The 72089-nt window shown below is 42.8% G+C and overlaps 1 protein-coding gene across 5 annotated transcripts; it reads right to left on the reverse strand.

The window, feature by feature from the left end:
- Positions 1–16045: 16045 nt before the first annotated feature.
- Positions 16046–42638, reverse strand: LOC139553785 (grainyhead-like protein 1 homolog). 5 transcript variants are annotated; one of them, XM_071366450.1, is made up of 15 exons: positions 42458–42638; positions 39342–39528; positions 37449–37528; positions 36631–36982; positions 35822–35904; positions 35100–35253; positions 34701–34812; positions 32613–32707; positions 29603–29849; positions 29268–29395; positions 24805–24833; positions 24048–24133; positions 19827–19912; positions 18533–18597; positions 16046–18347 (listed from the first exon to the last, which is right to left on the reverse strand). In XM_071366450.1, exons 1-15 carry the CDS (start codon positions 42475–42477, stop codon positions 18233–18235), a joined length of 1839 nt encoding a protein of 612 aa, XP_071222551.1. In that variant the 5' UTR covers positions 42478–42638; the 3' UTR covers positions 16046–18232. The 5 variants fall into 5 exon arrangements, with proteins under 5 accessions (XP_071222551.1, XP_071222550.1, XP_071222549.1 ...); XM_071366449.1 differs by lacking the exon at positions 42458–42638 and adding an exon at positions 40079–42418 and having other exon boundaries at positions 39342–40014; XM_071366448.1 differs by lacking the exon at positions 42458–42638 and having other exon boundaries at positions 39342–42418.
- Positions 42639–72089: the final 29451 nt, after the last annotated feature.

Here is a 72089-nt window from a genome sequence, read left to right on the forward strand (position 1 = left end):
CATGAGGGGACACAGAAAGGGGGAGTTGAGGGCAGTCGCCCTGTGAGAGTTAGATATACCACCCCAGAGGCCATCACTCACTCCCACCCCCAAGCCCTGATATGCGGACACTTCGGACAGGGAAGCAGAGTCAAGTAGAGGTATAGTCATTCTCACAGAAGTGCACCTCTCAGATATCAACCTGGTCTCATAGACTAGACGTAACATAGTACATGAAAATCCAGGACACTCAAATTCGTATGATATGTTACGTTTGGCATGGTTACATAAGACAGAATGTTACTTAAGGCCAAAACAAAAGGAGGTGGTTAGTCAGGGTGTAGCAACCCAATGGTTGCGTATTCTAATCTCAACACGGACAAGTTTAGCATTTTAGCTAATTAGCAACTTTTCAAACACTTAATACTTTTTCGCTACTTTGCAACTACTTAGCATGTTAGCTAACCCTTCCTCTAAGCCTAACCCTAACCTTAACCCTTTTAGCTAACCCTAACCTTAACCCTTTAACCTAACTTCTAACCTTAACCCTAACCCCTAGCCCTAACATTAGCCAGCTAGCTACATTAGTGTTAGCCACAACAAATTGGAATTTGTAACATATCATATGTTTTGCAAAATCTTGTAACATAGTGTAACATATTATACGTTTTGCTAACTCGGGAACATATCATACGAAATTGAATTTGTAACATATCATACGGAATGGATGATGGACAGCCACAAATTAATACATACCATACGAAACGTAACATATCATACTAAAGGAGTTTCCCAGATTTACATACAGAATAATACCAAATGCTCTGGGACCAGGTTGCTGCCATGCGTTATTGCAAACTTGTGCTGACTATACACCAAATAGTGTATTAATGATAACAAACCTGTTTGGATTTGTCAAGAAAGGGTTTGATATAATCAGCTGGTGTGATGGCACAATGGACAGGAATTTTGTTTTGGCAGTAACATGAGGATAATGATTAAATGCCTCAACTAAACAAACAGACAAGGGGCCTCAAAATTATTGATCAGGGTATCAACATTGTGCATAACAGCATTATAACAAACTACTATTGGGCAAATTTGATCCCACAGGCACAAATTACATGTATTGCATTGAGTTCTAATTTGAACCAATACCCTAAGGTTGGTTAATAAATAATTATTTTTTGATGGTATGACCATCTGGAGATGATCTATATGGGACTATCCAAATAAATTGTGACCATAAATGCAAAGTCCTTATTATGACTAATTGCTGTGTACTATAAAAAAGGAAATACTTGTTCATAGTAAACTAAATGTGTGTTCCTCTAAAATTCTGTCCTGTTCAGATGTTATCAACATCTAGTTAAATGGTGAGAACTCTGAGTATGACTCTGGGTTCCAGAACTTCATTATGGTCTCCAGGAAACATACGGCAGCAGCACCTGAATCTACATCAGTGGAGGGGAGGGCGGCTCATAATAATGGCTGGAATGGAGCGTATGGAATGGCATCTAACCATGTGTTTGATGTATTTGATATCATTCCACCTATTCCGCTCCAGGCATTACCACGAGCCCGTCCTCCCCAATTAAGGTTCCACCAACCTCCTGTGGTCTACATACACACCTGTCTTCACCTGTCTTCTGCTCTGTCAATTCAGACAGGGAGCCACGAGAAACGTTGAACCCATGCCCTAGTGTGTGTTTGTTTGTGTGTCTGAGGAATGCTGAACCCATCCCCTAGTGGAAGCTTCACTGGGCATGGGACCATGAGGTTCCGAGGAGGGCCTGCCTAAAATACCTCGGAGAGATGACATTTCGCGCTGACAGTCGGTCATTGAAGCCACAGGGGGGTTGGCATCTGGGTGAAAGGACAACAGCAAGGGAGACCGTCTACCTACCGTGTCACCGAGTGGCACATGTCCCAATGGTCCTATGACCTGTCACTGTGCCTGTTGGCATGCAGAATTCAACCTGCCCTGTGGGGCACAGCCACTGTGCCATGCCATGCCATGCCTGGCATAGGTAGGGGATTAGTTGTACTACTTCCTTTTACATTGCTGACAAGTTGTTAGCCTATGCTCTATTTTGATGTCAATCAGTGTGTTAGCCTATCTGTTTCGGAAAAAGGTTTTGGCTTGTGCTATGCTTCTTTGTGTGTGTGTTTTGTTGTTGTTAAGTGTTACCCTTATCAAGACTGACTGATTTGACTCCAAGCTTCTTTGTCCCTCTAAATTGACTATACATTGTACATTGATTGATTAATATAAGATCAAGATTAATTAAAATTCATCAAAATAAGCACAATTAACAGCAAATTATTAAGCAAACAAATGCTAATAAGCAGTTCTCATCAGATTTAAATGTGAAATGCTGGTTAAGCAGCAATCTCCGTTTTCAGGTGAACCATATTCCGTACTAGGCTATCTGTTCAAGTCGGCCATTTTCCTTTTGTGGGAGTACTGTCTATCAATCATCTGAAAACACACCCCCCAAAGACATAGCAGTGCAATTCCTAACAGGACTCACTCAGGATTGGTGTTTATTGGATGCCAAAACCAATCTGTTACTATGACACATGAACACATTAGCTGCTAAATTTGCCGGCTGTTGTCTAGGTAACTGCGGGCGGCGAGGCAGGTTTGAAGGCTTGGCGGTTCCCTAGTGGAGCTCCATTGAGACGGTCTGGGCATGTGTGGTTTGTCTGATGCTTACCTCTGAAATTCGAGAGAATTGGAGTAATTTGTGTTTGGACAAGGTATTGGGATCAGTGCCTGTTTTATTGTTTGTGGTCTTTGAAGATAGGGGATTCTGGCACCAGGATCAATACAACAAGATAGTAGTGTCTACCATCCATCTGTGCTGCTTATGTCTCCCTATAAACACTCAAGCTTTATCTGCAGTTGCAAAAAAGTAACTGAACCGTCAGTGGAAGGTTGAAGAGATGTTGATATCTACGGTGCCTTCGGAAAGTATTCAGACCCCTTGACTTTTCCCACATTTTGTTACGTTACAGCCTTATTCTAAAATGTATTAAATAAAACATTTCCCTCATCAATCTACACGCAATAACCCATAATGACAAAGCACGAGCGTATCAGCCATCACCAGAGAGTGAGCTGCACATCATTGAGTGAGTCAGTGAAACTGGAAAGCATTTTTAGTACTAGAATTTCCTCTTCATATTGTAGACTACAATATGTGTCTCCATACACCTAGCCTATTGATGGATTGAAGATAAGGTCATTTTTATTGATTTCAGATTCTCAGTTTGTCAATGTCAAATGATCCTGTCATTTCGATAATTTGTGTGGTATTATAAAATATTCTAGATTAAAAAACATGAGCTGGCGCACACCCAGAAAAAATTGTTTGTGTGGAGGTGCTGACTAACGGCGAATAAACTATAAATTATCAAAATAAAGAAAGTCGCACACTCCGTATATAAACTGCCAGCAATTTAATGGGTATTTACCAACATTTCAGCATCACTGTGCCTTCCTCAGGGTAAAGTCATGAATACTTGAACCAGGTTATGTAGACAAACAGTGCAATTAGTGCAACCAATGACAATAGTGAGGGGTTTGTCATAATGATGAAGTTAATTAAAATGAATTAGTCAAACTGCTAAAAAAAACAATAGTTTATGGCATATTAAATATATTACGCTATTGTTATCATATAGAAACATAATTGAATATTATACATTATACACATTATTGTTTAATTCAATTTCACATAGTTGTTTCGTATTTCATTTCATATTTGTTACCTGTAATCTTTTGGTTCAACCTCAATGTATAATGAGCATCATCAACAGGGGGAACATATTAGGTGTACGCTAATAAGCTGTAGAAAGAATATATCAATTTATAAGACTTGTTCACAAATTATAAAAGATTCTGCCAAAGTCTCCAGTCATGTAAAATGACGTAGAATTGCATGAAATGCATTTATAAAAGGCAAAATTCTCACACTCACCTTTTATCACGGCACCTCCCGGTTTTCAGATGAAGCACTGCCCTCACTGCCAACTCACTGCCAACTCACTGTGTTGTGTATGGACACATACGGGTCTATGTGATAGGCTCAGAGATTCTTGGGAATATGGGTCAGGCGGAGGGCCAAGTAAGCCTCAGAGGTTCAGACACAGCCTCAAGAAGCAAAGTGTCACCGGCCACATCATCATGATGACGCAAAATTAATCACGTGATGATGTGGCCGGGTGACACTTTGCTTCTTGTAAGTCCCAAAACTTCAAAACGTGACTGCTGAACTGCAAAACATTTTGGAACTGTATCAACAATGGACTAATGAAAAATATCAAAATACTCTCAAGGAAACATGCAAACAGTGAGTGGGGAAAGCGGGGGCTTTCCCATGACAAACAGGTTTGGAATGTATCAAACCAGCAACAAAATAATCATTATACATACTGTATGTGGGAAACATTTCAGGGTACTCATGAGGAGGGTGAGTTGGTCTCATGAGTGGGGTGAGATACTCACTCATGCAATCTATCAAGACCATGCTGAATCATAAGGACTTGTTGAAATGCGGGGGGCTGATCTATATCTCGAAGTATGGGTACAGTCAGTGGTGACCCGTCATTCAGGGAAGGTGGGGCAGAGTTTGCAAACAATGTACCAAAAAAAGTGGTCTATTTTCCCCTCTTAATTTAGCCTACTGTTCTGACTTGGTGGTGCACATGTGGCCTGTAGCCTGTCTTAGAGAAATGTAATCATTGAATATTGTAAGAGCTTTCATTGTCTGCTTATATGCCCCCTGTATTTATCCTACGGTTCTGACTTGGTGTACAGGGAGAACATTGTAAGAATGGCCCATGTTCTGAATTCTGTCTCTGCACATTTCAAAAGTGCTGAACAAATAATTATATTGACTATGTCCGTCCTAGCTCGCTCATTAATTTCTTAATCAAAATTACGGATGGCCTCTTATCCGCTTGTCGTCCCCTTATGCCATAGTTTTATATCTCAATTGTCAGTAGAAACCACATTTGTTTAAGTCAGCCATATCAGCAAATGTTTTTTAAAGGCAGCAAATGAGGCTGAATGAACTGTTTCGCTGGCAGACAAGGTTCTGCTGATAGCCAGGTGTAACAGTGGTAAGGTGTTGGGATTCTGCTGTTGGGACTCTGCTGTTGGGACAGCTTTATGTAGGCCCTAACAGTTTGTGGGCACTGTTTGTCACCGTTATAGTGCAATTAATGTGTTGTTTAGTGTTGTGTTCTGTGGTGGCAAGCATAAAACGTTTTATTGTTGCCGCACCAAGATTTACATGCTGCAATCGCTATTGGGTACAGTAGTCTGCAGGGGCGCTGTTGACATACAGTACTTACACAAATATATGCCACATTATAAATTGGGTGGTTCAAGCCCTGAATGCTGATTGGCTGATAGCCAGGGTAATATCAGACTATATAAAACGGGTATGACAAAACATGTATTTGTACTGCTCTAATTACGTTGCTAACCAGTTTATAATAGCAATAAAGGCTCCTCAGGGGTTTGTGGTATATTGCCAATATACCAGGGCAAAGGGCTGTATCCAGGCATTCCGTGTTGCGTCGTGCGTAAGAACAGCCCTTAGCCGTGGTATATTGGCCACATACCTCATCCCCTCGGACCTTATTGCATACTGTATAGACTCGGGAGAAATAAAGAGAGCACCTTGCATCTCTAGCAATAATACCATTCTTTCCAGATGACTTTATTAGTGACCCAGAAGTATTTCAACGAGTGTTGTTAATCATGACTTGTGATCGAGAATGTTCTCCTTGTAACGGCTTTCGTTGGTGGAAGGAGAGGAGGACCAAAATGCAGCGTGGTACGTATCCATAATAAATGTTTCATCGAGAATGAATACAAAAAAAAAGAACAAGAGAATCAAATGAAAACCGATACAGTCCTGAATGGTGCAAACACTGAAACGTAAACAATCACCCACAAAACACAATGAAAAACAGGCTACCTAAGTATGGCTCCCAATCAGAGACAACGACTGACACCTGCCTCTGATTGAGAACCATACTAGGCCAAACACATAGAAATATAACATACAGAACAAAACATAGAAAAACAACATAGAATGCCCACCCCAACTCACGCCCTGACCAAACTAAAATAAAGACATAAAAAAGGAACTAAGGTCAGAACGTGACAGTACCCCCCCCCCCCCCCCCCCAAAGGTGCGGACTCCGGCCGTAACACCTGAACCTATAGGGGAGGGTCTGGGTGGGCATTTACCGCGGTGGCGGCTCTGGAGCGGGACGTGGACCCCACTCCACCATAGTCTCTGCCCACTTCTGTGTCACCTTAGGAGCGGCGACCCTCGCCACCGACCCCGGATTGGAGACCCTAGTAGAGGGCAGCACTGGACTGAGGGGCGCCTCTGGACTGAGGGGCGCCTCTGGACTGAGGGGCGCCTCTGGCGGGCGGCTCTGGCAGCTCCGGACTGGCGGGCGGCTCTGGCAGCTCCGGACTGGCGGGCAAACCTGGAGGGAGAAGACGGAGAGACAGCCTGGTGCGTGGCGCTGCCACAGGACCCACCAGGCTGGAGAGACCTACAGGAGACCTGGTGTGTGGAGGAGACACCGGAAAGACCGGGCTGTGGAGGAGCACTGGAGCTCTGGTGCGCAGCCTTGGCACCACTCCTCCAGGTTGGATGACCACTTTAGCCCGGACCCTCCAGAGTGCAGGCACAGGTTGAACCGGGCTGTGGGTGAGCACTGGAGATCTGGTGCATACCACTCGCACCTCTCCCTTAGGCTCAATGCCCACATTCGCCTGGCACTAGCGGAGCGGAGGCATAGGACGCACTGCACCCTCCCAGCGCCCCGGAGACACAGCACCCAGAGCCGGCGCAGGATACCCTGGGCCGAAACGGCGTACCGGAGACCAAACACGCTGGGCTGGCACAATACGCCCTGGCTGGATGCCCACTCTCGCATGGCACTTGCGGGGGGCTGGCCTATAGCGCTCCAGGCTATGAACGCGTACTAGCGAGACACCGTGCGCTTCACCACATAACACGGTGCCTGACCAGTAACGCTCTGCTTACGATAAGCACGGGGAGTTGGCTCAGGTCTATCGCCAGACTCCACCAATCTCCCCGTGTGCCCCCCCCACATTTTTTGGGGGGGAGGCTGTCTCTCGTACCTGTTGCTCTACCGTGTTCTTTTCGCCAACTCCATTCTCCTGTATCCCTCCTCGCACTGTTCCAGAGAATCCCAGGCGGGCTCCGGCACTCTCCCTGGGTCGACCGACCACCTCTCTATCTCCCCCCAAGTTGTCTCATAGTCCAGTTTGCACTGCTCCAATTTACCACGCTGCTTGGTCCTTGGTTGGTGGGTGATTCTGTAACGGCTTTCGTTGGTGGAAGGAGAGGAGGACCAAAATGCAGCGTGATACGTATCCATAATAAATGTTTAATCGAGAATGAATACAAAAAAAAGAACAAGCGAATCAAATGAAAACCGATACAGTCCTGAATGGTGCAAACACTGAAACGGAAACAATCACCCACAAAACACAATGAAAAACAGGATACCTAAATATGGCTCCCAATCAGAGACAACGACTGACACCTGCCTCTGATTGAGAACCATACTAGGCCAAACACATAGAAATATAACATACAGAACAAAACATAGAAAAACAACATAGAATGCCCACCCCAACTCACGCCCTGACCAAACTAAAATAAAGACATAAAAAAGGAACTAAGGTCAGAACGTGACACTCCTACTATGATGCTATTTTGAGAGATCTGAACAAACGCCTAAGAACCATCCAATCATTAATGAAGACCTGTCACAGAATCAATAGTCCTCAAAATGAGTCCACACATTAGGATAGACTGAACAGCATTATATAACTGATACGGGATGTCTACTTGAATGGACTCCCTATAAATATCCCGATCAATCTTGCACAAACACGCAGACTAAAACAAAACCATCACTGATGAAAATAGAGGTGTTGACCTGCATTTGAGGTCTCACTGTCTTGACCAAACAAAGAAACATCAGACAGTCATGCTTTCACTTGGTATTCCCACAGTAGAGCAGTCCAGGGTTACAAACCCCTGGTAGCAAAACAAACACATGTTCTCAAAAAGATATGGCTCAACTTCATTGGCTCTTGGAGATATGTTCCAAAGAGCTGAAATTAAAACACAAACTCAAGATATTAATAAAATGACTGACAGGGTTACACAGGATGTAAGCATTAATAACTCATATACTGTACATACGGTATTGTTCAAACTGAACCTGAATGTGTGTTTTTTTAGCAAATAATGACTTGCCATGGAAATAGTGGCTCAAAACAAACCTGTAAGCGCCAACAGGTGAGACGAAAGAGTCTCTGGGGTAAAATGCAGGACATTCTGAGAAAAATGCAACTGAGTTGCTAAGCAACCATGTCTTCCCGACCCCACCAGTCTACAGCAGCAGGCCCAGTCAGTCTCTGGCACTACTTCCCTCAAGCTATTCAAGTCTGTTTTTCACTCCCTAAGGGCAGTCTATGGACCCCAGCCAAGAAAGAATTTACGTTGCCTCTCTTATCAGGTGTTCCTCCTCTACCCAGTCCTGTGCCAGACAAGAAAAACGGAGGATGAGTGGAAGAGAGCAGATGGCCTAGTGCTCATGGGTAGCACTCGAGGCTTGCCTGGGTGTATAAAGTTTAACTAAATCTGTCCGCCTCGCCTAATGCCTCTTATCTTCATACCCAGAAATCTCAGTTAGTGGCTCAGTCATGGTTGTATAGTTCCGCCCTGTCCACCCACCCACTCAGCCTCAGATTTAGATTAATTTCACAGTATCCTGCTTTGGTTACAGCAGGCCAGGCCCATTCACATCCACAGCCATATAAGTCTCTCTGTCAGTCTGAGGATTCTACATTGCGTTGAGCTGGAAAAAGCCCCTCTCTTTACTTCTAATACATAACCCTCAAAGATAAACCCTCAAAAGAAAAAACTACAATTAGTTTATCTTTCGAGGGTTCTGGCTCCCTGTTAATTAGAGGACGCCCACTCAACAATACCAACCGACATTGGCCTGCTCATTTAAGGGGAACCCCTGTACATAATATCTACAGTAATACTAATGTAACAGGTGTAATGCTCCTAAACTGATACGTGTATTAGAAGTAAAGAGAGGGGCTTTTTCCAGCTCAACGCAATGTAGAATCCTCACAGACTTTAGCAGACTGGATACTGTACTTCCATGTCACCTATTGCATAATCACAAACAGCACCTGGCCCTATGAAGTGGCTCATTCTCTGCTGCACTCACCTGTTTCTCTAGCCTAACATGTCTGAAAATAGTACCCAAATATAAACCAGTCTGGTTGGTCTGGACGCACTATACCAAACAATACCATACCACTATATCTTTTGTGTGGACAGGCAGAGGGAGAGGCTACGATGGCGAGTCCATTTGAGGGCATCAGGGGGTTTTCGGCGCAATGTGGCGACTGGCGAGCGAGGCTGGGTGTTACTGGTTTCACGCCTGTTTCCTGTCAGTGGGGCTTTGGGGTTGGTGCCCAGACATATGGGCTTGTGGAAGACTGAGGCCAGGCTGCATTCCAAACGGCACCATATATAGTGCATCATAGCACCCTTTTCCCTATATAGTGCAGTACTTTAGACCATGGCCCATAGGGTCAGAAGTACTGCACAATGCGGGGAATAGGGTGCCATTTGGGATGCGAGACACCAGTTCAGCTCCTGGAGCTTTTGCTGTTGTTGACAGTTTGAGGAAAGACATGATGTAATTTAAAAAACAAAGACATGTTCAAATATTAAACCAACCCTTTACATGTACTGTAAATACTATGTTATAACAATTACATATAAAACAAGAAACATAAAACATATTAGAAATAATGGGTGCATTCTGTTGTGGACACCTGTATGTGGACACCTGCTCTTCCAGTAGATGTTGGAACTTTGCTGCAGGACTTGCTTCCAATAAGCCACAAGAGCATTAGTGAGGTCGGGCACTGATATTGGGCGATTAGGCCTGGCTCATAGGCGGCATTCCAATTAATCTCAAAGGTGTTTTATGGGGTTGAGGTCAGGGCTCTATGCAGGCCAGTCAAGTTCTTCCACACTGTTCTTCCACACCGATCTCAACAAACCATTTCTGTATGGACCTCGCTTTGTGCACAGGGGCATTGTCATGCAGAAACAGCAAAGGGCCTTCCCCAAACTGTTGCCAGAAAGTTGGAAGCACAGAATCGTCTAGAAATTCATTGTATGCTGTAGCGTTAAGATTTCCCTTCACTGGAACTAAGGGGCCTTGCCCGAACAATGAAAAACAGCCCCAGATCATTATTCCTCCTCCACCAAACTTTACAGTTGGCACTATGCATTGGGGCAGGTAGCGTTCTCCTGGCATCCGCCAAACTCAGATTCATCTGTCGGACTGCCTGATGGTGAAGTGTGATTCATCACTCCAGAGAACGCATTTCTACTGCTCATAAGTCCAATGACGCCGAGCTTTATACCACTCTAGCTGACGCTTGGCATTGCGAATGGTGATCTTAGGCGTCTTTGCGGCTGCTCTGCCATGGAAATCCATTTCATGAAGCTCTGACGAACAGTTATTGTGCTTACTTTGCTTCCAGAGGCAGTTTGGAACTTGGTAGTGAGTGTTGCAACCGAGGACAGACAAATTTTACTCACTACTCGCTTCAGCACTCGGTGGTCCTGTTCTGTGAGCTTGTGTGGCCTACCACTTCGCGGCTGAGACTTTGTTGCTCCTAAACGTTTCCACTTCACAATAACAGCACTCACAGTTGTCTGGGGCAGCTCTAGCAGGGCAACAATTTGACGAACTGACTTGTTGGAAAGGTAGAATCCTATGACAAGGTAAAAATCTGCCGTTCTGCCCCTGAACAAGGCGTTAACCCACTGTTCCCCGGTAGGCCGTCATTGTAAATAAGAATTTGTTCTTAACTGACTTGCCTAGTTAAATAAAGGTTAAATAAATGTTTTGTTTTTTGTTTTTAAATGACGGTGCCAAGTTGAAAGTAACTGAGCTCTTCAGTAAGGCCATTCTACTGCCAATGTTTGTCTATGGAGATTGCATGGCTGTGCGTTCAATTTTATACACCTGTCAGCAACAGGTGTGGCTGAAATAGCCGATTCAACTCATTTGAAAGGGTGTCAACATACTTTTGTATATTTAATGTATATAGAGTCCATTCAGAAAGTATTCAAACCTCTTAACCTTTTCCACATTTTGTTACGTTACAGCTTTATTCTAAAATTGATTCAATTGTTGTTTTTCATCATCAATCTACACACAAAACCCCATAATGACTAAGCAAAAACAGGTGTTTAGAAATGTTTGCAAATTTATTACAAATAAAAAACGGAAACATCACATTTAAATAAAAATTCAGACCATTTACTCACTACTTTGTTGAAGGACCTTTTCAGCAATTACAGCCTCGAGTCTTCTTCTGTATGACACTATAAACTTGGCACACCTGTATTTGGGGAGTTTCTCTCATTCATCTCTGCAGATCCTCTCAAGCTCTGTCAGGTTCGATGGGGCGTGTCGCTGCACAGCTGTTTTTAGGTCTCCCTAGAGATGTTCAATCGGGTTCAAGTCCGGGCTTTGGCTGGGCCACTCAAGGACATTCAGAGACTTGTCCCGAAGCCACTCCTGCGTTGTCTTGGCTGTGTGCTTAGGGTCGTTGTCCTTTTGGAAGGTAAAACTTTGCCCCAGTCTGATATCCTGAGCACTCTGGAGCAGGTTTTTTCAAGGATCTCTCTGTGCTTTGCTCCGTTCATCTTTCCCTCGATCCTGACTAGTCTCCCACTCCCTGCCGCTGAAAACATCCCCACAACATGGCGCTGCCACCACCATCCTTCACCGTAGAGATGGTGCCAGGTTTCCTCCAGATGTGAAGCTTGGCATTCATGCCAAAGAGTTTAATCTTGGTTTCATCAGACCAGAGAATCTTGTTTCTCGTGGTCCGAGTCCTTTAGGTGCCCTTTGGCAAACTCCAAGCGGGCTGTAATGTGCCTTTTACTGAGGAGTGGCTTCCGTCTGGCCACTCTACCATAAAGGCCTGATTGGTGGAGTGCTGCAGAGATTGTTGTCCTTCTGGAAGGTTCACCCATCTCCACAGAGGAACTCTGGAGCTCATTCAGAATGACGATCGGGTTCTTGGTCACCTCCCTGAACAAGGACCTTCTATCCCGATTGCTCAGTTTGGCCAGGCGGCCACCTCTAGGAAGAGTATTGGTGGTTCCAAACTTCTTACATTTAAGAATGATGGAGGCCATTGTGTTCTTGGGGACCTTCAATAATGCAGAAATGTTTTGGTACTATTCCCCAGACCTGTGCCTCAACACAATCCTGTCTCGGAGCTCTACGGACAATTTCTTCGACCTCATGGCTTGGTTTTTGTTCTGACATGCACTGTCAACTGTGGGACGTTATAAAGACAGATGTGTACCTTTCCAAATCATGTCCAATTAATTGAATTGACCACAGATGGACTCCAATCCAGTTGTAGAAACATCTCGAGGATGATCATTGGAAACAGGATGCACCTGAGCTCAATTTTGAGTCTTATAGCAAAGAATCTGAATACTTATGGAAATAAGTTATTTCAGTTTTTTTGAAAGAATTCTAAAAACCTGTTTTCACGTTGTCATTATAGGGTATTGTGTGTAGATTGATAAGGATTTTAACATTTTTATTTGATCCTTCTTAGAATAGGGCTGTAACGTAACAAAAGGTGGAAAAAATCAAGGGGTCTTAATACTTTCCGAAGGCACTACATAAGTAAACTACCAGTCAAAAGTTTGGACACACCTACTCATTCAAGGGTTTTTCTTTATTTTACTATTTTCTACATTGTAGAATTATAGTGAAGACATCAAAACTACGAAATAACACATATGGAATCATGTAGTAACCAAAAAAGTGTTAAACAAATCAAAATATATTTTATATTTGAGATTCTTCAAAGTAGCCACCCTTTGCCTTGACGACAGCGTTGCACACGCTTGGGATTCTCTCAACCAGCTTCATGAGATAGTCACCTGGAATTCATTTCAATTAACAGGTGTGCCTTTTAAAAAGTACATTTGTGGAATTTCTTCCCTTCTTAATGCATTTTAGCCAATCAGTTGCATTGTGACAAGGTAGGCTTGGTATACAGAAGATATCCCTATTTGGTAAAAGGCAAAGTCCATATTATGGCAAGAACAGCTGAAATAAGCAAGAGAAATGACAGTCCATCATTACTTTAAGACATGAAGGTCAGTCAATACGGAAAATGTCAAGAACTTTGAAAGTTTCCCAAGTGCAGTTGCAAAAACCAACAAGCGTTATGATGAAACTGGCTCTCATGAGGACCGCCACAGGAAAGGCAGACCCAGATTTACCTCTGCTGCAGAGGATAAGTTGATTAGAGTTAACTGCACCTCAGATTGCAGCCCAAATAAATGCTTCACAGAGTTCAAGTAATAGACACATCTCAACATCAACTGTTCAGAGTAGACTGCGTGAATCAGGCCTTCATGGTCGAATTGCTGGAAAGAAACCACTACTAAAGGACACCAATAATAAGAAGAGACTTGCTTGGGCCAAGAAACACGAGTAATGGACATTAGACCGGTGGAAATCTGTCCTTTGGTCTGATGATTCCAAATTGGAGATTTTTGGTTCCAACCGCTGTGTCTTTGTGAGACGCAGAGCAGTTGAAAGTATGATCTCTGCATGTGTGGTTCCCACTGTGAAGCATGGAGAAGTTGTGATGGTGTGCGGGTGCTTTGCTGGTGACACTATCTGTGATTTATTTTTAATTGAAGGCACACTTAACTAGCATGGCTACCTCAGCATTCTGCAGTGATACACCATCCCATCTGGTTTCTGCTTAGTGGGACTATCATTTGTTTTTCAACAGGACAATGACCCAAAACACACATCCAGGCTGTGTAAGGGCTATTTGACCAAGAAGGAGAGTGATGGAGTGCTGCATCAGATGACCTGGCCTTCACAATCACCCGATGTGGGATGAGTTGGACTGCAAAGTGAAGGAAAAGCAGCCAACAAGTGGTCAGCATATGTGGGAACTCCTTCAAGACTGTTGGAAAACATTCCAGGTGACTACCACATGAATCTGGTTGAGAGAATGCCAAGAGTGTGCAAAGCTGTCATCAAGGCAAAGGGTGGCTACTTTGAAGAATCTCAAATATTAAATATATTTTGACTTGTTTAACACTTTTTTGGATACTACATGATTCCATATGTGTTATTTCATAGTTTTGATGTCTTCGCTGTTATTCTACAATGTAGAAAATAGTAAAAAATAAAGAAAAACCCTTGAATGAGTAGGTGTGTCCAAACTTTTGACTGGTACTGTATGTATATATATATATATATATATATATATATATATATATATATATATATATACATACATACACACACACACACACACATACACACACACACACGCTGAGTGTACAAAATATTAAGAACACCTTCCTTATATGGAGTTGTGCCCCCCCTCCCTTAGGCATGGACTCTACAAGGTGTCAAAAGCGTTTCTCAGGCATGTTGGCCCATGTTGACTTCAATGCTTCTGACGGTTGTGTGAAGTTGGCTGGATGTCCTTTGGGTGGTGGACCATTCTTGATACACACAGGAAACGGTTGCAATTCTTGGCACAAATCGGTGCGCCTGGCACCTACTACCATACCCCGTTCAAAGGCGATAATCTTTTGCCTTGCCCATTCACCCTCTGAATGGCACACACACAACCCATGTCTCAATTGTCTCAAGGCTTAAAATTAATTTTTTAACCTGTCTATTCCCCTTTATCTACGCTGATTAAAGTGGATCATAGCTTTCACCTGGATTCAGCTGGTTAGTCTGTCATGGAACGAGCAGGTGTTCATAATGTTTTGTACACTCAATGTATACAGTATATATACTGAACAAAAATATAAATGCAACAGGCAAAAATTTAAATGATTTTACTGAGTTACAGTTCATATAAGGAAATCACTCAATTGGACAATTCAGTACTCCCTAATCTATGGATTTCACATGACTGGGAATACAAATATGCATCTGTTGGTCACAGATAAATAAAAAAAGGTAGGGGTGTGGATCAGAAAACCAGTCAGTATCTGGGTTGACCACCTCATGCAGCGCGACACATCTCCTTCGCACAGAGTTGATCAGGCTGTTGATTGTGGCCTGTGGAGTGTTGTCCCACTCCTCTTGGCTGGGCTAAGTTGCTGGATAAGAACTGGAACACACTGTCGTACATAACGATCCTGAGCATCCCAAACATGCTCAATGGGTGACATGTCTGGTAAGTATGCAGGCCATGGAAAAACTGGGACATTTTAAGCTTCCAGGAATTGTGTACTGATCCTTGTGACATGGGGCCGTGCATTATCATGCTGAAACATGATGTGATGACGGCGAATGAATGGTACGACAAAGGGCCTCAGGATCTCGGTACAGTATCTCTGTGCATTCAAATTGCCATGGATAAAATGCATATGTGTTTGTTATCCATAGCTTATGCCTGCCCATACCATAACCCCACCACGGGGCACTCTGTTCACAACGTTGACATTAGCAAACCACTCGCCCACACTAAGCCATACACGTGGTCTGCGGTTGTGAGGCCTGTTTGGCGTCCTGACAAATTTTCTAGAATTACTTTGGAGGCGGCTTATGGTAGAGAAATGAACATTCAATTATCTGGCAACAGCTCTGGTGGACATTCTTACAGTCAGCATGCCAATTGCACACTCCCTCAAAACTTGAGACGTGGCATTTTATTGTGTGATAAAACTGCACATTTTAGAGAGGCCTTTAATTGTCCCCAGCACAAGGTGCACCTGTGTAATGATCATGCTGTTTAATCAGCTCCTTGATATGCCACACCTGTCAGGTGGATGGATTATCTTGGCAAAAGAGAAATGCTCACTCACAGGGATGTAAACAAATTTGTGCAAAACATTTGAGAGAAATAAGCTTTTTGTGCATATGGAAAATATCTGGGATCTTTTATTTCAGCTCATGAAAACCAACATTTTAATTGTTGCATTTATATTTTTGTTCAGTGTATATGGTAAAAAATACCCTATTTCCCATTCTCATAATAAATATATAGACATTAAAGATGCAGTCCGGGATATTAAGCACTTAACATATCATACGAATAAAACATTTTAAACCATTTTTTTTTTTGCAGGACGTAACTTATCATACGAAATGGATAACATAGTCGACAATATCCGGGAACAGGTTTTGGCTCGTGAGCACTACTTTTAAAACTACTGGCTGAAACTATTCATAAGCACTGGAGCATCACTTTGTTACTCTGGTGCAAATAGGAGCTGCGAAGGTACACAAGGAAAGAAATGTCCCCCACATTTTCAAATGGACACAAATGTCATGTTATCACACTATTACTGTGTCTGATATGTGTATGAAAAGAAAGGGAAAATCTGTCCATCTGAATGTGTTTGAGCTTCAATCACTGACTTATTGCACTTCCTTTGTACTAATAGACTAATAGTCAATCACAGGAGGTTGGTGGCACCTTAACTGGGGAGAACAAGCTCGTGGTATTGACTGGAGTGGAATCAGTGGAATGGCATCAAATACATTAAACGTGGTTTCCAGTTGTTCGATGCCATTCCATTTGCTCTGTTCTGGCCATTATTATGAGCCGACCTCCCCTCAGCAGCCTCCTGTGGTCTGAATCCTATTCACACCATAGCTGAGTGACAGAAGGGTTGATACATTTTTATCTTATTATCATTTTTTGACATGTAATACTTATGAAGAGGCCATATGCTAAAGCAGTATGAGGGAAAATGTCTGCTCTCCATTCTATTCAGAATCCATATGACACACACATACATTACATGCTCATTCTCAAAACACACATACAGTAGCAACAAACACAGATTATATCATACTAACTGCCAGACTGTGGTAGCGTGTACATTACATACATACTAAATACTGCCAGGATGTTTAGTATCAATACAGTGAGTAAGCCAACCAGGCCAATCCATCCTCTCTATTTACAATACGCGTTTGCACTCACCTTGTGTGCGAAATATCCTACTAGATCTCCTAATAGATATCCTAATAGATATCCTACTAGATATCCTAGTTTAATAGATTAAGATCTGTCTTCAGTACTATGGCTTTCCGAGGTTCGTCACTAGTTACCACAGCCACATAGTCATAGTTATGGCTAAACCCCGGCTATTTAAAAAAAAAAAAATCTTTAAAATCTGATTTTAAACCTTACACGAGCCTTAACCCTAACCTTAACCACACTGCTAACCTTATTCCTAACCCTAACCTTAAATTAAGACCAAAAAGCGGCATTTTAGTTTTCATTCATTTTACAATATAGACAATTTTTGACTTTGTAGCTGTGGTAACTAGTGACAACCCTTTCCAAGGGGGCAGATAGAATGCAGCCTGAGGCATAAGGATAGCTAGCCTGGTCCCAGTTGTGTTTTCACTGTCTTGTCTTGTTTGGCTTGACAATCCCCACATGAATTGGCAAGACAGACCAAACAGATCGAGGACCAGGCTAAACGATTGCATACATCTCCAGATCACTATTGCCAAAAGCAAAAGCAATGCACTATTAGACTGATGCTTTCACTTATACCATGTACAACACAAAGATACTGAGAGACACGCCACACAAATAAACAAAGATTCTCAAATGGCCTCAGCATACCTATAAGACATAGCTAAGAGGGCTTCTTGTCAGACTCAATTCTTAAATACAAAAGTATCAAAAATGTATGAAAAGTCTACATCAAGCCATCAACACAATGTCATCATGGCATAAGAGCAGTGGCTTTGTAACTTGGATTAGTGACGTCACAAATAAAGAAGAACACGGACTCTTAGACAGGTGGACAGTTTAAACCTGGTCCCAGATCTGTCTATGCTGTCTTGAAACTGCAATGATCATTGGCAAGCCTAACAACAGATCTGGGACCAGGCTAGTGGACTGTAGATATGGCTAATGTCTGAGACATTCTGTCCATTTTTGGTGCCTGGGCCAATGCCATGTGTATCTGTAAACTAAGAGTCTTTACATTTACAACAACTTTACAAGCTGCCCTATCGCCACACTCTTTGCGGACTGAGCAGTGATAGTGTCAATCACTCCCCACCCCTCCCTTTGGGCCAATCAGATTTCAGTCAGGGTGAGTTTATAAATGCCCCCTAGCTCCTCCATAGAGATCTGGAAGGTGTCTTCGTTGGAATAGTGTTTGATGATGTTGTCATCCATGTTGACTAGAATCCTAACAGAGGGACAGATAGAAATGTCAGTATCGCAGTAATAAAATCGAATCATTACATTTCTATGGTCAGAGTCTTATGTTGTGTAAAAATACATAAAAGGCCTGATTCTTCACAAATATAACTTACTTGTTGTGGAATTCTTAAATCATGGTAAATAGATTTACCATTGATGAGAACAACTTACCCTTTCTTGCATTTCTTGTAGACTTTCCCTACTTTCTGGAGCGGCACGTTGTATTTCTCGGATATCTAGAAGAAGCGGAGCAACAAAGGCTTGTAATACAGTAGTCTCTCTATTGAAAGAAGAGAATGGAAATGAAATATACAATACACCACTCTAACAATTACTCAGGTCGAATGGCAGACATTAAACAGAATCTGAATTCAACCAGGAAAGAAAAGAGAGGTGTTCTCTTTGCCCACATTTTCTCCCCAGCTGACCACACTTCCCTCCCAGAGAAACTAAGAGGCCAGGTACAGTCCTGTCACGACTCATTTGGCCTGTTGAGAGGCCAGGTCCAGTCCTGTCATGACTCTTATAGCTTGTTGAGAGACGAGGTCCAGTCCTGTCATGACTCATTTGGCCTGTTGAGAGGCCAGGTCCAGTCCTGTCACGACTCATTTGGCCTGTTGAGAGGCCAGGTCCAGTCCTGTCATGACTCATTTGGCCTGTTGAGAGGCCAGGTCCAGTCCTGTCATGACTCATTTGGCCTGTTGAGAGGCCAGGTCCAGTCCTGTCACGACTCATTTGGCCTGTTGAGAGGCCAGGTCCAGTCCTGTCATGACTCATTTGGCCTGTTGAGAGGCCAGGTCCAGTCCTGTCACGACTCATTTGGCCTGCTGAGAGGCCAGGTCCAGTCCTGTCACGACTCATTTGGCCTGTTGAGAGGCCAGGTCCAGTCCTGTCACGACTCATTTGGCCTGCTGAGAGGCCAGGTCCAGTCCTGTCACGACTCATTTGGCCTGCTGGGAGGCGGTTGGAGACCCATGTCTGGTTTCCTCACAGACCTTGCTGCCCCCTGCTGAGGGATATCCTTTGTCACCTTTGTCTTAGTGCACTACGCCAGACAGACAGACCCCCCTGATCAGAACCACAGCACCCCCACGTGACGGGAAGGCTGAATGACTTTACGGAGAAGCGGAGACCCTACACATGGTAATGCCTCTGTCCTCCTTGAGCATCCTCCTTTCTCATTCTCTCTCGCTCTCTGTCTGTCCCTCTACTTCATTTTGAGGAAAGAGTTGAGGTCATAGCTCCCCCTCTCTCTCATGCTGAGTTGAATTAGGATCAAGCTGAGAGAGACAGATAGTGGACATGGGTAATTGCAGGATAGAGGGGTCTGTGTGGCAGAGTGGGCCGTGTCACAAACAGTGCCACCCACCGTGTCACTGGAGTGATGCAATGTGACCAGCCTCCCATAACGGACACCATATGTCTGGCAGTGTTAATTTCCTGTTCATATTGAGTAAGAACTTACTGCTTCCACCAGCCCGTTCATTGTTGGGTTCTTCAGCATGACCGCATCAAACACCTCCTCTGTCTCCCTACGCACGTACAGCAGAACTACACAGGAGAGACGAGGCATGCAGTGAGACATATTGATCACTCACACACACACACACAACAAACAGAAATGGACTCACACACGGACACACTGAAATGGTCATAGCAGGACACACACCCTGAATCACACAACACATTAACTTGGCAAAGTCAGATATCTTTTCTGCTGAAGCTAACAGTGGTAAAGCCCTTGATGTGGGTTTGGACATCTGAGCATCTCACTATGTCCCAGTCTCAAGTGGCCAATACCTCACACAGCATAGTAACACACAGCGCACTGCTGCTATATAAACGCAACATTCAAAATTTTTAGCAGACGCTCTTATCCAGAGCAACTTACAGGAGCAAGTAGGGTTTACTGCCTTGCTCAAGGGTACATGGTCAGATTTTTCACCTAGTCGGCTCCGGGATTCGAACAAGTAACCTTTCTGTTACTGACCCAACGTGCTTAACTGCTAGGCAACTGAGTTACATTTCATAAAGAAAATCAGTCAATTGAAATAAATTCATTAGGCCCTAATCTATTGATTTCACATGGGAATACAGGTATGCATCTGTTGATCACAGATACCCTAGGGGCTTGGAACAGAAAAACAGTCCGTATCTGGTGTGACCACCATTTACTTCATGCAGCGTGACATCTCCTTTGCATAGAGTTGATCAGGCTGTTGTGGCCTGTGGAATGTTGTCCCACTCCTCTTCAATGGCTGTGCGAAGTTGTTGGTTATCGGCGGGAACTGGAACGCTGTCGTACACGTCAATCTAGAGCATGCCAACAATCAAATTGCCATCTATAAAATGATATTGTGTTCATTGCTTATGCCTGCCCATACCATAACCCCACTGCCACCATGGGGCACTCTGTTCACAACGTTGACATCAGCAAACTGCTCGCCCACACGATGCCATACATGTGGTCTGGCATCTGCCGGGTACAGTGGAAACCCGGATTCATCCGTGAAGAGCACAATTCTACAGCGTGCCAGTGGCCATGGAAGGTGAGCATTTGTAAACTGAAGTCGGTTACGACGCCAAACTGCAGTCAGGTCAAAACCCTGGTGAGGACGACGAGAACGGAGATGAGCTTTCCTGAGACGATTTCTGACGTCACTACAGACTCCCTGGTTCGAGCCAGGCTGTATCACAATCGGCTGTATCACAACCGGCTGTGATTGGGAGTCCCATAGGGCGGCGCACAATTGGCCCAGCGTCGTCTGGGTTTGGCCGGTGTAGGCTGTCATTGTAAATAATAATTTGTTCTTAACTGACTTGCCAAGTTAAATAAAGGTTACATAAAAAAATAATGCACAGCGAAATTCTCTAAAATGAAGTTGAAGTGGCTTATGGTAGAGAAAACAACATCAAATTCTCTGGCAATTGCTCTGGTGGACAATCTTGCAGTCAGCATGCCAGTTGCATGCTCCCTCAAAACAGAGACATCTGTGGCATTGTGTTGTGTGACAAAACTGAACATTTTAGAATGGCCTTTTATTGTCCCCTGTACAACGTGCACCTGTGTAATGATCATGCTGTTTAATCAGTTTCTTGATATGCCACACATGTCAGATGGTTGATTATCTTGGCAAAGGAGAAATGCTCATTAACAGAGATGTAAACAAATTTGTGCAAATGGAACATTTCTGGGATCTTTTATTTCAGCTCATGAAACATGGGACCAACACTTTACATGTTGCGTTTATATTTTTGTTCAGTATGTATGTACATACTACCTCAATTACCTCAACTACCTCATGCCCACATTGACTTGGTACCGGTACTCCTTGTATATAGTCTCGTTGTTATTTTATGACTATTTCCTTTTTTATTTTTTGCAAAAAAGGGCTAGTAAGTAAGCATTTCATGGTAAAGCCTACACCTGTTCTATTCGGCACATGTGACAAATAGAATTTGATTTGATTTGGAATGTTGTTGGTTTGACATTGGTTGTGGGAACGAAGCCATACGTTTCCTGACCAGTAAAATGTAACGTTTTTTAAATGTTCTGAAAACAGAAGTGAAAATGCTGCCTGTTCTAGGAACGTTTATCTTTAGGTTGCAGGGAGGTTCTGAGAGCGTTTTACTCTGGTTCCTTGAAAGTTTTCCTGAGAGGTTTCAATAATGCTTTGAGAACGGAAGTTATAGGTTATTTTTACAAAATACACTGAAACACAACCAAAACAAACAGCAAATGCATCCAACAAAGTCACAAGCTTGATGTAAGCATTGCGTGCTATAAATATGGGACTAAATACTACACTTTTGACTACTTTAACACATATAAGTGAATTTGTCCCAATACTTTTGGTCCTCTAAAATGGGGAGATTATGTACAAAAAGTGCTGTAATTTCTAAACGGTTCACCCGATATGGATGTAAATGCCCTCAAATTAAAGATGACAGTATGCACTTTAACTTCGTAATCATTGTATGATTTCAAATCCAATGTGCTGGAGTACAGAGCCAAAACAACAATTAATTGCTCACTGTCCCAATACTTTTGGAGCTCACTGTCCCAATACTTTTGGAGCTCACTGTCCCAATACTTTTGGAGCTCACTGTCCCAATACTTTTGGAGCTCACTGTCCCAATACTTTTGGAGCTCACTGTCCCAATACTTTTGGAGCTCACTGTCCCAATACTTTTGGAGCTCACTGTCCCAATACTTTTGGAGCTCACTGTCCCAATACTTTTGGAGCTCACTGTCCCAATACTTTTGGAGCTCACTGTCCCAATACTTTTGGAGCTCACTGTCCCAATACTTTTGGAGCTCACTGTCCCAATACTTTTGGAGCTCACTGTCCCAATACTTTTGGAGCTCACTGTCCCAATACTTTTGGAGCTCACTGTCCCAATACTTTTGGAGCTCACTGTCCCAATACTTTTGGAGCTCACTGTCCCAATACTTTTGGAGCTCACTGTCCCAATACTTTTGGAGCTCACTGTCCCAATACTTTTGGAGCTCACTGTCCCAATACTTTTGGAGCTCACTGTCCCAATACTTTTGGAGCTCACTGTCCCAATACTTTTGGAGCTCACTGTCCCAATACTTTTGGAGCTCACTGTCCCAATACTTTTGGAGCTCACTGTCCCAATACTTTTGGAGCTCACTGTCCCAATACTTTTGGAGCTCACTGTCCCAATACTTTTGGAGCTCACTGTCCCAATACTTTTGGAGCTCACTGTCCCAATACTTTTGGAGCTCACTGTCCCAATACTTTTGGAGCTCACTGTCCCAATACTTTTGGAGCTCACTGTCCCAATACTTTTGGAGCTCACTGTATGTGCAATTTCCAGGGACACTTTTGGCACTTGCTATGACTGTGATATGTTTTCTCATCTACCCTAGTTGAATGCACTACTTGTAAGTCACTCTGCATAAGAGCGTCTCTAAATTACCAAAATGTAAATGATCAACTGCAAAGCACACTGGGTTTTTTATTGGCCTAGTTTCGGGGTCGGAGTGCTTTAGAATAATACTCAGCATGCTTTGCAAGTGTTAATTTTGACATTTACATTTAGGTCATTTAACAGAGTCTCTTATAACACTATAGTGCAATCAGACTTCTGACAACAATGCAGGCTAAAAGGGGGCTACAAAATTGTGAACCACCATAACAAAATGGTATAGAAAAGTATTTAGAAAACAAAAATTACAACTCTCGAAAGTGTCTTGTTACATGGATTGTAACAGGCTAATGAAATGCAAATTACAAAACAGTCAAAGGTAGTTGATATACGTATTTCTAATGAATTGAACAGAAATACTGCCCAGCTCTCTGTGTGTATGTTTTTCTGTGTGTGTTTGCATGTGTGTTCATATGCTGATGAAGGATGAAGAACGTGTCCTTGTGTGTGAGAGAGGTGAGAATGAACAATGATATTGTGTTGTTCACGGTGGGAAGGGGGATACTGCTGTTGTGTTTTCAGGGGCTGGGTAAATAAGAAATCACGTGCCTCACATCTATGGGTAAGGTGTGTGTGTGTGGTGGGGTGTTGGTGGCCTTCAAGGCAAGCCATAACACACACACTCCTCCCTCTCCATACCTAGCTCTCTCTCTGGTTTCATGGTAGACAGTGACCTTATCAGTAGTGTATACACAGCGCATTGGTGGGTGTGCACACACACACGTCATACCTTTCTTGGGCTTGTCCATTCTGGCCAGCTTATTGGAAGGTGAACCAAACTCATCCTCAGCGTAGAGCGATCTCTTCATGCCCGAACTGCAATGGACACACACGACAGGTTGGTTTAGAGCGCTTATGCGCACGCACGCACGCACGCACGCACGCACGCACGCACGCACGCACGCACGCACGCACGCACGCACGCACGCACACACACACACTCCAGTTAAGCCTGTGAGGCCCTCTTCCAGAGAAATAGCAGGAAGGCCCTAACAACCCTAACAACCACCCAAACCATCCTAACAACCCTAACAACCATCCAAACCACCCTAACAACCACCCTAACAACCCTAACAACTACGTAATAGACCATGACACAAACAACTCTGCGTCTTTCTTAGAAGTTTAGACTCTTCACGTGAAACAGGGGGTTTTCACTGGTGTAGCTAAAGGTGGACACTGGAAGAGCTAAAGGTGGAAACTGGAAGAGCTAAAGGTGGAAACTGGAAGAGCTAAAGGTTGAAACTGGAAGAGCTAAAGGTTGAAACTGGAAGAGCTAAAGGTTGAAACTGGAAGAGCTAAAGGTTGAAACTGGAAGAGCTAAAGGTTGAAACTGGAAGAGCTAAAGGTGGAAACTGGAAGAGCTAAAGGTTGTCTCGGTCCAACAGCAACCATATGAGTGGCCATACTTTATTTACTCCAGCCCTTTTCCACCTACTTGTCCAATAAAACTAATTAGCGTGAAGTCAATGTTTCCAGGAACTCACCTTTCCTCTCCATCTTCTTGTGAGAAGGGCTGCATGGAGAAAGAGAGAGAATAGAGGGAGAAAGAGAGAGAAGAGGGAGAAAGAGGGTAAAGATGGAGAAAACAGAGAATAAGGGGAGGGAATGATATGGGTCAAGGGTGAAATAACACAGTCATACATATGAAAGAGGTCATTTGATCTAATATGGAACAGGTCTACTGAACTTTGTGGGCCGTGTCAACAATCCTAAGGGACCTCTTGAATCAAAACTGATGGCAGTGTTTTGGATATGATTTAAATATTTTCCCCTCAACATGAGAGCATGCTTTAATTTATTACTGTAATATGCAGTTCAGATTATTTTGAGTAACACTTTCGATTCCTAAATCCTAAAGGCCATTCTTGCAGCACAAGATAAGTGCAACCTGGTTAGAAGGATCCATTTAATTGGCCCACTCGCTCTCTGACCTGGTTAGAAGGATACATTTAATTGGCCCACTTGCCTTCTAACCTGGTTTCCATTCCTTCATTGATTGTCTTATCAATACTAAACACATTCACAGGTAACAGAGTGCAGTCGTGTGTTGTAACTAAGCAGTGTCCATATTTTAGGGGGAATTCTGGAATGTATAATCAATATTATCTCTGGTTGTTAGTATGTACTCCTCCACTATGTAGTTAAGGAGCACGTACTAAACACCTGGACCAGACCACATCAATAGTCTATTCTCAGAGGAAACCAAGTCCCCCTGCTAATCACTAACTGATAGGAGCGCTAGAGATTTACTGGGTTGCCATTTTATGCCAATCGTGTGTCAAAAGAAATGTTTTCCTTCCAGGCTGTATCAGAATGGTAAACAGTAAAGGTTTATTTTCAGCTCGGTCCACCCTGCATGTCAGCAACGTCATGTGGCCCAGAAACCAGAGAACTCAGTCAGCTCAGCTGGGTCATGTTCATTATGCACCAAACGGACTGAAACAGGGAGGGACTACCTGGACTTGTCCAATGTGAAACACTCATGTTCGTTTTCTGTTGCAATAATATTTTCAAATACGCAAACCTCATGAACGGACCCTGGTGCCACTGTTGCCAACAGGGGGCAGTCAAAGTTCACTGTCTACAGAGCCACAGGGATGAATCAAAACAACTGTCTGCCCATCTTACAAGTCTAGGGAAAATGGTTCACTCTAGGCTTCCTGCAACCACCCTGAGGGCCATGTGATATCACATTGCTAAGCCAAGGAGGGTTCAGAGTCCAGGGGTGGCTAGGAGCACTGCTAGTGCCAGGAAGAGGTGTGTTGTTGGGGAATGGAGAGAGCGACCTGACATACCACACGTAGACAGACGTGTGCTACACTCCCCTCTGTCTCCTGTCCCCTTCGCATAAAGCCAAGTCACAAGTGCAACAGGTGCAGTCTACTCTAGACATACTGCATTAGGTGCCGTATTAAGAAACCACTGGGCTTCCATAATCAGTGATATTGAAATGATGAGATATGCACACATATGAGAGTGATTCCAAACATGTTTGGATTCGTTGAAGCACCATGTAAGATCATTTGACTCACACACCTAGAAACCTTGGGATCGCTCCCAAGGCCATCTCCACCTATCAGATGGCACTGGAACCTCCCAGGTTATATAACCAACCCCCGATCCCATGATATTACATGATTACAGTATCCTGGCCAATTGGCCAAACACTGTATATTTTAGTCACCTTGACCTGCACCTTGTCCTGAGTAGGAGTTGAAACTGTTTACCAGCCAGCAACCACATAAGGTGTGACCAAGGTAGCCTGGTGGTTAGAGTGTTGGACTAGTAACTGAAAGGTTGCAAGATTGAATCCCAGAGCTGACAAGGTAAAAATCTGTCCTTCTGCCACTGAACAAGGCAGCTAACCCACTGTTCCTAGGCTGTCATTGAAAATAAGAATTTGTTCTTAACTGACTTGCCTAGTTAAATAAAGGTTAAAAAAATCATAACAAATTATATGGTTGTGTCTGAAATAGCTCCCTATATAGTGCACTACGTTTTGTCCCTAGTCAAAAGTAGTGCACTATATATGAAATAGATGCACTACTTTTGACTAAGGCCCATAGGGCTATGGTCAACAGTAGTGTACTGCACTACATAGTAAATAGGGTGCCATTTGGGACAAACCCTCTGATCTCATAGTGACAAAGTGACAATGACATTGGCCAGGCACCAGTCGACTAGTCCGTTCTTTCTAATAGGTCTTGAAAACAGAAAGAGCTGCTTGTCCATGGTGATCATATATACATCCCAGAGAACACCACTCTGCGAGTGGCGACTGCCAGAGTGTGGGGTCTGGGACCCGTCACCTGGCCCAACCAGCTAGAGAGGAATGACCCGTGACCTGGCCCAACCAGCTGGAGAGGAATGACCCGTCACCTGGCTCAACCAGCTAGAGAGGAATGACCCGTGATCTGGCCCAACCAGCTGGAGAGGAATGACCCGTCACCTGGCCCAACCAGCTAGAGAGGAATGACCCGTGACCTGGCCCAACCAGCTGGAGAGGAATGACCCGTCACCTGGCCCAACCAGCTAGAGAGGAATGACCCGTGACCTGGCCCAACCAGCTCGAGAGTAATGACCCGTCACCTGGCCAACCAGCTAGAGAGGAATGACCCGTGACCTGGCCCAACCAGCTGGAGAGGAATGCCCCGTCACCTGGCCCAACCAGCTAGAGAGGAATGACCCGTGACCTGGCCCAACCAGCTGGAGAGGAATGACCCGTCACCTGGCCCAACCAGCTGGAGAGGAATGACTGTCATGAGGAGTGCTGGGCGGGCTATACAAGGTCATAACATGGCATAGACATAGCACATCCCCCTATGTAGAGTTCCAAAATAAACTATTCTGTTATTTCAACCAGGATTTCTGGAAAACCTGGGAATTTTTGGGAACATTTCTGAAATGTCTTAACTCTGATCCCCCATAATGCACTACGCATCCCCAGAAAATCACTGGACATCAATGGTGTTCAGGGCTTAGACTTCAAACACTAGGGTTTGGTCTCTAATTCATCTATTAACAATAGGCAAAAGCCAATACACCCTAAAGTAAGATTGCCTTAGGGGATATCCACTCTCTAAAGAACTCCTGGTATTTAGTGAAGGACTGCCAGAATGAGTGGCGCTTTAGAAGTCTGAAAGAGACATGGAGAGGGTGGACTGGACTCTTTGGAGTCAGAGGCTGATTGAAGTTGCATTCAAATGCCCTTTGATACGGTTTTTATGATTGAATCTGCACCAAGTACTGTATATTATCTTAATAGATATAACTACTATGTTATCTAAAGGCATGGCTGTTGTTAACCACTTGTGCAAATATACACTACCGTTCAAAAGTTTGGGGTCACTTAGAAATTTCCTTTATTTTTTTATTTATTTTTTGTCCATTAAATTAACATCACATTGATCAAAAGTACAGTGTAGACATTGTTGATGTTGTAAATGACTATTGTAGCTGGCTGATTTTTTATGGAATATCTACATAGGCGTACAGGGGCCCATTATCAGCAACCATCACTCCTGTGTTCCAATGGCACATTGTGCTGTTCTGCGAAGGGAGTAGTACACAGCGTTGTACGAGATTTTCAGTTTCTTGGCAATTTCTTGCATGGAATAGCCTTAATTCCTCAGAACAAGAATAGACTGACAAGTTTCAGAAGAAAGTTTGTTTCTGGCCATTTTGAGCCTGTAATCGAACCCACAAATGCTGACGCTCCAGATACTCAACTAGCCTAAAGAAGGCCAGCTTTATTGCTTCTTTAATCAGACAACAGTTTTCAGCTGTGCTAACATAATTGCAAAAGGTTTTTCTAATGATCAATTAGCCTTTTAAAATGATCAACTTGGATTAGCTAACACAACGTGCCATTGGAACACAGGAGTGATGGTTGCTGATAATGGGCCTCTGTACGCCTATGTAGATATTCCATAAAAAATCTGCCGTTTCCAGCTACAATAGTCATGTACAATATTAACAATGTCTACACTGTATTTCTGATCAATTTGATGTTATTTCGATGGACAAAAAATTAGATTTTCTTTCAAAAACAAGGACATTTCTAAGTGACCTCAAACTTTTGAACGGGAGTGTACATAGATAAAACAATGTTTTTTTTGTTTTTTTAACGTTTTTGCGGAATGCATTCAAAAAAGGGTTGGGGTTTATCATTTTGTTCCAATGAATATGATAACAGCCTTATCACCACAACTACACTATACTAGGAAAACCAAACTGTGTTTTTATATCAGTTTGAATGTCACAGGTTCCGTTGATTAACATGATTTATGTGGTAGCTATACTCTGCATAACCCGTGACCTAGCCCAGAATGCTGACCCTTAGACACAGATCTAGGATCAGCTTACCCTCCCCAAGTCCTAACCTTAACCTTTAGAGGGTAAAATGAAAAACTGACCACATATCAGTGTTTAGGGGCTAGGTACTCACATGGCGCTGGAAGATGGAGAAGTGGATATCAGGGATAAAGAGAACCGGCTGGGTCTCAAAGTCAGTCATCATCTTAAAGGTTGTGACATCATTACGCTTCTGAAGGAAAGGGACTTTAACGTCCACATCTATGGAGGGGCAAAAATGACAAATAATGAGACTTGTTGATGTGCATCATTGCAAGATAGACGTGTGTGTGTGATCACAAAAAATATAGCATAATATAAGCGCGTATACACATGCTTTGACTGTGTGTGTGTGTGTGTGTGTGTGTGTGTGTGTGTGTGTGTGTGTGTGTGTGTGTGTGTGTGTGTGTGTGTTCAGTGGGAACTCACATGATCCCAGACTGGTGTTGAGGTCGGTGCTCTTGCCCTTCCTACGGGACTGCTTCTTCTCCTCGTCTCTGATCTTCCTCTCAGCTCCCTTGTCACAGAACACCTTGATCTGGCAGAAGGCCCGGTGGATGGGCTTGTTGCTGCGGTTGTTGTAGCTGTAGGTGTCTATCTGCAGGTTCAGGGGCAGGCCTTTCACACCCTTCTGGGAAGAGAAGTCTGTGCTCAGACAGTTGACCGAGATGAAGATCTGAGGAGGAGGAAGAGGAGAAGGAAAATAAGGAAGAGGAGGAAGAGGATGATGAAGGCGGAAGAGGAGGAGCAAGATTTATGACTTTGTTTTTTCGAATTTTGTTTGTGGAGTAATTCAGGTACATTAAAACTGTGCATAGCAACACATAACATGCAAATTGGAATTACATTGAATTACATAGGAGGTGGTTCCTGACTGGCTCATAGGAGGATGGGGGCGGACAGAAGGGAGGGGGAGGAGGTGGGAGTTTGATACATTAACAAAAGCGATGTGTTCCATTGCCTCTATGTTAAACATTATAGTGATTGTGCACAGTGTATGGTATCTTACACTTAAGGCATATACCTTGTTTATATATTCTGGACACAGAATATAGGCACTGCATCTCAATGTAAGAGGCGTCACTACAGTCCCTGGTTTGTATCCAGGCTGTATCACATCCGGCCGTGATTGGGAGTCCCATAGGGCGGCGCACAATTGGCCCAGCATCGTCCGGGTTTGGCCGGGGTAGGTCGTCGTTGTAAATAATAATTTGTTCTTAACTGACTTGCCTAGTTAAATAAAGGTTACATTAAAAAAATGAATAGATTTTTTAAATAAAATAATAATAATAATGCAAATTGTAAAATGTTAATTATATTCTTTGTCATTAACTGATGTTCCATACACAGTAAATTAGATAATAGTTATTCAAGAGCATTCCCACTGATTCCACTCCCACTGAATTCTCAGGCGCAAATGATCTCTTTGTCTGGTTCCTTGTTTATGAACATGCTGTCTTCACTGAACTGGTGTGTGTCTCCCTCTTTTGGCAGAGAGTGGTAATTACATGTTGACTCTTGGTTCTACTGCCAACCATTAAAACAAGGTTGCGGAAAGCTATTTCAATAGATCGCTTACTAGAGAAATAACTATTTCAATATGCTTACTTAACATATAACCACTATACTGAAAAACCTTTACTGCAAGTTGCACAGATTTGATGTAGTTAGACTGAACTGTTAATTTATTGGTATAGCCACCTAGTAACTATTTCACTAACACGTACAACTAACACGTTTTTGCAGTTCATTTTAAGCAGAATGTAACTAGTTTTCTAAATGAGATCCTTGGTTTAATCAAATAGTTTCTTACCACTTTGGGTAACCAGCAGGCTATGTGGCTAACTTCATGTAAAGTCATGTATGGTGCAACATAGTTTCACGAGCTACGAATACAAGTATGTTCCATTTCAACGTTTTTGCAATTGCTCATCTTCAGTAAAGATGATCTCATCGTATAATGCTCTATTCTCATGCAGAGTGTTTTGTCAAGAAGCCCAAAGCGCGTCAACATTTGAGAAAGGCTGCTCCTACTCTGCCTTGTTTCATTTCCTTGTTTCATTTCCTCCTTCTGAGTAAACTGTGTGTGCCTAAGTTATTAAATCATCAGGGGACACAGCGAGAGAAGGTAAAGCGTCTTTCACTCGCACACACACACACACACACACACACACACACACACACACACACACACACACACACACGCACACACACACACACACACACACACGCACACACATACAAAACCATCCTTAGTGTGACACCTTACACCTGACTCATATGTGGTTCTAACAAACAGACAGTGCATAGACACAGGTGATTATACACAGTACAAACACAAGGATGGAAGTCCTCAGTCCTATGGACACAGGCCTCAGGTCACGAGATGAGAAGATCCACACCCTGGTTATATGCATGCATGCATGCGTGTGTGTGTGTGTGTGTGTGTGTGTGTGTGTGTGTGTGTGTGTGTGTGTGTGTGTGTGTGTGTGTGTGTGTGTGTGTGTGTGTGTGTGTGTGTGTGTGTGTGTGTGTGTGTGTGTGTGTGTGTGTGTGTCTCAGTGAAAACCAAAGAGCAAGGAGATGGAAGGGATAGATGAACTGTCTAGCTGTTAGTCTGTTTGTGCATCCCAGGCTAACAGTACAACAGTCAACAGTAGCAGTGTCATAGCACCCCATGAACATAGAGCGCTAGCTAAAGCGTCTGTGAGATTGTCTGTTGACGCCATCCCTCACAACCCAACAAACTGGTCAGGGACGGTGGATTATGTCTGTCACTTCGTACCCGGTCGGACGGGATTCCATCGCTAGCTGTCAAATCCAGTTCTGCCCCCCTGCCGCGTTTCCTCATTCCAACTCCCATTGTTAGGCAGTAGGCAAGTCCTAGATCCTTAGGCCTCCCTTGTACGTGCATCACTTTAGCTCAGCAACTGGGGTGACGAGAACGAGTTCAGCATGTGGCCTCGACGGCAGACAAACACCTACACACCTATTCACTATGGTCTCTAAGCAACCATAGACCCAAAACACTGGAAAAACTCCCCTTACTCCCCAAGGGCCAATAAATGTCTTTATTTTCCGATCAAAACTCAAAGGACCACTTTCCATAATAGGCGTTTAGAAGAAAACAAAGGACAAAGCGTGTGACGATCGCTTGCTGACAAATTGGTTTGCATCACCTGACACCTTTTCTGTGATGGCCAAAACACATCCTAACCTTCAGAGCAAGGGAAGGCAGTCTATTTTTGGAAGAATCTTCAGCCACATTTACACAGAATGTTGATGAGGAAATTGTGATCAGATGAACCGAATCCTCCAGAAACACTTGGTATCATCATGTGTTCTAGGGAAAACAACTAGGCTTACAACTATCTTTCCATCTCTCTTCACCTTTGTTCTCTGATTCCTCATACCAAAAGGTGTGTTTCCTATACCTCACCTTAGCCTCCTCATTGATGTCCCAGGTGAAGGAGATGGCGTTGTAGGAGATCTCCTCAATGTTGCTGATTGTGTTGAAGCTCTCTTTGTAGTCAGCTGGGAACCATGGGACACATAATGGGCTGTTAGTACAGTTAGCACTGACATAAGACGCTCAATGAAGAGAGGGCGCTAAGATAAGCGTGGCGGTGGCTAAGTTATGAAACTAAGTATGGAGAGGTGGAAGGCTATTTTATTAGTATTATTATTATCATTATTAGGACTGGGCTGAATGAAAGGTTTTAGGAGCCTTGCATAAGAATGAAGTGAAGGTCAGTAGCTCGTATTAGATACAACCATTGAGAATGTGCTCCCACCCTGGTGAGCTCCCATCCCACATCTTAGATGTTTGATAAACAAACAAGCTTTTTGTCCTCAAAAGGTGCGGCTTAAAAAGCTTGCTCCGTGGTATTGGTCTCGTAGTCTTGCGTTGTAGTACTACAAGTCTAATCCTTCAGAAAACGTTTTCACTATGCCATTTTTCGGAAATTGAGGCGCTTGTCTCCAAACTTTACATTCTGACCAATCCCATCAAAGTCCCTTATTAGACCTATACCCCTATGCCAGAAACCACACTGTTTTAGTAGGGCACTTCTACGTTGCTGACTGACAACTTTAGTCGAAAGCAAGCAGATTGTCTCAATGGTCACCTTTCGCCCACAGTCCTTCCATCAAAGTCAGACTGCAAGTGAGACAATACACTTTCCTCTGTCAAGCAGAACTAAGTTCTCCTTTCACAGTGTGTGCATGCAGAGTAAGATTGATCAGTCTACCTCCAGAGAATTAAGCTGCTGTATTGTCCCGACAGAGAGCCACCATGGAGCTCAGTTGACACAGGTATCATTAACAAATAGGCAGTGGTGGAAAAAGTACCCAATTGTCATACCCAATTGTCATAGTGAAAGTATAGATACCTTAATAGAAAACGATTCAAGCAAAAGTCACCCAGTAAAATACTACTTGAGTAAAAGTCTAAAAGTATTTGGTTTTAAATATACTTAAGTATCAAAAGTAAAAGTATAAATCATTTCAAATTCTTTATACTAAACAAACCAGACAGCATATTTTACGGATAGTCAGGGACACACTCCAACACTCACACATAATTTACAAACTAAGCATTTGTGTTTAGAGAGTCTGCCAGATCAGAGGCAGTAGGGATGACTAGGGATGTTTTCTTGATAAGTGCGTGAATTTGACAATTTTTCTGTCCTGCTAAGCATTCCAAATGTAACGAGTACTTTTGGGTGTCAGGGAAAATGTATGGAGTAAAAAGTACATTCATTTATTTAGGAATGTAGTGAAGTAAAAGTAAATAGGACAACTGGCCTTGTCCCATATCCACTCACATTATCACCCTCCATCCAATCATGTGTATTGTTCTAAAGAGGTTTGTTAAGGTTCAACCAATCAGATCCAGGATAATTTTCCCCTTTTAGAATAAGAGTATATGGACAAGGGGGACGTGATCATCCTAGATCTCCTACTAAGTTATTTATTTAAGGTGGCATAGAGGTTTTGGCTCATTTGGTGGGTCTGTCTGCCTGGCTCCTTGGCTAGCTGGCTGCTTCTCCTTCTAGGTCATGAGAGTTGAGCTGAGACAGAGACAGCATGTGACACGGGGGAGGAGATGGAAGGTGACTGTTGCACAACAACTCAGGGAACAACAGTGACTCGTGACAGCGCAGGATGGTATGGTAAGAAGAGTGTCAGGTAAATATGATGAAATGTATTCAGAACCATTCAGGCAGTACTTCTGGTGACTTTATGTGACATAAAAACTATGGCCTGATTTAATCAGCGTTTGTAATGTGAAGTTTGCACCTGTTATTTCCCCAGAGGTAATACAACATTTAAGGTTCATGAACAATCTTAAAGGGTAAATCAACTCATGTTTTAGCCAGTTTTTTGTCTTTCCTCGCTTTAGATAATAACAGTTGAAAACTTGTACTAACTTGTGCTTTGCACCGTAAATGAGGTATTTCATGTCTTGGTGTAGCGTCTCCTTCAAGAGTTTGTGAGGACCAGTGTTCCATGTAGGGGCTCTTACCAATATCAAGACACCTCTGTTTGGCTGTGTGCTGTCTGGAGTGCCAGTACTTCCAGTGCTTCAGCTGGTCGTCTCTGCACTTCTCCTCTCCGAACACCACCATCACCACACTCTGAAATGGTGCACACAACCCCAGGGCCATCAATCATGCTAGCTTAACTGACACATTCCACTTAACAAGTTCCTACTTGTTAGTACATTAGCTACTATTAGCATAATAGCTACCAACTAGACTAAGATTTCTCTGTTTATTCTGTCAAAAAATGTATCTTTAACATGAGAGACCTAGCCAAATTATCTGCACATATTTAGTTACAGACAAGGACCAATCTAAAAGTTTTCTGTTATTGACCATGAACTACTGTAGAACAACTAACTAGCTTGGTGGTGTGGTCTTACCCTGACTTTGCTGATGGGGTGCTGCAGCTTGCTGTTGTCTGTCTCCCTGAGGCTGATGGGGTAGAACTGGCCCTTGTTCAGGTACGTCATGGTACCGTCACCTGTCTTCTGACGCAGCGACTTGGAAGCATCCAGGGTGTACTCAAAATTATTCCTAATCAGGAAATAAATATTAGTGACAAAACCACAGTAGGCTACATTTGTATTTTCCTTTAGGGAAAGAGTAGCCTGAAATCCAGACCTGCTTTGTGCTGACATTCCACTCCTTGTACTCCGTGTCATATGTTTGGCATAAAACAGGCCTGGATTTCAGGCTAGGGAAAGAGTAGGCCTAGAGATGGAAAAAGTAATGTATCTACTATTCAGCTGATGTTTATCTGGTATCTATCTTTATTCTAAACAATCTAGACGTGTTTTCAGTATTTATGAATATACCTTATGCAAATATTGATTATCTATATTTTCCACATCTGAAATACATTGCAAATGTCACCCCTTGAATAAGACCAACCTCATCAGTCCCTTCCCATTGGTTAGATTGTGACCCCGAATCCTCGTAGTGTCACTGAGTCCCTGATAACATTACGTTTGGCATTGTAGCTTTTAAACTGAGGGAATCTGCTGACCCCCAGGTGACTGTAGTGAATGAGGTTATTCTCCTATCAGGGGCTGAATGGCGGGGTGCGAGCGACAGCGGGCAGGCGCCGGGCTGGAAGGCTTACCCAGGCACGGTGTCAAACACGCTGTATTCCTCTGCCGAGATGGAGGCCATGCGTAACTGGAGATCCCCTGGGAAGGAGAACACCTGTGGCACACAAAGAGGACAGAGAAGTGGGGAGAGAGGGTCTGGATTTAGACAAGCATCCATGACAAGGGTTGTAGCTAGCGCTCTCAGGGGTTACAGGGAGTATAGGGAGCCCTCTCTCTCTCTCTCTCTCTCTCTCTCTCTCTTAGTGTTTCTTTCTTTCCTACACTGTCTCGCTGCATCTCTACCATTATTTTTCTCTGTTAAACTTTCTCTCTCTCTCTCTTGCTCTCTCTCTCTTGCTCTCTCTCTCTCTCTCTCTCTCTCTCTCTCTCTTGCTCTCTCTCACTGAAGTGGAAACAAACCACTTCCCATCCTACCCTCCCTCTCTCCTTCCCTCACTCCTTCCCTCTCTCCTTCCCTCACTCCTTCCTCTGCTCCCCGTGTGAAGGGGGTTGTGTTGGGTTATCCCTTTCCAAGCTAATCCCCCTCCAGGTTAAATGGAGAGCGAGGAGAGATAAAGGCCTGGGCTATTGAAGGGGGGAAATAGTACAGCACTTTATTGTGTGGGCCAGACAATGGCATAATAACACACTGGCCTGCTATTTTGGAATGTTCAAATAAAAACAGGGAGGGTTGAGACCCACTGTTGTAAGCTCCAGAGGCTCAGGTGAAAGGGTTATTGTCTGACTGGAGAGAGAGATCTGAGAGTGGGGGTGTGGAGGAGGGTGGTGGGGGTTTTAGACTAGAGAAGAGGCTATTGGATTCCTGTTGTTGTGTCCACACCTCTTGGGAACCATCCTTGTAGGTCTCTGGGAAGGTGGAGTCGGGGGTACGGGGCTGGGTGCTAGGGCTGAACTGGCTGTGTGTGAGCTGCCTGGCGAACTCTGCCGTGTGGCTGTCGGACTCGGCACAGTGGAAGCTGTGGGAGGGCACCTCCATCTTGACGTTGGGGTAGTTGGGGGCGGCGGCGATGGAGACGGTGACAGTGGTGTCCGGGGAGGGGAAAAGGACCCCTCTCTTGTTGTCCTGGCCAGTTAGCTGGTTGGGCAGCAGGATGTTGATGGGGCCCTTCAGGAACTGGATCCTGCTCTCCACTGACGCCATGGAAGCTTCCTGCAGGGGGGCCATCAAGTGCCTGAAGAAAAACAAAAAACACAGCAGGTAAAATGTCAGTTTATGATGAAATATCACAAGGACCAAACTGACGGTGTGGTGAGGTGAGGTAAGATAAGGTGTAGTGAGGTGTGGCGAGGTGAGGTGTGGTAAGGTAAGGTGTAGTGAGGTGTGGTGAGGTAAGGTGTAGTGAGGTGAGGTGAGGTGAGGTGTGGTAAGGTAAGGTGTAGTGAGTTGAGGTGAGGTGTGGTAAGGTAAGGTGTAGTGAGGTGTGGTGAGGTGAGGTGTGGTAAGGTAAGGTGTAGTGAGGTGTAGTGAGGTGAGGTGAGGTGAGGTCTGGTAAGGTAAGGTGTAGTGAGGTGTGGTGAGTTGTGTGGAGGACCTGTATTCCTCTCACTTCTAAATTCCTAGTAGTTCCTATAAATGCACACATGCGCACACAGCACATTTGCCCTCCCCAGTGGTTTGTAAAGGGATGTTCTACCTACATGGACCTTTTGTTGGGATCCACATCAGAGCCCATTGACTCTGTCTTGGTCTGGGATATTGTTCTCTTCTCTCTGGGCACCTGCATGGGAAGGTAAACACAGCCGCTGTGAGTCTGACCACATCCAATAGAACCATGTCTACATAGACAACACTGCTAGTTTTTGCTGTTTCACAGATGCAGGAAGTAAAGCTACTTCAGTCGGGACTAAGAGGCAATAGTACTAAGACCTCACAGCTGTTAATTCAATTAGTTTCTCCAACGCTGTCGATCTCTATGGCTCGGATTGTTGTGGAACAGTGTCGTAACACCTGTGGGTGAACATGGCTCCTGTATCAGTAATAACTGTGAGTGAACATGGCTCCTGTATCAGTAATAACTGTGGGTGAACATGGCTCCTATAACTGTGGGTGAACATGGCTCCTGTATCAGTAATAACTGTGGGTTAACATGGCTCCTGTATCAGTAATAACTGTGGGTGAACATGGCTCCTGTATCAGTAATAACTGTGGGTGAACATGGGTCCTGTATCAGTAATAACTGTGGGTGAACATGGGTCCTGTATCAGTAATAACTGTGGGTTAACATGGCTCCTGTATCAGTAATAACTGTGGGTGAACATGGCTCCTGTATCAGTAATAACTGTGGGTGAACATGGCTCCTGTATCAGTAATAACTGTAGGTGAACATGGCTCCTGTATCAGTAATAACTGTGGGTGAACATGGCTCCTGTATCTGTAATAACTGTGAGTTCTCATGGCTCCTGTATCTGTAATAACTGTGGGTGAACATGGCTCCTGTGTCTGTAATAACTGTGAGTGAACATGGCTCCTGTACCAGTAATAACTGTGGGTGAACATGGCTCCTGTATCTGTAATAACTGTGGGTGAACGTGGCTCCTGTATCAGTAATAACTGTGGGTGAACATGGCTCCTGTATCACAAATAACTGTGGGTGAACATGGCTCCTGTATCAGTAATAACTGGAGAGGTTGTGTTGCTATTAGAGTTGTAGGCCTAGTCTATAAGGCTCAGATTTATGTCGTACCTCAACAGTGTCATGACACCTGTGGGTGAGCACAGCTCCTGTACCAGTAATGACTCAACTGATTCTTGTTTTTTTAGGCCACCTTGTAATAGTCATACCAGCCTGTAGTCAACCAGCCTGGGTCCTGTGTTACCTTGTAGCAGGCGTACCAGCCTGTATTCGACCAGACTGGGTCCTGTGTTACCTTGTAGCAGGCGTACCAGCCTGTATTCGACCAGCCTGGGTCCTGTGTTACCTTGTAGCAGGCGTACCAGCCTGTATTCGACCAGACTGGGTCCTGTGTTACCTTGTAGCAGGCGTACCAGCCTGTATTCGACCAGCCTGGGTCCTGTGTTACCTTGTAGCAGGCGTACCAGCCTGTATTCGACCAGCCTGGGTCCTGTGTTACCTTGTAGCAGGCGTACCAGCATGTAGTCGACCAGCCTGGGTCCTGTGTTACCTTGTAGCAGGCATACCAGCCTGTATTCGACCAGCCTGGGCCCTGTGTTACCTTGTAGCAGGCATACCAGCCTGTAGTCGACCAGCCTGGGTCCTGTGTTACCTTGTAATAGGTGTACCAGCCTGTAGTCGACCAGCCTGGGTCCTGTGTTACCTTGTAGTAGGCGTACCAGTCTGTAGTCGACCAGCCTGGGTCCTGTGTTACCTTGTAGTAGTCGTACCAGCCTGTAGTCGACCAACCTGGGTCCTGTGTTAGCTTGTAGCAGGCATACCAGCCTGTATTCGACCAGCCTGGGTCCTGTGTTACCTTGTAGTAGTCGTACCAGCCTGTATTCGACCAGCCTGGGTCCTGTGTTACCTTGTAGTAGTCGTACCAGCCTGTATTCGACCAGCCTGGGTCCTGTGTTACCTTGTAGTAGTCGTAGAGCACCCCCAGGGCAGCGGCGCTGTCCTCGTCCCCGTTGATGCTCATCATTGCCTTGGTGGCGGCCGTCAGGGGGTTCTCCAGGAACGACTTCCACGCCTCGTCTTCGTTGGTGTAGGGCCGACGCTGACCGTAGCTGGGCTCATTCTGCAAAAACAGGACTGGCCTCTTACTGGGGAGGGGGAGAAAGAGAAGGGAGAAGAGACGGAGAACGGAGAAAAAAAAAGAGAGAGAGAGAGAAAGAAAGAAAGAAAGAAAGAGAGAGAGAGAGAGACATGTTAGCAGGAGTGCAGTGACAAATTTATTGAAGGAAAGTAACATGTGCTAGCTAGATAAAGTGTATGTCAAAACCAGGAGCTGCATAATTATTAGCTACACACAAAAGACGGACTGAGTTATAAATATTTAGTTAATATGGTCCTGTTTCTCTAACTGGTTCACTTCAGATTCAGACAGGGAGTCACTCACATCAGATGGATAGGCCAGACTGACAGCACGTAAATCAACAGACAGTCAGAGCAACAATCACTGCATTGTTCACAACCGACGAACAGGTTGGAGATATCAACAACGTCACTCTTTATCTTCCAGACCTGTTGTACAAGAAAGTCGATTGTGAGACAAATCTCAGCAACCTGTGAGAGAAAAGATGCTCTACCTGTCTGCTGTTAAGTGTTTCCTATTGGTTACTTGTCTACTGTTAAGTGTTTCCTATTGGTTACCTGTATGCTGTTAAGTGTTTCCTATTAAGTGTTTCCTATTGGTTACCTGTCTGCTGTTAAGTGTTTCCTATTGGTTACCTGTCTGCTGTTAAGTGTTTCCTATTGATTATCTGTCTGCTGTTAAGTGATTCCTATTGGTTACCTGTCTGCTGGCAAGTGTTTCATATTGGTTACCTGTCTACTGTTAAGTGTTTCCTATTGGTTACCTGTCTCTGTCTTCAGTTAAGTGTTTCCTATTGGTTACCTGTCTTCAGTTAAGTGTTTCCTATTGGTTACCTGTCTTCAGTTAAGTGTTTCCTATTGGTTACCTGTCTTCAGTTAAGTGTTTCCTATTGGTTACCTGTCTGTTGTCTCCAGGGAGGGATCTAGTACAACATTCCAGAGTTTATATGACTGGGTTGTTGTTTTATTTTTAAAGAACCTGTTTGGAACAATCATCGTTAACTGACTCAATGCCAAAGAAAATCAGTCATCCTCTCTGTACTGTATCAGACAGTCAGTCAGTCAATCAGTCAGTCAGTCAGTCAGTCAGTCAGTCAGTCATGGTCGATTAGGTACAAGGAACAAAAGTGTATCTACCTTGAGAACATAGGAGTGAGCATACAGGATGGGTGATTCTACGTATTAGAGAAAGGGTCCATTATTACACTTTCTACAATTTTGGTACTTACAGTAAGCCTATAAGTAATTTTTACCAAGATGTATTGCATAGAATGTGAGAGGGTTACATAGCCCACAAGCCCTACATTATTGAACAATTAGATTGTAGTATTTCAGTGATTTGAATGTAGGCTAACATGCATGGTGTAATTCTATGTTATATACATGTGTATGATGATCACACAAATATTGTTTTAATAAATAGTTTGCCTTTATTTTTAACTGAATTATTTTACAGTCACAAACAGAACCTTTGAGGTTTAGCACAATATTTAAAGTGCAAACAATGATGACATCTTAGACAAAAAGACACGCCTTATTTGTTCAATTCCTTAAATATACTCCCTTAAATTAACAAACCAAATGCTATAGAGGCTAGTGTGAGATAAGAGACATATGCATTTTCTGTCCTCAATTCACACAAAAGCGTCTCCAGAGTGGCACAAATAGAATGTACGGATGGTTTCCAAGCTATAGTTGCTACAGCAAATTATTTTATTCGGAATGGTCAAGGCAAACGTATTATTAGTAATCCAATATCTAATTGTTTAATTCACAAAATGTTTCCCGGGTCGAATTGGGGCGTTAGGGATTTGCAACCCGATAGATCCGTTATTCACCGCCCCCCCAATTGGATACTGAAAAAATAGCTGAGCCTAAATTGTTTTTCCTGAAAGGTTGAAGAGAGAGAAACCCATTTGCCTCACACCGTATTTTGATATCACGTGAAACAGGCTGGCCTATGCGGTAAGGCCTAAATTAATCGTTTGAAAATGATGAGATTAAGAAAAGAAAACGAAAAAGCTCGTCTTTATCATTGTATCATTTTTCTTTAACAAGGGCCTATTTGTGAATATTATAATCCCTTTTCTTAATATAACATTTTCGTATTGACTATCTCAATCAATTAAATAATTATGTCAACATGAATTATTCGTCCAGTGACTGTGTCTACAATACAACGGAGAAAATCTTGCTTACATTGTTCCTCTGACTAAAGGGGCCAACGCCTAAAAGGTGTACGATTTCACTGGAGTCAACAGTCTCCTTGTCATTGCCCTCAAAAACTGACAAAATACATTCACACATTACCACTCTGGAGCAAAGATAAAAATCCTACAAGACAATTATGATATTTTTTCGATTCAAGTTGCATGATCGATTAGAAATGCCATTACAACCATGGATTAGGGCATCAAATAATACATTTCAAACCTCAACTAGGAAAATAATACGGGGGGGGGTTAAGACGAATATCTTCGACAAACAAAATAAAGTCTAACCACATAACTGTGAGCCAAATCAAATAATGAACCGCCCATCAATAACACACGGGTTGGCAGAACGTTACTCGGAACAGGCGCCTGAACTAGCACGACAGGTGGCGAGATATACACCTGTGCCGTGCAGGCTGGAACCCGACCAGAGAAACAGCGCTTGTAGCTATGAACCCCAAACGGCGCTCACACGGATCCTAAACACGATAAATAGAGATTGAATCACTAAGCACAATGAAGAAGGAGATTGAATCATAGTCGTTTTGCCTGGCAGGAAAAAAGTCAACTTTCACACAGTCCAGGAAACTCCGTTAGAATCCACCTGCGCGGGTAAACCACCTAAAGAAATATCCATTGGTCATTTTGCACCAAAGTTCAGTAAACTGTTAGAGCTCAACACGTTGGTTCTGCTGGACTTGCAGTGGTGACTAAAAACACTTACTTGTCATGATCCTGTGACATCTCGGTTGGTGGAACTGGACTTTCTAGTTGGTACTGTAAATCCGATCTGTCTACTTTCACCAGAAAAACTCAAGCACGATGAGGGCCACGGCAAAGGTGTCTCTGAAAGAACGGGTTTTGTCAGCTTTTCTCGCTTTTGGAGTGTAGAGTGAGAATATGTGGCCGGTTTTACCTGTGACAGGGCATGGGATTGGATTAGGCTACAACGAGGTAAGGGGCGGAGCCCAATAGTCAATAACATGTGTTGGTACTTTGTGTTGGTCTACCTGTGGGCTTGGTTAGAAGCCAGAGCATGAGCCAATGAGGATGACAGTGACATGGGACTGTGACAGAATGAAGGGTAACCTAATGTAGCAGGCTTAAATAACCGTCTCACACTTAGTGGCGACTTTGGCATGTAAATCTTGGTGGGGCAAACATTTTTTTTATTTTTATGGTTTATTATATTTCCTAGTAAGTAAATGTTTAGTAATTGTGTAGTTCTAGACAGTGGCGATTTTAGCATGTAAACCTTGGTGGGGCAAAACAAAAAAAAGTGGGACGCATGCCAGCAAAGCCACTACACAACACAACACTAAACAATACATGAATTGCACTATACCACTGCTACTCCTGGCTATCAGCGGAGCCTTGTCTGGCAGCGAAACAATTAATTTGATTACTGCCTCGATTACTGCCTCGATTACTGCCTTTTTAAAACACATAGCTGATGTGGCTGACTTGCTTAAACAAATGTGGTTTCTACTGACAATTGAGATGTACAAACATTGGCGTAAGGGAATGATGAGCGGATAAGAGGCATTCTGTAATTTCGATTATGACATTAATGAGCGAGCTAAAACGGACGTAGTCAATATAACTATGTGTTCAGCACTTTTGAAATGTACAGCGACAGAATGCAGAACATGGGCTGCTCTTAAAGTATTTTCCCTGTACACCAAGTCAGAACCGTTAGATAAATAAAGGAGGCATATAAGCAGACAATGAAAGCTCTTATAATATTAGATTATGACATTTTTCAAAAACAGGTTATTGACTCCATGTGCACCACCGAGTCAGAACAGTAACATTAGGCAAAATTAAGAGGTGTAAATAGACCAAATTATTAGGGTGAGGCACATGGGCTACTAACAGCTTACTACATACAACATACACTCAGTATTACTTTCTTAGCTACTGTATACATGTCTCCCTGGCATATTGCATTAATTTATGTAGCAGCATATAAGACATTTTTGGACTCACCTTGTTGTGATGTGCTCACTTGAACAGGAAGTTGGCGCAGCGGTCCTTCGTGGGCAAATTTTATCATCAAAGAAAGAGAAAGGATTTACAATTCCAAGTTGGATGACCGTTCAAAACGTATTTTGAGCTCGTTTATTCCCGACTTCCCAGTTGCAATGCACGCAGTTAGCCACTGTCACCGATTCTATCCAAACCACTCATTGTTGAATTTGCGATTTCCAATTTGTTGTGTAATGTTTATGACCAATGGCCGACGAACACCGATAGGTTTTATCTATAATTTCTCTTCATTATTTCTCTTCATATGACAAGGATTAAAAAGGATTTCCCAGTATATTGTTCACTTGATTCATGATGATGACTGATCAGTCATTTCAAAGCTACTTTACATATAACGTGATTTGAGTCATTTTATCTGTGGCCAATGACCTTGAGACTTCTTGGAAGGGCACTTGTAGTATAACTCTATGCAGGACCCAAAGGGCTGACATGTTGGATGTCTACCCTTACTAAGGACTTCAACTTGGCGATGACGTAGTGTCCCCATGAGTGACAGAACACTGAGCCAATCACGGTGCAATGCTCCTATTTTCTGCTGGCTTGCACCATAACCACTTAAAGCACTGAGCTAGGCTGAAACATCTGCCTTGAGCAAGGCACTTATCTCCTGTAAGTCGCTCTGGATAAGACTGTCTGTTAAAGAACAAACATGTAAAATATAAGACAAGCAACATGATTGCCAGCAATTCTAATTTGTATGTGCTTTGCATAAACTAGAATCATTAGTTGCTACATAGCTGCAATTTAGGGATTTATAAATTAATAATATTCACTCATTTATTCTTGAAGAATATAACTTAGGCCTACTATGGGCGGTAAATCACTGGATCTGATTCATTTGATTCAAATCAATACCATCTTTGAGGACTGCAACCATAGAAATACAATGTATTTTTGCCTAGTAAAAGCCATTGCCAACTTCCTATCTATGGTTATTTTGCTCACTTTCACACTATATGCTTATTATTGATTTCATACAGATTATTTTTTTTTGCAAATGCAACTGGGGCCATGAAATAATTATTAGTGTACTCATTTGGAATACACCTGTTGCACTTTGTGTGACCATACAAGTCTGTGTGCGACCAGGCACAGTAAAAATATTTGTTTGCAAATGCAAAATGTAAATAATAATTAGGCTACTCATTTTGAATACACCTGTTGCACTTTGTGTGACCATAAAAGTCTGTGTGTGACCGGGCACAGGAAAATAATTTGGTTGCAAAAATGACTGGCTTGTCCTAGACCTTAGAAGGCCCTTCACCATAGAAATAAATATAACAACTATTGTGATGCATAATTACCATGGTCATTTGGAATGTTCAGTCAATTGGTTATGGTAGCAGTCATTCTACAGATTCAAAATGGGCCTATAAACGTTGTCATTAACACAGCTGAATCTGCCACAGTAAACGTGCCATTCCAAAAACAAAACCGGGAAAATAAACAAATATACAAAACACAGCAGAATATAAAGTGGGCAGTGGCATGTAAGAGGGCGACGCCCTTTTGTATTTATATTGATGTCTGTATTTTCTGTAATGTATGTCATTTAGGCCTCATCTGTAAAAGCAGCTGAGAGGCTCACTGTATTAGAATATAGATGATTTACCATTTATAATAGTTGGATCTTGAAATTATCCTCTATCAACTAATAGCCTATTTAATTTATATTCCCGTGTCTATGCTCTTCCTTAGTTGTCTGTCAATGTGCAATGTTATAGCTATAGTGATTTGCCTATAATGGTTGGACCGTTGGATCAGCCGTTGGATCAAGAAATGATGGACCTATACTGTAAATGAGCGCAAACTAAATCATTATGCTGCAATCCATCTGACTTGACTGTTGATGATTGAATGTGTCAGTCAATGTTTTAAATATAACATTGTTTTAATGTATTTATGTATTTGTTAGGAATAGATAGGCATACAATTATTCCGTTTTTAAATTGTATATGTACTGTATGTCCCTAACAGATACTATTATCTACTTATTTATTAACTCAACTGCCTAAAACTCTTATAAAACATCTAATAATAAAAAGTCAAAGTCATAACAGTTTTAGTTGAAAGCCCATCTTTTATTTAGGCAGACTTTAACACTACCAGGGGTCGGTCGGGAGAACCGGAACGGGGCAGTTAGGTCAGGTATGTTACCCGGCCAGTCTAGCGCCTCCTGCGGCCTCCTCTCCTACGACGCCGGGCCCTAGGGCGGCGGCGGCGCCTGCGGACAGCGCGGCTTGGATCGTCTGCGTCTTCTGGCCATTTTGATTGATAGATAAGACTATGAATGACTTTTCATATGGATGGCGGGGTGCGGGAGTGACGTCATCATGGGATAAATTATGACGCAATAATGACAGTTAGAATTGTTTAAACTATTGTCTTCAGTGAGGTCATAGTAGCATTGGCAGGATGAAGCAATAGTGATATTTTTGATTTAGCAAATGTAAACAGCATTCCGTTTCTTTGGCCTACTCAATGAAACCTGGTAGAAGTAATCACTCAGGGCTTTATTTAATAATACTTTGGAATGTCAAGTCAATGAGCATTATGGGTACAAAAGACAAAACACGTGGAATATAAAGTGGCCAGTCTGATGTAAGAGAATGATACACTTCTTTTGAGCCTAAAATAAGAAAATTTTCACAAAGTTGTAGGAGGAGATCCTCCCACAGCTTAGAATGCTTAGCATAGTATAATAGGCTATGGATAAATGCCACAGGAGCCTAGTTCAATTGTTGTACCCCATCAGAACCCAAAATATAAGCTTGTTTTAGTCCAATGTTTGTAAACAATGTAAATGTCATTATAAATTGGGTGGTTCGAGCGCTGAATGCTGATTGGCTAAAAGTCGTGGTATATCAGACCGTATACCATGGGTATGACAAAAAAAATCTTTACTGCTCTAATTAGGTTGGTAACCAGTGTATAATAGCAATAAGGTATCTCGGGAGTTTGTGATATATGGCCAATATACCACGGCTAAGGGCTGTGTCCTAGCACTCCGCATTGCTTTGATCAGCCCTTGACGTGGTATATTGGCCATATACCACACCTCCTCTGGCTTTATTGCTTAAACATACAGTACCAGTCAAAAGTTTGGACACCTACTCATTCAAGAGTTTTTCTTTATTTTTACTACATTGTAGAATAATAGTGAGGACATGAAAACCATGAAATACCACATATGGAATCATGTAGTAACCAAAAAAGTGTTAAACAAAATCAAAATATATTTTAGATTTTAGATTCTTCTAAGTAGCACCCTTTGCCTTGATGACAGCTTTGCACAATCTTAGCATTCTCTCAACCATCATCATGAGGTAGTCACCTGGAATGCATTTCAATTAACAGGTGGGCCTTGGGCCTCCCGGGTGGCGCAGTGGTCTAGGGCACTGCGCCAGAGACGCTCTGCCACCAGCGTCTCTGGGTTCGCGCCCAGGCTCTGTCGTAGCCGGCCGCGACCGGGGGGTCCGTGAGGCGACGCACAATTGGCCTAGCGTCGTCCGGGTTAGGGAGGGTTTGGCCGGTAGGGATATCCTTGTCTCATCGCGCTCCAGCGACTCCTGTGGCAGGCCGGGCGCAGTGCACGCTAACCAAGAGGGGCGGGTGCACGGTGTTTCCTCCGACACATTGGTGCGGCTGGCTTCCGGGTTGGAGGCGCGCTGTGTTAAGAAGCAGTGCGGCTTGGTTGGGTTGTGCTTCGGAGGACGCATGACTTTCGACCTTCGTCTCTCCCGAGCCCGTACGGGAGTTGTAGCGATGAGACAAGATAGTAATTACTAGTGATTGGATACCACGAAAATTGGGGAGAAAAGGGGGTAAAAAAAATAAAAATAAAAATAAAATAAAAAATAAAACAGGTGGGCCTTGTTAAAAGTTAATTCGTGGAATTTCTTTCATTCTTAATGCGTTTGAGCCAATCAGTTGCATTGTGACAAGGTAGGGTTGGTATACAGAGGAGAGCCCTATTTACATGGACCACTAATCTTTAATACCCAGCTTTAACGCAGATCAAATTAAAAAGAGACACACAGGGGGGAAATAAACAGCAGTTCTTCTTAATCTGAGGAGCTTTGGAGATGCTATCAGCAAGATGCAAAGTTTATCCCAACGTGCTGATAGAGGCACCCCCCCCCGCCCCACCACACACACATGCACACACACACCCACACACCAACACCCACAAGCACACACACGTCCTGTTTTATTGTTGATATATCCCGTTGGAAGGGCACCTGGCCTGCTTCTCCTGGAAGACGTGTTTTTGTTTGCACTCGGGACATGCAGAGCCAGAGGGTAGGGATACAGGCAGGGAGGGAGTTGGGAGTACCCGCCATGCAGCCAGGTCTGGAGATTAGGCCGGAATTACACTGGGTGTTGACTAAGTAGTATAGCATGTAGACTAGACTGGAAGTACGTATGCAGCAAATAGGCAGGACAAACCCATGGGATCAACCTATAGGACTCTTCAAGAGAGTATGGTTACCCATAAGGTGATCTTACCTTGAGACATTATATTTGAAATATAGAATCCGACTATTACCCTACTGTTTCCAACACCAATGAAGAATGATTTCGATGACATATCTTAGCCTAAATTCCGTTGAGCATCAGACACAATGCTTTCATTAGAACTTGGGCCCTGAGTGGTGAGATACAACTCACGTCTCCCTGAATATTGCTTAGTATAGTACGACTAGTCACTAGGCTATAACCAGGAACTGATAGAGAGCCTTCAACTGGTTGGTTCTTTTTTTGAAGACTGTCAAATTGTTTCTAAGGACTAAGTCTTGGCAAGCTTTGATAAAGCATGCTTTGAGCAAAACAACTGAACCATCAGGATGTATGATGCCATCTCGTTTGGTGAAGAGAGACACGTGGTGAGCTACAAGGCTCTTTTTCTGTTTCATATGATTACAATACATAATGTATGTTGAACATACAGACCAAATCAAAATCACCAGATCTGTGTCTGATTACTTGTTTTATGACCACTAGATAATCAACCTGATATTCATTTCTGTATTATATTACCATGCATTCTAAAAGAGCTCTAAATACTGAGGATAACTTACAATCCATTCAAAGCTTCAACTAGGAACATATAGTTTTGTTTAAAACATAAAGCATTGACAAAGATTATAAGCTTTCAGTGTCTCATTGGGAATTGTCTGGACTTGAGTCTGTCTAAGCAACAAAGCGCAGTCAGGGAATTCAGTGTGGTCTTTGTGAAATCAGCAATAACATCAGCTCCTCAAGCATTTGTCTGTGGTTTCCAACAGGTTAGCAACTCTTCGTGATCACCAGATCTCTAACTGTTCCAAACTGTCTATATATTTAGTGGGTTTGGAATAATATGTCTGTTTTGTGCTGGCAAAGCCTCTTATCCTGTTCACTCTCACATCCCCTTTTCCGTTGGTTCATCCTGGAATCCCTGACAGTTGGTACTAACAGCCTGCTCTACACTCCAGGCACTCTCCAACTAACCAGGATCTTATGAAAACGACATGCAAATGAATCCTCTTTTCCAGGCTTGTTAGCGCATGTCTCAGCTGAGCCTTATTCCGTGATGAGTGAATTATGTTATGTTGTCCCGCGCACATGATTGTGGATGTCACTTTTCTTGTAATACCTTGATGAAACTAAGTAAACATGAATATGAGTATTTAATGGAGTTTCTTACATAGTACATTTTAGTCATTTAGCAGACGCTCTATCCAAAGCAACTTACAGTTACTGCATTCATCTGAAGATAGCTAAGTGGGACAATCACATATCACAGGCATAGAAAATGCCTATTTCCAAGTGCAAGTACTGGTGAAGTGGGGGTTTTTCGAGGTGAGGAGGAGATACTGTTTGAAGAGGTATCCTTTATATCCTATTTTAACCAAGCAACGGTATGCCTATTTGAAGGTTTCTATCAGACCAGTAGTCCTCAAAGAAACAGTCAAGTGAGGTAAAGATGACAAATTAAAACACCCTCTTCCAAAAATGACTTTTTTGTTATCATACATTATTCTCAAGACAAACACACACAAAAAATAATGGCACATGGTATGTATCCAATAGCCTGAAGACTGAGAGGGTAGCCGATAATAGATAGGAAAGGCATAGAGGAACGCCAAGCACATGCACGTAGAATTAGATAAAACACAGGGTGGAAACACATGCATGTAGAATTAGATAAAACACAGGGTGGAAACACATGCACATAGAATTAGATAAAACACAGGGTGGAAACACATGCACATAGAATTAGATAAAACACAGGGTGGAAACACATGCACATAGAATTAGATAAAACACAGGGTGGAAACACATGCATGTAGAATTAGATAAAACACAGGGTGGAAACACATGCACATAGAATTAGATAAAACACAGGGTGGAAACACATGCACATAGAATTAGATAAAACACAGGGAGGAAACACATGCACGTAGAATTAGATAAAACACAGGGTGGAAACACATGCACATAGAATTAGATAAAACACAGGGAGGAAACACATGCACGTAGAATTAGATAAAACACAGGGTGGAAACACATGCATGTAGAATTAGATAAGACACAGGGTGGAAACACATGCACATAGAATTAGATAAAACACAGGGACGACACACATGCACATAGAATTAGATAAAACACAGGGTGGAAACACATGCAGGTAGAATTAGATAAAACACAGGGTGGAAACACATGCAGGTAGAATTAGATAAGACACAGGGTGGAAACACATGCAGGTAGAATTAGATAAAACACAGGGACGAAACACATGCATGTAGAATTAGATAAAACACAGGGACGAAACATGCACATAGAATTAGATAAAACACAGGGTGGAAACACATGCACATAGAATTAGATAAAACACAGGGACGAAACACATGCACATAGAATTAGATGAAACACAGGGTGGAAACACATGCACATAGAATTAGATAAAACACAGGGTGGAAACACATGCACATAGAATTAGATAAAACACAGGGAGGAAACACATGCACATAGAATTAGATAAAACACAGGGACGAAACACATGCACATAGAATTAGATCAAACACATGGTGGAAACACATGCACATAGAATTAGATAAAACACAGGGTGGAAACACATGCATGTAGAATTAGATAAAACACAGGGAGGAAACACATGCACATAGAATTAGATAAAACACAGGGTGGAAACACATGCACGTAGAATTAGATAAGACACAGGGTGGAAACACATGCACATAGAATTAGATAAAACACAGGGTGGAAACACATGCACATAGAATTAGATAAAACACAGGGTGGAAACACATGCACATAGAATTAGATAAAACACAGGGTACGAAACACATGCACATAGAATTAGATAAAACACAGGGACGAAACACATGCACATAGAATTAGATAAAACACAGGGTGGAAACACATGCATATAGAATTAGATAAAACACAGGGTGGAAACACATGCACATAGAATTAGATAAAACACAGGGTGGAAACACATGCACGTAGAATTAGATAAGACACAGGGTGGAAACACATGCACATAGAATTAGATAAAACACAGGGTGGAAACACATGCACATAGAATTAGATAAAACACAGGGTGGAAACACATGCACATAGAATTAGATAAAACACAGGGACGAAACACATGCACATAGAATTAGATAAAACACAGGGACGAAACACATGCAGGTAGAATTAGATAAAACACAGGGTGGAAACACATGCATATAGAATTAGATAAAACACAGGGTGGAAACACATGCACGTAGAATTAGATAAAACACAGGGTGGAAACACATGCACATAGAATTAGATAAAACACAGGGTGGAAACACATGCACATAGAATTAGATAAAACACAGGGACGAAACACATGCACATAGAATTAGATAAAACACAGGGTGGAAACACATGCACATAGAATTAGATAAAACACAGGGTGGAAACACATGCACATAGAATTAGATAAAACACAGGGTGGAAACACATGCACATAGAATTAGATAAAACACAGGGAGGAAACACATGCACATAGAATTAGATAAAACACAGGGACGAAACACATGCACATAGAATTAGATAAGACACAAGGTGGAAACACATGCACATAGAATTAGATAAAACACAGGGACGAAACACATGCACATAGAATGAGATAAAACACAGGGTGGAAACACATGCACATAGAATTAGATAAAACACAGGGTGGAAACACATGTAGGTAGAATTAGATAAAACACAGGGTGGAAACACATGCAGGTAGAATTAGATAAGACACAGGGTGGAAAAGCTGTTCAAGTGAACCATATTAGTCATCTATGCACAATATCCCCATACACGACTGCACGTTTTGCCAGGGGGACATAACACAGAGAGCTGCAGCATACAAACATGATGACTAGGCCAGAGCACATGGATCAGGATGAGTTAAGGAGGTGTTTTGCTGAGGCTCGGTTTAGATGTTATCACACTGCTCTCTATGCTTACAGTGCAAATACTGGGAGACAGGCCTGTATACTAACCCCGCCACCATCATCACCCACCCCAGACCAGCTCTTCACTGTACCCTGTGTGGAAGCTAACGTGGCTCTCAACTGACTAAAAGGACGTTACCAACCTCTATGGAGTCATCTCAAATCTGGCACAGATCCCATAGGACCAGTATGATATTGTGATGGTTATGTTGATCAGAATCCTGTAGGAAGGGCCGTTTACCAAGACTTTATAACGTTATGGTTCAGAGTGCCGGTCCACACCACACTTGGATTACATTGTTTGTTCAGGGACTACACTCTTAGAAAAAAAGGTGCTATCTAGAACCTAAAAGGGATCTCTGGCTGTTCCCATAGGAGAACCCTTTGAAGAACTATTTTTGGTTGCAGGTAGAACCATTTTGAGATCCATGTAGAACCCTATCCACGTAGAACCCTATCCACAGAGGGTTCTACATGGAACCCAAAATGGTTCTATTTGGAACCAAAAAGGGTTAGCCTATGTGGAACCCTTTTTTTTATAAGAATGTAGTAGGATAAACATAAGTATGTTTGGTATGCTATTACAGCAGTACTTGTATTTGACTTGTCTGTGCCTAGTCCTACTCAAAAATATAAATTCATGACTGTAAATCGCTTTGGATAAAAGTGTCAGCTAAATGGCATTTACTGTATAATTATTATATATTACATACAACAACTTTCAGCATGTGAGATTAACTTTGAAAGACAAAGCATCCAAACAGTTAGAGGGTGATATAGGACATATCACAACACTCTCGTAAGACATCATAGTAAAATGGAGGGATGTATTGCAAAAGGAAATTGCTAAATGGCGTTACACTGTGAAAGATGGGTTAATCTGTGGACACCGGAGGGTTGGCGTTAATAAAATCACAATGAATGGTGGATTGGCCGCTGTGGGTGAAAATCCAGCACTTGAAGAAAGAGGAAAATAGGAATATATCTATAATTATTTAACTACATGTACCGAAGATAGCGAAATAGCTGTAAGTAGCAGTAGAAGTATTGTTGTCCGTTAGTTTACCCCAATCAGGCTAGGGATGGTAGGGTATGGGCGGAAAAGTATATAGAAAATAATATATATACACTATACATAAAAAATTATGTGGACACCCCTTCAAATGAGTGGATTCGGCTATTTCAGCCACACCCGTTGCTGACAGGTGTATAAAATCAATATATTATATTATATAAAATATATTTTGATTTGTTCAACACTTTTTTGGTTACTACATGATTCCATATGTGTTATTTCATAGTTTTGAGGTCTTCACTATTATTCTACAATGTAGAAAATAGTAAAAATAAAGAAAAACCCTTGAATGAGTAGATGTGTCCAAACTTTTGACTGGTACTGTATACGTACTGTATATATTAATACAAAAATGCTTTACTGAGGTGAGGTATGAGTTAGGGAACGTTTGTGTTAGGGAAGGTTTGTGTTCAGGAAGGTTTGTGTTAGGGAAGTTTGTGTTCGGGAAGGTTTGTGTTCGGGAAGGTTTGTGTTCAGGAATGTTTGTGTTAGGGAAGGTTTCTGTAAAGGAAGGTTTGTGTAAGGGAATGTTTGTGTTAGGGAATGCTTGTGTTAGGGGAAATTTGTGTCAGGTAAGCGTGGGAGGCCACCAAACACGTTCACCCTGTCTCGTCCGGTCAGCCCTCTTTTTCACACCAATCACATTTTGTCAAATACATTTGTGTGTGTGTGCTGTGCATGTATTTGTTATGAAACCTGAAATTATCTTAGAGGAAGTCATTCTCTTACTTTTGACTGTGATTGGCCTGGGATTCCAATCTCTAACTGTTGGTGTAGGTGTTGCAACACTTCTCTTTTGCTTTGAGAGAGTCCTATGCAGATTCACTCAATGACTGTTTTCTCAGAAACCATTTTAAGAACCATTGAAGCTTGTTTAGTTTACAGCTGAAACATAAGACGTTTGAACAACGTTGAACCAATTAATGAAGTCTAATATGTCTGCAATTAACATGTTTCCTGCTTCCAAAGCAACTTTACAGACTTTACCTCTGCTTTACATCCACTTTCATTGCGGGGCTCACATGCCAATCAAATCAAGAAGATAACCATTCCCAGGTCTACAATTCTCAATGGGAATCACACTTTGGTCAGTCAGTCAGTCAACGCCACAGAGTCTGGGCTGAGGGGAATGAAAGGTAACAGCAGCAGAAGCTGACAAGGAGAGAGACATTTCTGTTGTTGTTGCCAGAAGCAGTCCTTATTCATTTCACTGAGAGGGTGTGAAAGAGGATGAGGACTTTGGTTGTTCCCTGTCCCACAATGTACCCCCCCAATACCATTACCCCCCCCCCCCCCCCCCCCCCCCCACACACACACACACACACACTGGAGGCCTGATCACAGCTGCATGTTTGTACTTCCTTGTTCGTTTGCATGCGTGTATGTGTGAGTGTGTGAGTGTGTGTGTGTGTGTGTCGGTAGAGGGGCGGGATGCAGGAGAGAGAGAACACACTAGATCCAGTCAGCATAGGCTCTCTGGGCAGGTAGGAACAAGCCTAGCTAAGTTTCTGTTGTACCACAGCCAAACTCAGCAGGTTGATTACTGTCATCTACACATAGAGAGAAAGTAACCACAACAGCTCTCCAATAGTTATCTATCCTTTTCTCTCTGTCTATTGCCTCCCATTTGGGTGTAACACAGTGAAGAAAGCAACTGTCAAAAGGGCAGAGAGCTAAATCACATCCTCATTAAGGGCTTTTATAGAGGCCCTAACCACTCATCCCTTAACATAATAGTGTGGTTTAGACCGAGTGAGGACGAGGTGTCACTCGACAAACAGACTAAATGTTTCAGTGAAGTCAGGTGTTATCCTGTACATAACTATCAACAGCCCATGTTTCACGGCATTATGTCAGTTTGGGAATTTTTTCCACAATCCCTGGGAATTCTAGGACGAGGCAGAATTACTAGGAATAATTCCTAAGATGAGACAAAGCCCAGTCCATATTGCATCATCATTTTTCCCATCCTCTGAAAAACTAGGAACTAGACTAGAGTCCATGGAACAAGGAAAAACGCCAGGCCCTAAAATGAACCAGGAGGATGACCTTTGACCTTTCATATTGATTGTGTTTAGACAAACAAACAACTTGTGTGACTTTTTGATGACTTATCAAGTTCAACTGCTTTCTTTTGTTCTCCTCCCATCGAGCACGTCCCCATTCTCATCGACGGGCCTGTGGTGGAGCAGGCTGAGAGCTTCCAGTTCCTTGGTGTCCACATCACCAACAAACTACCATGGTCCAAACACACCAAGACAGTCATGAAGAGGGCACGACAATGCCTATTCCCCCTCAGGAGACTGAAAAGATTTGGCATGGGTCTTCGGATACTCAAAAGTTTCTACAGCTGCACCATCGAGAGCATCCTGACTGGTTGCATCACAGCCAGGTATGGCAACTGCTCGGCCTTCGACCACAAGACACTACAGAGGGTAGTGCGTACTGTGTTGTATTCGGCGCATGTGACAAATAAAATGTGATTCGATTTTTTTTATTTTGATGTAATAATACGTTTTACTGTTCTTGCACTGTCATCTAATTAACTCCTGTCAAACTGGCCTGAAATCCCCCTGGTACATAGGACCTTCATAAGGGATTAGATTTAATGCCACCGCCATGTTGTGCTAATCTGAAGAGAAAAAGGTTTGGATAGAAATGTCAGGACAACGCATTCACTTAGCGCGAGACAACAGAGAGAAAAACACGAGTATGACTTGAACCTGAGCCAGGCCTCCAACCCTGCAGGGTTGATGCAGACATAAGGGTGTGTTACAGATGGCTACAGTGGATAGGCTGTGTGTGTGTGTGTGTGTGTGTGTGTGTGTGTGTGTGTGTGTGTGTGTGTGTGTGTGTGTGTGTGTGTGTGTGTGTGTGTGTGTGTGTGTGCGTGCGTGCGTGCGTGTTAACACTAAACTAATTAACTCAACGAACTCATCTTTGTTAGAATGCTGTAATGACATTCTCATTAACAGTCAAATGACCAAATCGCCCTTTAGTGGCCTCATGGGTGGAATGTTATTAATATTTTAAATAATTAACAAACATAATAAAAATAGAAAAAACGCCAAAAATCTGGTGTTTCTATATTTCAGTCTTCTGTGATGTCTGTAAAGTGTAATATTGGAATACAAACTCAAAATGTAATACATTTCAACTCTTTATCTGACACAGTACAGTTGTCTTCTTGTTTTTAAGTCCATAACCATGTGAGGTGTATACTTTTGTTTCAAAGTAACCAGGTAGGCTAGATTTCTTTAAGACTACCAAGAAACACTCTGTGTGGCCCTGATTTAGCCCGCTGCAGTAAAATGTTATTAATGAGTGTCTCTATTCTTGGGTTAGAGTCTGTTATTAACAGAGCTGCACCTGTAATACCTGTAGTAGGTTAACCCTGACAGACAGCTAGGCTTCGTCCCATCCCTGGCTGGAGCAGATAGAAATCACTGCACTTCACAAAGGTAGAGTGCCAACTGCCACCAATTCCAAGTGAAGTGCTATCTTTATTCAGTGGTCTTCAACCCCCGGTACATGGACTGGTATTGGTCACTGGAATGTTGCTGACTGGTTCCTCAAAAAGATGGCTAACTTGTTTAGATTAAGCCAGTTCCAAGTGCCAATTCTAAATCCGTGGTCCCCAAACTAGGAGTCCTATAACAATAGGGGAATTCCACGTAATAGTGCTTGACCCCTTAAAAAATGTATTAATTGATTAATCCAATGACCGGATGAGATAACAAGTGAACTGCAGTTGAGTAGTCTATAGACCAATGTATATATACTACAGATTGAAAGGAACAAGCCTAATAGAGGAGTAGTAACATACGATGGACACCAGGGGGTGGAGTTGCATAATCTGTATAAAAGGATATTCAACAAGAAGAAAAAGTTGTGTTAGGTTTGGACTGATGTACAGTAAACCTACATGCATTCATCTCCTGTACATGTCCATGTTCTTTTCACCTATTTTCATAGGCTTATTTCAAGCTTATTGAAGCTTATTTGAAGCTTATTTTCAAGCTTATTTTCAAGCTTCTCCTCAGGAAATGTTTTATCTTATCCTCTTTATTGTAGTTTTGAACAAAAAAAATTACTGAAATTAATTAAGAGATGATCAATCGATGACAATCTAATCATTGAAAATATCGTTGATACAAATTAAAATAAAGCACCATATCATGTTAACAAAAATAAATTCATTTTTGTATTTGACTAAAATACTATAATACAATTTCTATTGTATTATTGACTGTATGTTTGTTTATTCCATGTGTAACTCTTTGTTGTTGTTTGTGTCGCACTGCTTTGCTTTATCTTGGCCAGGTCGCAGTTGTAAATGAGAACTTGTTCTCAACTAGCCTACCTGGTTAAATAAAGGTGAAATAAAAATAAATAAATCAAAATTAATGAAACATCAATCGCGTCGTAACTAATCATGGAGGGGATTATCATGTCAAACAGAATATGATGTGACTACGGGATAGGCCTTATTCACAGCTTAATGTTCTAACATAGACAGCTAGTGCAGGTAAAGAATACATTGACATGTCAGTTAATATCAGCACACATGACAATGACAATGTGATTGCATTGTTCTTCTCACTATCCCAAATCATGTGTAGGTGTGAATCATTCGTTTTATCTACAGGTCACACTTTACAAAGGTTTTTGAATTGGTTTCAACATCTTATCACGTTAGAACATTTTAACGTTGTAAAATGAACATTGTTAAATTATTAATGGACGCAGTGTTAATAAGGTGAATTGACAATAGATTTCACTCAATATGCAAACTACAGACCAATTGTATCATTGAAAACATACATCATTGGCCATGCTTATCAATGCCTCATACTCCAATATGTTTCAGTGGAAACCAAGCGTTCGGCAAAAGAAGGGTTCCAGTCCAACCAGAAGGGTTTTCATTATTGGACATGCTTGTCAATGACTTCACGTGCCTTCACTGCCCTCTCAAGAATCACCTTCCCTTTCTCCATTTCAAGTTTACTGCAGACTTTCCAATGCAGAAGTCTGTCCAATAGACTTTCGAGCACAGGTACTGACACTCCATCTACAAAATCAGTCCTCACAGAATGCAGATCTTCTGCTGAAATCATCTGATTGGTCTCAGCCTGATCCCCTCCCATCAACACAGCACCTGGAAGTTGGGGGGGGGGGGGTTTAAAAAAGACATTCAACTGTGTATAATACAGTTACCTACGCAAACTAAATCAAGCACAGCTCAAATATTTCACATATGTGTTTGACCTAGGTCTGAATATACGCTGTGCCAGACCAGTATTTACGTTAGGGGTGCAGCAGCTGAACCCTTCCACAATCGCACCACCAGCTAATTCACATTACAGACACTGTAAGGCCACAGTAAGGTCGGAATGGTGGTTGGTTAAGAGACCCTTTAGAGACCCTCTGCTCAAATACAGGCGTTGAGGTCCAAAACCCTGCTAGTATGCATCCTTCCCAATTAATCAGGGATTCATTCAGATATTAGATACCTCAACCATATTCAGTTGGGCATTCAGTTGCACATTTATTTATTTGTAATGGGAGTTTACCTACTGCCGCCTGAGTGAAATGATATAATTGTATGGTTTTACCTTGCAGAAGGACACGTCCTGCCCACACCTCATCTCCATCAGCCCCCATTAGGCCATTTCCTGCCTAAAGGAAGGCCACGTATAAAAAATAAATAAACATTTCGTTATTTTTGCAGACTTCTTTAGGTAAGCACAACCGTTCTAAAATACATGACAAGACATGTTCTGGTTAGCGCATGGATTTGGTCTGTACCTCATTGAGGGGCACATTTGATGGCAGGACGATTACATTCAGAACTGACTGAGGATGGCCAAATGATTGGAGAGGAAGGGTCTAAACATTCTGACCAGGCCCCATAAGGAGAGGTCTGTGATGTTCACCACTACGTGTGTGTCAGTCACCCTCAGTGGTGGTAAAACCTCCACACTGTCACCAGTAACATGGGCCACAGACAGGATATCAAGACCCTCTCCTGCAAAACAAATATATCTTACTCATCCACTGTCATTTGGCTATTGTATTGGTCATCTTGATGATAGTTGTGAGTGGTGTGTAACTCACCAGAGAGAATCTCACAGTGTGGGAGCTGTAGCTGACAGATAGACCCCTGATGACACTCAATACTGAACAGGGGTCCTGCAGGAGTCTGGCCTGTGGAGTGCAGGAGATTCTCATCCCATTGGACAGTTCTGTACAGCACTTCCCCCTCCCCCTTCATCAGAAACACCAGCCCTGTCAAACTGCACTGGAACAGACCTGCATGGGAGCACTGGAGCCTGGAGGGCACAAGACAATAATCACACATACAACATTAATAGTCACAATATATGCTATCTGAAATACATTCTCACCTGCACAAAGTGTCTGTAAATTCTGTGGACATTTCAGGTGTCAATTTTGTCACAACAGCAAGGGTCCTGAAAGCAGAAAGAACACATGATAAAATCAGCAGTGTTCTTGAAAAATATACTATAACTTATTCATTGATTTAGGATTTAGGTATATTGCTGGATGTACACAACTGAAGGGTGTGGACTTGACATTAGATACCGTTTCAAGTCTGAAAACTTCTGACAAAGTTACATTTTGAAGTGAACTATCACTTTAAGTATTTAGTATTCTACAATATTCAAACTGTCAATATTGTGATTCTTTAACAGAGTTGAATCCATGTTTAATTACTACCACAGTAATATGGTCACTATGATCTGCTTACCTCTGGTGTGGAGGTAGAGCTGTGGACAGATTCAGAGTCTTCTGTCTATGTTCAGTGAACAAGGTTAGGGTAGTGAGATGGAGATTGAGTGTATCCATTGTTGTACACATAGTATTAAACTGATAGTACTTTACATTTTGAAAAAGAAAAAACTTATGTTGAACACAATGACATGGTAGGGTGGGAGCTGAATATTTACAGCTTGTTACTTCGTCAATAGATATGATTATGACATTATTTTCAGGGGAGAATCAGAGCCTGTGCCTATCTCATGCAATCCCAGCTGTAAGTCATTCTAGGCCTTATTGGCGTAAACGTAAACTGGCCTACAGATACTGATCCTAATAACAGGGAGGCGTCTTCAGAGGTTCCCAGAGACTGGTTGTGAGATATGCCATGTCTAGTCACTACGGAACATAACAAAAACATCACGACAAGGGAATTATTAAACTAAGCAGTGGTTTATGAGTCTGCACATAAAGTTGTGGCAAAAACAAAATCAATTTCCAAAGCACAGTATTTGTTCTGTGCTATGAACAGCAAGCAGAATTACTGTCTCATCACATCACAAAAGACTTGAAAGAGTTATAGTAAAAACATTTAAACTTGACCCTAGGATGCATATGCCCCGGCCTAATGTTTTTCTTTGCTGTATCGACCCCCCCAAAAAAAGAAATTCATCATCTAATATTCCAGGAATTTCTTAAAATGTGTCTTTAATGTGTCTTATCTTATTTTTGAAGTAAAAATTGTTTTTGCATCACTACCCCAAGTTTTCATAATATGTGGGTCAAATATGACCCGTATGTATTTCCTACAGAATTCACTGCATTCGTCAAATTTACCTTACTTTTTGCTAAAAGAATAAAATCGAAGTAGTTAATAAAATATTTAAATGAGAGAGAACAGATTTAGAACAGATTGTAGGTCATATTTTGACTAAACACTGAGTCTAATTCTAACACATCTAAATTGCGGTGGACAAAAATGTTTATAAATAGTTCAATGTCAGCATTTGATAGATGCCAATAATGTGATGTAAATTATATCTGTTGTATTCCAATTCCATTTATAATTGGGAAAATGTTGGTTGTGCTGAGAATTAGAAATTATACTGTCTTGTTGTAATCACAGTTGTATGGTGCCTTTATTTAGCAATAGGCATGCCCTGCCCACCTGAGGATGTGTATTTTTCAGCCATCTATTTCCTGTGTACGAGGGGTGCAAAATCCACTTGTCACGTATATCTCGCTGGATTGATAGTAATTACCTGTCAGACACACCCAGATAATGGCTGACAATGGGCTCAACAGAATACATTGTCTTTCCTTTGCATCTATAAGAACACTAAAGCGTCGTTGGGGATTTTCTTGACACTTACATTACAACAAAGAGAAGAAAGGGAACTTTATTTTCATGGCTGTTCATTTTTTGTGGAATTGATAAAAAGTTATAATTTAATAGAGTTGAAATGTTTACAAATTAGATGCGCTGAAATGAAAGCAACCAACGGAAATGAACACTGGGAATATAAGAAATCAATATTATTTTTGCACTTTTTGGCTGAAGACTTTTCTGTGGACACATTTTTTAAGGACAAAATTAAATAAATTCTAAAGATTCTTAATGTTCATTCTACTCCAGTACCTGCCTACTTCTGGGTATCTGCTACACTGCTCTCCCTCCCAACCAAAGCACCTGTTGTCTTAATATTGTATCATTCGGAGTTCCAAGGGCTCATAATACACTACATTTTACATTCCTTGGATGCCTGACAACTCTATCAATCATTTCAGTCTCACTCAAGCAAGTGCATTATAAATGTTTTTGCTTAGATTAAATTATTATTCAATTAGTATTTGTTTTTTAATATACGTCAAATCAAATCTAATTTTATTTATATAGCCCTTCTTACATCAGCTGATATATCAAAGTGCTGTACAGAAACACAGCCTAAAATCCCAAACAGCAAGCAATGCAGGTGTAGAAGCACTGTGGCTAGGAAAAACTCCCTAGAAAGGCCAGAACCTAGGAAGAAACCTAGAGAGCAACCAGGCTATGAGTGGTGGCCAGTCCTCTTCTGGCTGTGCTGGGTGGAGATTATAACAGAACATGGCCAAGATGTTCAAATGTTCATAAATGACCAGCATGGTCAAATAATAGTAATCACAGTGAACAGGTCAGGGTTCCATAGCCGCAGGCAGAACAGTTGAAACTGGAGCAGCAGCACGGCCAGGTGGACTGGGGACAAACAAGGAGTCACCATGCCAGGTAGTCCTGAGGCAGGGTCCTAGGGCTCAGGTCCTCCGAGAGAGAGAAAGAAAGAAAGAGAGAATTAGAGAGAGCATACTTAAATTCACACAGGACACCAGATAAGACAGGAAGACCACGTCAGTGACTCAACCCACTCAAGTGACACAACCCTCCTAGGGACGGCATGGAAGTCAACACTCTTTCACATATGCAGTAGATGAATTAAAACAGTTTTATATTCAGGATTATATTGAGTACAGTGTAAAAATGTTTTAGGTTTAATTTGTAGATATTACCTGACTGTGAAGGCCAAAGTTAGTTACTTTAAGGAGCCATTCTCTCCCTGTGCGTCTAACCCCAAGATGTTCTGAAAAACAGTCAAAGACCTGGAGAATAAACCCTTCTCCTCACAGCTGCCCATGTCCCTTAATGTTGATGATGTGGTTGTTACTGACAAGAAGCACATGCATGAGCTCATTAAGTCAGGATTCCTATTTCACTCAGCCAATCCTTCCTTGCCCGTCCAACATTTCCTTATCTCCCACCCCTTCTAATGCGATGTTATGGAGATTCATATGTTTAAGGTAATGGTAAGATAATGACTAAATGATTTATACTTTCAAATGAATCTTAAGGCAATAACTAACAGTATTCCATCCTGTCACTGGATAATGGAGTGAGATGTATTTGAATCATAAGACTAGAATTGTGCATAGAAAAAGAGGAACTGTTTAACAGACAAGGAACTGTGGCAGACAACTTGTGACCACTGTGAACAGGGAAGGAGGTCTCCCCACCCAGGGAGGGGAGAAACCGTTAGGCTTGCAGTAGATTGTGTAACGTTGCAGGATATGATAAGCAATGTACGTGTTGAAGTAAGACTTGTAAATGGCATTGACAGTGTCAGGGCATTGATGACCAAATGTGAGGTATATAACCAAGTGTGCATTGTATGATTTTCGGAGCTCTCGTGAATAAACATTCTGACTATTGTAAGCTGGGACTCCGTCTGTTTCATTCAACCAGAATCTTACAAACTCTGGGTTGCAGACTGAGTAGTTTAATTGAAGTTCAGTTTAAGAACATTGAGAACAGAATTCTCTTAACATGCAACTATCCCCGATGCTTCTCCCTCTTTTTCCCCTGCCCCGCAACAAAGTTTCTCCCTACAGGCATTCACTCAGTTCGTTGTGCTTAAAACCTGTTGAGGCCAGGGGTTCCGCTAGCGGAACTCCTCCCACATTCCACTGAAAAGGCAGAGCGGCAAATTCAAAAAAAACATTTTTTTTAAATATTTAACTTTCACACATTAACAAGTCCAATACAGCATATGAAAGGCAGACATCTTGTGAATCTAACCAACATGTCCGATTTTTTAAATGTTTTACAGGGAAGACAAAATATGTAAATCTATTAGCTAACCACCTTAGCAAAAGACACCACTTTCTAACACCAACGTCCATCACCAGCTATCACTAATTCGACCAAATGAAGATATATATATAGCCACTAACCAAGAAACAACTTCATAAGATGACAGTCTGATAACATATTTATTGTATAGCATTTTTTTTTGTTGAAAAATGTGTATATTTATGGTATAAATCATAAATTACATTTCAGCTACAATCAGAAAGCAGCCATAACATTTACAGACACCAACATCAAATACCTAATTACTCCTCATAAAACATTTCTGAGAAATACATACTGTGCAGCAATTGAAAAACAGGATTCTTGTGATTCCAGACAATATTTCCGATTTATTAAATGTTTTACATCGAAAACTAAATGTAGCGCTAAATTAGCATAGCCACGCCAGACAGACACACTTGGGCGCGCGCGACCAGTTGACATGCACGACAGATATATGAAATAACATTATAAATTTGGTCTTACTTTGGCTGATCTTTCATCAGAATGTTGATCAAGTTGTCCTTAGTCCAGAAGAGTCGTTCAATCCATTCAGAATGGCAACTTTCCATCTTCATTTAGCAGGGGTACTCGTCGAGTGGCACGGAACTCTCCAACGTAAACAAAGTAAACATTACGGAACACGGCAAAACTCCCGAAAAAATTCAAATAATCTGATTAAACTATATTGAAAAAACATACATTACGATGACATGGTCTCATTTATCAAATCAAATCCGAGCTGGAGATAGTTCACATCCGAAACGGCAGCAAAACAAAACATGATATCTCTCCCAAGTCGCACGCTTCTGACTTCCTGAAATTGACGGTCACGTCAAAGAAATAGGTCTTATTTCACGTCAAAACAAGATAAACGCATGATTTCTCCTCTGACGTCCTCTAGACACCCAGAGGAAGGCGTACGAGGTGTGTTTCAGGTCATAAGTGGCATGACCATGTATAGACAGAGCGTTGAAGCGAGCATAAACATCTTGCATTTTACTTCCTGGTCGGGGAAAGTGCTGCCAAAGGACTTGTGTTCCACTCAGAGAAAAAATTAAAACGGTTTTAGAAACTTGAGACTCTTTTCTATCCAATACTATTAACAATATGCATATTGTAAGAGCAGAAATTGATTAAAAGGCCGTTTGAAAATTTGCGCATATTTTCCAGTTTTTCCAATTCGCCCCCTATAGCCCAAACAGGCTTTAGTTAAGGTGCTCCTTAAACTTGACCCCAAAAACCCTTTCTTCTTTAAGGTTGCTGCCCCTATCATCGCCAAGCCTATCTCCTTTCTGGGGAGGTTCCCATTTCTTTGAAGGCAGACACGGTTCATCCTTTATTTAAAGGATCAAGTTGATCCTAACTGTTATAGGCCTATTTCTATTTTACCCTGTTTATCAAAAGTGTTGGAAAAATCCGTCAATAATCAACCGACTGGCTTTCTTGATGTCTATAGTATTTTCTCGGGTATGCAATCTGGTTTCTGCACAGGTTATGGATGTGTCACTGCAACCTTAAAGGTCCTCAACGATGTCATCATTGCCCTTGATTCTAAGCAATGTTGTGCTGCTATTTTTATTGACTTGGCCTAAGCTTTTGATACGGTAGTATTGGTGTCTCTGAGGGGTCTTTGGCCTGGTTTGCTAACTACCTCTCTCAAAGAGTGCAGCGTATAAAGTCAGAAAATCTGCTGTCTCAGCCACTGCCTGTCACCAAGGGAGTACCCCAAGGCTCGATCCTAGGCCCCACGTTCTTCTCAATTTACATCACCAACATAGTTCAGGCAGTAGGAAGCTCTCTCAGCCATTTATATGCAGATGATACAGTCTTATGCTCAGCTGGCCCCTTCCCGGATTTTGTGTTAAATGCTCTACAACAAAGCTTTCTTAGTGTCGAACAAGCTTTCTCTACCCTTAAACTTGTTCTGAACACCTCCAAAACAAAGGTCATGTGGTTTGGTAAGAATAATGCCCCTCCCCCCACAAGTGTGATTACTACCTCTGAGGGTTTAGAGCTTGAGGTAGTCACCTCATACAAGTACTTGGGAGTATGGCTAGACGGTGCACTGTCCTTCTATCAGCACATATCAAAGCTGCAGGCTAAAGTTAAATCTAGACTTGGTTTCCTCTATCGTAATCGCTCCTCTTTCACCATAGATGCCAAACTAACCCTGATTCAGATGACCATCCGACCCAAGCTAGATTACGGAGACATAATTTATAGATCGGCAGGTAAGGGTGCTCTCAAGTGGCTAGATGTTCTTTACTATTCGGTCATCAGATTTGCCACCAATGCTCCTTAAAGGACACATCACTGCACTCTGTACTCCTCTGTAAACTGGTCATCTCTGTATACCCATCACAAGACCCACTGGTTGATGCTTATTTATAAAATCATCTTAGGCCCCACTCCCTCCTATCTGTGATATCTACTGCAGACCTCATCCTCCACATACACCCGTTCTGCCAGTCACATTATGTTAAAGGTCCCCAAAGCACACACATCCCTGGGTTGCTCCTCTCTTCAGTTCACTGCAGCTAACGACTGGAACGAGCTGCAACAAACACTCAAACTGGACAGTTTTATCTCAATCTCTTCATTCAAAGACTTAATCATGGACACTCTTACTGACAGTTGTGGCTGTTGGGGAGAAAAGATAAGCCATTCTAGTTAAATTTGTCTTTTGTTTCTGTTAGTCTTTAGTGACATGGATAGAAGTACAGTCTGCTGTCATTCTGATCTAAGAATATTACTCCTGCTTATTATGAAGAAAAAATACATCTGTTTAACTTTGTAAACTAAAGGTGTGTTTAGAATTATTTTTGTTGTATTAATGCTATTTAATCTCTCCTCAGACTAATATTATTCTGTTTGTCCTGTGGGTACCTTTGCCACTGTTCCACCCCGTGTGTATTGCGCTGTCATGGTGTATTTGTCTCTGGTGTATTTGTTGTCTCTACCTTCTTGCCCTTTGTGCTGTTGTCTGTTCCCAATAATGTTTGTACCATGTTTTGTGCTGCTACCATGTTGTGTTGCTACCATGTTGTTGTTATGTTGTGTTGCTACCATGCTGTGTCGTCGTGTTGCTGCCTTGCTATGTTGTCTTTGCACAGTTGTCTTTGCTGTCAAGATAATTGTGTAGTTTTGAGTAATTGTCTAGGTTACCTAACCAGTTACCGAGGCTACCTAGCCAGCTACACTTTCAAACTAAGTCAACAACGCAGCCACTGCTAGCTAGCCTACTTCAGCAGCACTGTATCTTTTTAGTCAATAAGATTTCTTGCAACGTAAGTTTAACTTTCTGAACATTCGAGACGTGTAGTCCACTTGTCATTCCAATCTCCTTTGCATTAGCGTAGCCTCTTCTGTAGCCTGTCAACTATGTGTCTGTCTATCCCTCTTCTCTCCTCTCTGCACAGACCACACAAACGCTTCACACCGCGTGGCCGCTGCCTGGTGGTCCCAGCGCGCACGACCCACGTGGAGTTCCAGGTCTCCGGCAGCCTCTGGAACTGCCGATCTGCGGCCAACAAGGCAGAGTTCATCTCAGCCTATGCTTCCCTCCAGTCCCTCGACTTCTTGGCACTGACGGAAACATGGATTACCACAGATAACACTGCTACTCCTACCGCTCTCTCCTCGTCTGCCCACGTGTTCTCGCACACCCCGAGAGCTTCTGGTCAGCGGGGTGGTGGCACTGGGATCCTCATCTCCCCCAAGTGGACATTCTCTCTTTCTCCCCTGACCCATCTGTCTATCGCCTCCTTTGAATTCCATGCTGTCACAGTTACCAGCCCTTTCAAGCTTAACATCCTTATCATTTATCGCCCCCCCAGGTTCCCTTGGAGAGTTCATCAATGAGCTTGACGCCTTGATAAGCTCCTTTCCTGAGGATGGCTCACCTCTCACAGTTCTGGGTGACTTTAACCTCCCCACGTCTACCTTTGACTCATTCCTCTCTGCCTCCTTCTTTCCACTCCTCTCCTCTTTTGACCTCACCCTCTCACCTTCCCCCCCTACTCACAAGGCAGGCAATACGCTTGACCTCATCTTTACTAGATGCTGTTCTTCCACTAATCTCATTGCAACTCCCCTCCAAGTCTCCGACCACTACCTTGTATCCTTTTCCCTCTCGCTCTCATCTAACACTTCCCACACTGCCCCTACTCGGATGGTATCGCGCCGTCCCAACCTTCGCTCTCTCTCCCCCGCTACTCTCTCCTCTTCCATCCTATCATCTCTTCCCTCTGCTCAAACCTTCTCCAACCTATCTCCTGATTCTGCCTCCTCAACCGTCCTCTCCTCCCTTTCTGCATCCTTTGACTCTCTATGTCCCCTATCCTCCAGGCCGGCTCGGTCCTCCCCTCCTGCTCCGTGGCTCGACGACTCATTGCGAGCTCACAGAACAGGGCTCCGGGCAGCCGAGCGGAAATGGAGGAAAACTCGCCTCCCTGCGGACCTGGCATCCTTTCACTCCCTCCTCTCTACATTCTCCTCTTCTGTCTCTGCTGCTAAAGCCACTTTCTACCACTCTAAATTCCAAGCATCTGCCTCTAACCCTAGGAAGCTCTTTGCCGCCTTCTCCTCCCTCCTGAATCCTCCTCCCCCTCCCCCCCCTCCTCCCTCTCTGCGGATGACTTCGTCAACCATTTTGAAAAGAAGGTCGACGACATCCGATCCTCGTTTGCTAAGTCAAACGACACCGCTGGTTCTGCTCACACTGCCCTACCCTGTGCTTTGACCTCTTTCTCCCCTCTCTCTCCAGATGAAATCTCGCGTCTTGTGACGGCCGGCCGCCCAACAACCTGCCCGCTTGACCCTATCCCCTCCTCTCTTCTCCAGACCATTTCCGGAGACCTTCTCCCTTACCTCACCTCGCTCATCAACTCATCCTTGACCGCTGGCTACGTCCCTTCCGCCTTCAAGAGAGCGAGAGTTGCACCCCTTCTGAAAAAACCTACACTCGATCCCTCTGATGTCAACAACTACAGACCAGTATCCCTTCTTTCTTTTCTCTCCAAAACTCTTGAACGTGCCGTCCTTGGCCAGCTCTCCTGCTATCTCTCTCAGAATGACCTTCTTGATCCAAATCAGTCAGGTTTCAAGACTAGTCATTCAACTGAGACTGCTCTTCTCTGTGTCACGGAGGCGCTCCGCACTGCTAAAGCTAACTCTCTCTCCTCTGCTCTCATCCTTCTAGACCTATCGGCTGCCTTTGATACTGTGAACCATCAGATCCTCCTCTCCACCCTCTCCGAGTTGGGCATCTCCGGCGCGGCCCACGCTTGGATTGCGTCCTACCTGACAGGTCGCTCCTACCAGGTGGCGTGGCGAGAATCTGTCTCCGCACCACGTGCTCTCACCACTGGTGTCCCCCAGGGCTCTGTTCTAGGCCCTCTCCTATTCTCGCTATACACCAAGTCACTTGGCTCTGTCATATCCTCACATGGTCTCTCCTATCATTGCTATGCAGACGACACACAATTAATCTTCTCCTTTCCCCCTTCTGATAACCAGGTGGCGAATCGCATCTCTGCATGTCTGGCAGACATATCAGTGTGGATGACGGATCACCACCTCAAGCTGAACCTCGGCAAGACGGAGCTGCTCTTCCTCCCGGGGAAGGACTGCCCGTTCCATGATCTTGCCATCACGCTTGACAACTCCGTTGTGTCCTCCTCCCAGAGCGCTAAGAACCTTGGCGTGATCCTGGACAACACCCTGTCGTTCTCAACCAACATCAAGGCGGTGACCCGTTCCTGTAGGTTCATGCTCTACAACATTCGCAGAGTACGACCCTGCCTCACACAGGAAGCGGCGCAGGTCCTAATCCAGGCACTTGTCATCTCCCGTCTGGATTACTGCAACTCGCTGTTGGCCGGGCTCCCTGCCTGTGTGATTAAACCCCTACAACTCATCCAGAACGCCGCAGCCCGTCTGGTGTTCAACCTTCCCAAGTTCTCTCACGTCACCCCGCTCCTCCGCTCTCTCCACTGGCTTCCAGTTGAAGCTCGCATCCGCTACAAGACCATGGTGCTTGCCTACGGAGCTGTGAGGGGAACGGCACCTCCGTACCTTCAGGCTCTGATCAGGCCCTACACCCAAACAAGGGCACTGCGTTCATCCACCTCTGGCCTACTCGCCTCCCTACCTCTGAGGAAGTACAGCTCCCGCTCAGCCCAGTCAAAACTGTTCGCTGCTCTGGCACCCCAATGGTGGAACAAACTCCCCCACGACGCCAGGTCAGCGGAATCAATCACCACCTTCCGGAGACACCTGAAACCCCACCTCTTTAAGGAATACCTAGGATAGGATAAAGTAATCCTTCTAACCCCCCCCCCCCCCCCTTAGAGTTAGAAGCACTATTGTAAAGTGGTTGTTCCACTGGACATCATAAGGTGAATGCACCAACTTGTAAGTCGCTCTGGATAAGAGCGTCTGCTAAATGACTTAAATGTAAATGTTGTTGTCTTAGGTCTCTCTTTATGCAGTGTTGTGTTGTCTCTCTTGTCATGATGTGTGGTTTGTCCTGTATTTATATTTTATTTATTTTTTATTTTTAATCCCAGCCACCGTCCCTGCAGGATGCCTTCTGCCTTTTGGTAGGCCGTCACTGTAAATAAGAATTTGGCTAGTTAAATAAAGATAAACAAAAAATAAATAAAAAAGTTCCTATTTTTTGTCTTCATGTTACTTTGAAACATCAGTTGTCATGTTAGGGGTTCACAGCAAATCTGTTATAAACTGTCTCACGTAAACCCTCATATCCACCGCCTCATTTGCCCTAAAGACTTGAAACTTTGTGTGTAAGTGTCATTCCTCATGCTGAATTTTAAAAATTAAAAATACAATTTGATGTGTTCATTTAAACCACTGTAAATCCAATCCATCATCGCCCATCAACTTGAAACTTGTCATCGTTGTCATGGACGTTTCTTAGATGAACCTCACTGAATTTAGTATTGATATTTCAAAAAACAAGGAAATGATTAACAACTCATTCTTTGCATATGTAACACTAATGCTCAATCAATCTGCAATTATCTTCTCATGAACCATACGTCAGATTGACTCAAGATTTTGTATTTAGTCTCCTGATTAGCCATAAAGGAAGATAGTCCCTACATGACAGTGCTTGTTTTGTTATCCAACTGATCTTGTGTCCTTTCTGTCATCCCGTGAACCCCGTTCATGGCTGCTCGCAGCTATGTTCTTAATTTCTATTCTCATCAAAAATCAGAATGAGAATGAGTCATTTGAAGTCAATGGAAAACTGTTCATAGCTAGGAAATATGAACTATGGGAGAGACTGCCCTACACAGACTAAACAACGTATTGTTACGCATGGGACTAGCCTTATCCCGTATGGGATTAGCCTTAAATTCATTGTCTAAAATATATTTGATTATTTGATGATGAACATAATTGTCTGGAAATAATCTCGTACTGATTGCCCAAAAATATTAACCCACTCTAAAGATAAAGAATAGTCAACATACCTTCTCTCATAAACAGATGTTCTAGATAAGTAAATGAGTAAGAGAAAGTGAAAAACTTGTGGCGTAGCTCTGGAGCCCATCCCATCCAACCTGAACAGGTAAATATATTGGGAGAATCTCAATTGCATACTCCTCGCGTCCTCTCTCCTTGCCTTTTCTCAAAACCAATTGGATGAGAAAGCCAGAGGTCCCTCTCCTCTGACCTTTTCCTCCAATGGGTTTTAAGGAGGAGAGAGGACACGAGGAGTACGCAATAGAGAGTATCCCAGTCTCGAAAACCCAGAACTAGTAGGCAAAGCAGGAACATTGGGAGATTGTGGGAGACAACCCATCTGTCTAGAGGGACTAGTAGCCTAAATATCTGACTGAGCTTTAGTGGTTGAATTCATTTAATCAGTGCTGTTGTGAAAAATATTTTAGATATCATCACCGAGTATTAGATCTGTCAGTGAGCTGATTACTTTTATGGACTTAATATGAGAAGGTCCAATACCATGGTATACATGGGCAGTATGGGTGCTAGTTCTGTTACCATGGTATACATGGGCAGTGTGGGTGTTTGTTCTGTTACCATGGTATACATGGGCAGTGTGGGTGTTAGTTCTGTTACCATGGTATACATGGGCAGTGTGGGTGTTAGTTCTCTTACCATGGTATACATGGGCAGTAATGGATGTTAGTTCTGTTACCATGGTATACATGGGCAGTAATGGGTGTTAGTTCTCTTACCATGGTATACATGGGCAGTAATGGATGTTAGTTCTGTTACCATGGTATACATGGGCAGTAATGGGTGTTAGTTCTCTTAC

This window comes from Salvelinus alpinus, chromosome 25 (assembly GCF_045679555.1).
Source record: "Salvelinus alpinus chromosome 25, SLU_Salpinus.1, whole genome shotgun sequence".
In the NCBI taxonomy this organism is placed as follows: domain Eukaryota; kingdom Metazoa; phylum Chordata; class Actinopteri; order Salmoniformes; family Salmonidae; genus Salvelinus; species Salvelinus alpinus.

Excerpts from the sequence above, each read along its gene's own strand:
- LOC139553785 (XM_071366449.1), bottom strand. The coding sequence starts at position 39,677 with ATGTTACTTTCCTTCAATAAATTTGTCACTGCACTCCTGCTAACATGT. Across the intron at positions 35,254-35,821 it reads GTGTTTGACACCGTGCCTGG|GAATAATTTTGAGTACACCC; the intron begins GTAAGCCTTCCA and ends TTTCCTGATTAG. Across the intron at positions 19,913-24,047 it reads AATGGACAAGCCCAAGAAAG|TTCTGCTGTACGTGCGTAGG; the intron begins GTATGACGTGTG and ends TCTCCTGTGTAG.